Genomic DNA, 72,089 nt, shown 5'->3' with positions numbered 1-72,089 from the left:
GGTTAAAGTGGGACTAATAGGAGGAGGAAATGGGAATGGATTTCATCATATTATATGTATGTATGCATATATTTTTTAAACAATAAAAATAAATTCTGTGATTAAAAAGAGGTCATGTATTTGACAGACATCAAGGGGCTGCTTAGGAGAGGTTGCAGTGAGGAAAAAGAAAAGATAAATTAACTAATTATAATATAACTTAAAATAATAAAAGTAATTATTATTAAAGAAGGAAAAATTAGCCTACTGGGAAATGGCAAAGACACCTACTTTTTTTCAACCTTTTGCTCCCTCAGCAATGGAAATCCTTGGAGAGAGTGGCCTCTTGTTATTTAGCAGCTGAGATTATAAACTAAGAGCAAACCTTCAGAAGAACACAATAGGAACCACATAAGTGAGTATGAAAGGTGAGTGTATGTGTTACCTTAGATCTGAAGAAGCCTTTAGGGATGCTGACCTCTGCCTGTGACTAAACCAGCTTCAAAAAGCTGAGACTGAGGCCTAGGTCTTGGCCTTTATCACTGAAGATGGTAGGATGCTGAGTACTTGTGATGGCCAATATCAGTATTTGTGATTACACAAGTGAGGAGAAAAATTGGGGGCTAAGACTTTCAGAAGGAAGGGTGAGTGTTCTTCCCAAACTGTGATGAAAGCGCCTAGAATAATCACTTTGAACAGTCAGGAAATTGGTTCTCAATACCTTCAGTTATTCAATTATTCACAAAGCTTTTCTTAACTTTCATAGAATACACCAGCCACATCCCCCTTCCTGAAGTTTCAGTCAATTACAATGAATTGGAGAATCTTTGCATAATGACTTTTAAAGGATTCAAAAACAACAACACAATATTTACTAGACCACAAAAGAATGGCATTGACTAGACTCTGCTACTTACAAATAATTAAACTGTATTAAAAAAGAGACAAACTGACTAGTAAGAGTTTCTGGGTTTATAATCTTTTGTGCCTATCAGCTAGAAGGAGAACATTGTATCATGGGGAATTAAACACAGCTGAATTTTAATTTACCAATCAGCATTTCATAATTAAACTCCATAAAACATTTTTAACCTGTGTTCGAAACCACGGTGATCATCATTATAGTAATGAAGGACAGTTCAAAGAGCCCAATAGAGAGCTTTAATGTCAATGTTCTGTCACCTTGTCTTCTAAAACATTACACTTAAATCACAGCCTCACGTAAATACCTTTTATCGAATATCAGATTTGAAACTTTGAGAATATGTAACAGACAGATGCTGTAATATTTTTAATTTGTTCTTATGATTGTTGAGAACCAAATTTCATTTTACACAGATAATTTTCAGTTATATAATGAATCTATGAAGATTGATAAATATAATAAAATATTATTTCAAGTAAGTTAATATAAAATATGCTTAACATCGTATTTTTAAATTTTGTTAGGAAGATATCTGAAATTGTACTCCTCTAAGAATTTCATCTAGTCTTGAAACCTTATTATACAGCATTATTGTGACTGCCTGTATGCTTTTTGTAATTATTTTTATTCATTTATTTAAAATTTATATTTATGGGTACATCTTAGGGGTGGCAAAATTGGTCATCAAGGTAATAACAATTGTTTCCACAGCTGAGGACCTTAGTTTAAGCCACTGGATTCATGTGGTGGAAGAAAGAATCAACTCCTTCCAGGTATCCTCTGATTATGGTGCTTAGAATTTAAGGTAACAGAGTATAGAACTCAAGAGTCTGTCTTTCCTCAGTGCATGTTTCAGCTTTGCATGCCATGATAATTCACCAATAATAACATTTTTTTTTCATTTGGTAGACTATTAGTGACAGCTATACTCATGACTTACATACTCTCTGGTTGATTTATCATGACTAGTTGTTTTATGTGGAGGTGATATTTATTTATACAGTTATTAAATCAAGACAAAATCAAAAACAACAACCAAAAAAAGCATCATTGATAAATGACTGTATGAGTAGGAAGACAGGTACTTTGACTTTGTATCTTGCCATTTAACCAAAACTGATTTTGATAGTCTCAAGAATCAGTCCAGAAGCAATGGATGACCTAACTGTAGATTAGTCTATTCAGTTCATTGTGCTTTGGCAGTAACATATTATTTAATTTAATAATATTACATATCAAATACCATCTCTAGGATTTGACACTATTATTGCATTCTGGAACTCTGGTTGCCTGCAATGGGCTTACACAATACTGGTTCAGACAACAATCAGTTCTGGGTATCAGAGCTGCTGCTGAAGCTCTATCGCTCAGTGCTGAGTTCATGGCTACCAAAAATGCCTGAGACAGGAGCCGATATTTTCTTAAGTTGTGTACTCATTGGTGAGCTCTACAAACTACATTGGGTAGTTAAGAACCATGGCCATACAGATGGTTTTGGTTAAACTTAGTGGATGATACACAAAACAAAAAATCGTGAATTTGAGAAAATGAATTGTATAGATGATAGGTAGTAGTTGAGAGGGACCAAAGCTAAGAGTAACTAGAGCATACTGTTACATGTATGAAAATAGAAATATCAAGTTTAATTAATAAAAATATCTGATAACTTATGGAAATATATTTATCATATATTTGTATATCTATGTGTGTTCATAGATACACACACACACACACACACACACACATATATATATGTGTGTGTGTTTTCATATATATATATGAATACGAAATGTATGAAAAGAAAAGCTCTGCTCATTTCTGGGAGAGTTTGGAATACTTAAGCCATTGCTTTCAGGAGAAGGTTTTGTGTTCAGATTGTCAGTAACTTTTACTCCTTGACATTGACTCTTAACTATTCAGATTTTCAAGTCCCTACATAGTTTTGTGTTTTTAAATTTAACTTAAAATATTTTGATAATTTTATATATGATTCTTTATTTACATCATTTCCATCCACTTCACCTGACTGCGAATTTCTTTCAAATTTATCACACACACACACACACACACACACACACACACACACACACACACACACACACACACACACGTATCACACTGAGACCATTTAGTGTTACTTATATGCATTTAGGGCTAAACACCAGGATTTATTTAACCTCTCAGAGGATTCAACTGTCCATAAAATTGATTCTGTCTCTCTCGTGAGCCATTAATGTCTATAACTCTTTATCTAGGCATAAAAGCCACATAGGATTTTCCCAATGTGGTTGGCATGTCAGCTGGTGTCATCATTGTGTCAGTATTGTTTTGGCAAAAGAAAAATGAGATTTTATGGGTTTAGCATCCCTATCATTAAACAAGACACTATCTCACAGCCAACTTCCTGGTCATTTGGTTCTTATAATATTTCCACCCCTATCAGGTTATGTTCCCTGAGTCTTATCGGTAGATGTCATGTTCAGAAGTGTCAATTGGGGATTTAAACCTCAAAGTTAGTTATCTGTATTTTGACCAGTTGTGGCTTCCTGTAATAGTCTCAGTCTTCCATCTGCTACAAAAAAGCTTCTTCGATGTGAAAAGAGAGGTAACCATTTCTGCAGTTGCAAGAATATATATTTCAAATGCGTTTAGAAACATATTGGTTTAAGAAAGTGGCAGTAGTAGGTTATCCTTTAGGGTCTATGGCTACATGAGACATGAGTAGTGGGTCAAGTTTACACTATCAGGTCTATTACTAAGCAGTTCTTAAATCCAATTAGATAGCTGCTGTATACCACCATGATTTCAGTGTCACTGTTGCAGTCTTGAGGACATCTTGCTATATTTTCAATTGTTGTGAATCATACATCTTTAGCTGCATGGGACTATTGATTATTTTTCTCCCATTACAGATTCAATAGCTCCTTAGAGTATTATGAGATGTACACCTCAGAGAGGAGATGCAAGCGTCAAGTAATGACATTGCTGTGAAGTCACTGAAATGCTCTAATGCTCAGGGCCAGTATTTACATACAATGCGTTTTGAATTAAAAATAATGTCAAATAAGTTTTAAATCAAGTAAGTTTAATTGTATGTTTCTGTAGGTCTAATTATCACAGAGATTCAAATCATACATAGCTGAAAGTCATATGTATACAGAATTCTGTAAATTTAAAACAACAACAGTCACTGTAACAGACATATATTTCTTCCTTCAGTATTTGGACAGAGGATATGGCACCAGGAAACCATTGCACAGTGGCTGAATTCATCCTTACTGGGCTCTCAAAGAAGCCAGAACTCCAGATGCCTCTGTTCCTCCTCTTCCTGGGAATCTATGTAGTCACTGTGGTGGGGAATCTGGGCATGATTACACTGATTGGGATCAGTTCCTACTTGCACACTCCCATGTACTATTTCCTTGCCAGTCTGTCCTTCATTGATCTCTGTCATTCCACCATTATCACCCCCAAAATGCTGGTGAATTTTGTGACAGAGAAGAACTTTATCTCCTATACTGGATGCATGACTCAGCTTTATTTCTTCCTCATTTTTGCCATTGCAGAGTGTCACATGTTGGCTGCAATGGCATATGATCGATATGTTGCTATCTGTAACCCCTTACTTTACAATGTAACCATGTCCTATCAGATTTACAGTTCCCTGATTTCAGTGGTGTATATTATTGGTGTGATTTGTGCATCAGCTCACACTGGCTTCATGATCAGAGTTCAGTTCTGTAACTTAGATGTAATCAACCACTATTTCTGTGATCTTCTTCCCCTCCTGAAGCTTGCTTACTCAAATACTTATATTAATGAGTTGTTGATTCTATGTTTTGGTACATTTAATATAGTTGTCCCAACTATGACTATTCTTACTTCTTACATCTTCATCATTGCCAGCATCCTCCGCATTCGTTCTACTGATGGCAGATCCAAAGCTTTTAGTACCTGTAGCTCCCACATCTGTGCTGTTGCTGTTTTCTTTGGGTCTGCTGCATTCATGTACTTACAGCCATCATCTGTTAGCTCCATGGACCAAGGAAAAGTGTCATCTGTGTTTTATACCATTGTTGTGCCCATGCTGAATCCCTTGATCTACAGCCTAAGGAATAAAGATGTCAGTGTTGCCCTGAAGAAAATACTAGACAGAAAAATCATTCATGTAAACTAAACTATGCAAGATTGATTTATTAGCATAGCATCATCAACTAATACATGGCTTCAATCACTGTTACACATTTGAATCCATTTGTCAATATTTTAATCATTAGTTCAAATATTGTATTATATCATATTTCTATAATTGTCATTGCTATTTCCTAGGTAAAAGTTGTAACATATGCATCATAGAGACTAATGTAAAAGAAATAATGAGGATGGCATCAACCTATTTATGAAACAATATCAGTCTCATTTTGTTTATATATCTTTGTACAGTTGGTTAAGGAATATCTTTTAATGAAAGTATATTATTTTAAATGTTATATTGATCTTCTCCAGATATGTGAAAGGACACAGCACTTAGAATTATGATGCTTGTAATTTCTAGTTTTGGAAATTTCTACCCTGAAAACAACCACTTACAGGCATAATCTTCAATAGATCTTATGTGCCTTGTTTAGTGTATTCTTTCAGACACTGAATTTCCAGTTTAAAATACATTTACAGACACTTCTACATTTTGAACTTCTGCCTGATCCAGTATCCTCATGGATTATGCATTGATTATTTGAATTTGTACTTCCAAGCTTTAGCCATACTCATTATGACCCATACATCCAAGTAGAACTTTCTGGTGTCCAGATCCTAGGATAATCTCAAAATTTAATACAACCTTAATAATTTCCTTATTCTCCCATGAAATATTTCAAGGAAGATTTTGGCATCCATACTATCCATATGCATCATTGGTTTGATACTACTCCAAAGAGTTACAACTGTTTTTAAACTAAATTTAATTCAGTACACTTTGGTTAATCAAATTCTTTAAAGTTCATTTATGTGAATGTTTTAAGGATACATCAAATAGTTGTGACATTCTGACCTATTTTGCATAAAGATTTAAAAGTTTTAGTCTTGAACAGTATTTCTGTGGCAAACCAGTCCAAGTGAAATAATGTGTGATTTCTGAGTTCATAAAGAAGTCTTTAATTAATGCTTAGTTTATCCTGATTTTCAAATGTGTGGAAAGTAAAAAATGATTAATTTGAAAATTTATAGATCAGTAACGAAAATCTGTGGAATAGTGTTTACCAAAACAACCCCTTGTACTACTGACAATTATCGATTCCCATAGTAGAACAAAATTCCACCTATAATGACTTTTAAAATGGTGCCTATTCAGTAATGGTACATATCCAGTAATATGTATATACATATATACATATTCAGTAATATATGTAAGATAAAGCATAGTAAATGTGGCAAAATGAAACCACCATATTTTTTTGTAATTTTTTATTAGTTTAATTTAGGAACAAGCTTGTCACACAGGTCAATCCCTTCTCCATCTCCCTCCCCTAATCTCCACCCCTACCCCCTACCTTCGACCTACTCTCCCCACCCCCCACCCCAACAACCCTCCACTCCCCAGGCCCCTCGACAGGGGCTCCCCAAAGTCCACCACATCATCCTGGGCTGGGCCTAGGCCCTCCCAAATTGTCCAGGCCAAGAGTGCATCCCTTCATGTGGGATGGGCTCTCAAAGTCCCTTCTTACACCAGGGAAAAATACTAATCCACTACCAGGGGCCCCCTAAAGTACGGAGGCCTCCTAATTGACATCCATGTTCAGAGTTTTGGATCAGTCCTGTACTGGCCTCCCAGACAGCAGTCTGGGTTCCATGTGCTCCCCCTTGTAGACACCAGCTGTTTCTGTGTGAAACCACCATATTTTTAGGCACAATAAGCTGACTAGCCAGGAGAGATATCTTGTCTCATTAATATATATATATATATATATATATATATATATATATTTGGCAGGGCTGGCAAAGTCCACCATTATTCTCCAAGTTCAACTATTATTTTTATTCACAGGCTTTTTGATCCTCCACATTGACGTTGGTCTTGATCCTTACATGAAGGGTAGAGAGATAAGCAAAGTGGCCACTGCTCTAGAGATCTACAGATTGTCCCCTGGGTGCTCAAAAATATGTCATGTGTCAAAATTAGCACAGTATATAGTTGAACCTCGTTGTCTCAGCATATTTCTAAGCATTCATGTTCTCTGTGGATCTGACCCTAAGACAACTATTCGGTCAATCATTTTGCATGGATGGAAATTATACACTTAAGCACAATAATATATATGTATATAAATTAATGTGTGTTAATAAAATAAAATATAAGCCAATAGCCCAACACTTCTTAAAAACAGGATATACAGAATGCTTGAAGATAGCCACTATACATCCAAGAAACTATCACTAATTATCAATTATTTCAACAATTATTCATGTAATATTTTGAGAATTGTTTTTGAATTTCACAGAATTTCCAATAACTCACATAAGTTTGTGATTCACTAAATACACACATTAGTACAATTGCTACCTGAATGAAAAGGCTATGCATGCCTGTTTCCTACTACTATTTTCTATGCAAATTAGCACCAATGTTATATTGAGTTTCTTTAGAACATTAATCTTGTGTATAGTATTGAATGGCATAAAATATTAACTTTTTTTAGAGGATCTTCATTAATCTGTGTATATACTATTTTATTGGTTATAGAAGAAAAATAAGGGATAAATTATGAAAACCAAAATAATTTGTCATGATAGAAGATACTTAGGTTAGTCTTACAAGCCACTTTAATAGTTTGAGAATTTGGATTACTCTGGTTTCTAACTATTTAGTCATGAAATAACTCACACCTGCTTCTATAGTACCAATGGTGACCCCAATCCCCTTCATTTAGACCACTTCATTATTCTCCTGGGATTCTTTAACTTAGCGGCAAAGCAAAGCCATTTTTATTCTTGGGGAAAATGTTAATAATATTCATGCAATCTGCCAAAAACTTAATAGATTTATTATTTAATATCATTAAACATTAATCAATAAGATATAACTCATCAGGAAAGGCATTGTTCCTCCAGAGCCCGGTTTCCCCAGTGTGTGCTCTGTCTGTTGTGTTAGCTAGAGGCTCCACATCTACTGGATCAGAATACCATTTTAATACAGCTCTATAGTGATCCACACATTCAAAATCTTTATTATGATGTGCACGTTTAGAAATGACAGGAACCAATTTGAAGAATAGCTAGGCAGATGGGGAATTAGTACTGATAATTGTTAATTGTCTCATGAGCGTGTTTCTAGAATAGTGAAAGTCCTTAGAGAATGTTGATTTGCTGACATACAGTAACTGAAGAAGTTAAACTCAGGACAATTCTTCACAGCTGCTCAGGTGACTGAGGATCTGCAAAGGCACAAATTAGGTGAGTCCTGGAAGATGCTAACAAGAGATGCAGACCCGGCTTAAAGGTATTGTTGCCACTGAGGACTAAGTCTGACCTTCTAAACACTAACTGTAGAATTTAGGGGGCATGCTTCTACCAATTCTAGGATTAGAGCCATTTGCAATTGGCAAATAAAACTTGATATTGATAATTGAATTGAGAATTTGGATGAGTGTATTTGTCCCATGTCAATTAGGACTCTGATGTCTGGAGCAATCACTGTCTTAAGTCAGGCAGAATCTAATTATTCACTTATTCCTAAAAGTACCCTTAAAAGCCTGAAATTTGGCAGACTTGTATTACTGGGGAAATAGGCAAATAAGTCCAACTTGTCATTTGGCTAATAGTGTAACTTATAGCCCAAGAAGCAAGTGTGTACTTCAGAAATTACAACATCCTGAGCATGTTATAAGAAGGATGAATTCAATACATGATTATGGAGAATCACCCCATGTCAACCATAGTTTTAGAGTAGACATAAATGGAAATACATATTTACCAGATAACAAAGAAAAAGTGCTTGGTGACACTCTTGCAAATAGAATGAACATCAATATAAAATATAGATAATAAAATGACTGTCTCATACTCTAGGAACTGTAAGTAGCCATCTGCATCCATCACAGATAGAGAGGGTTATACATGAAGAATTTAGTAAGATCAATGTTACTGAATATTTGTGGTTAAAAAAGGAATTAAGGGAATCTTTCCTCTAGATCTTTGAAAGTGGATTATCAAGAGACTTAGGACTCAGCTGTCCTTGAGAAGGTATAAGTAACTTTCTCCCCTTTTAAAATAACAAACTGACATAATTGTCCCTTGTGATTATTAAAAGTTATGTCTTCTGTGCTCTCAAATCTAATAACCTGTCTAACATTCCATAAACTGCATGCTAATTATATTGACTTTAATTGTTTTCCAAGCATCCTATAGCTTCTGTGTTTCATCATGTCAATATCCTTTCCTTAGCAAGAACATCCACAGTGCAAGCCATAGCTTGACATGTAGCATAATAGTTTTATATCAGTGATTTCAAGGAACACAGAAGAAATGGAAGCATGTTCTAGACCTTGCGGCGAGGATCACAGCTATGGTAAATGGTAAGTACTAAGAGGCCCATTGGTTCAACCATCAGTCACCATTGGGACCTTTGGCTTTATTCCAGCATGTGAGCTCAGAAACCACTGTTAGGTATCACTGTGTAATAAGGATTTAGGCTAACCTAAACTAATATAGTATCATTTGTTACATTCTATGATTGGTATTTTCATGAAAAATCTGCATTTCCCTTTGTTTTTTTTTGGGGGGGGGTATGAATTTTATTGCTTCATTGACTTGAAGGTATGTCTTTAGTTTTCATATGAATTGTCTTTTCAAGATCTGTGAAAAAGTCTATCAGAATGTTGATTATAATGAATTTGTAGATTGCTTTTGGTAGGATGGCAATTTTTACTATGTTAATCCTACCTACCCACATGTGTGGGAGAGCTTTCTCTCAATTTCTATCTTCAAATAATTGAAGATTTTAGGGTACAAATATTTCACATCCTTGGTTAGAGTTACCCTGAGATATTTTGTATTATTTGAGGCTATTGTGAAAGATGCTGTGTCTCTGGATTCTTTCTCAGTCAATTTGTTACTTTTATATAGAAGAGCTACTGACTTATGTAAGTGAATTTTGTATCCAGCCACATAGTTCCAAGTGTTTGTCAGCTGTAGAAGTTTATTGGAGGAAATTTTTGGGTCAGTTACATATGTGATCATATCATTTGCAAGTAATTCATTATGAATTTTTACATTTTGAAATAGTCTATATATATATATATATATATATTAATTTTATAACAGAACAAGAAAAGAAATATGTAACTACTCACTTGCTTCTATGTGGCTCCTCTTTTGACACCCTCTGATTCACAGAAGTTAAAAGGAAAAGGAGAAAAATTGGGACACTAATATTTTCATTCCTGAAATTTTGTCAGTAATTGTTATTTGCTTAACAATTGGTTGAATGTAGTTAACTAAAGGTTTGATTGATAAGTTTGTTCCATTTATGAGTTACATGGAATTATTCTCTAAAAATCATGATTCTAAACCAGCTTCTTTTTGTGCAAATATGTCTTTTAGTAAATGATGTGGTTTAGGAACACTAGGTTAAAAGGTTTGACATATTCAAAATTGAAAACTGACGGTATAAAAATTTTCAGTGCTGTAAACACAAAATGTTTTCTATAAAATATTGTTAGTTTTGAAACTCTAGTAAATATATAATTAGACAACTTCCACATAGTGATGATGGCACAGAGAGAAGTGATCATGTAGAATTTAATGGGACACATCCTTCCAAAAAAAAAGTAACAATGCCTTTCAAAAGACCATATTTTTCCTTTCAGAAACTGGACAGAGGGCATGGAAAAAGGTAATCACTCCACAGTGACCAAATTCTTTCTTGCTGGGTTAACAGACCAACCAGAGCTGCAGCTGCCCCTGTTTCTCATCTTCCTTGGAATCTACCTGCTCACAGTGCTGGGGAACCTGGGAATGATCATCCTGATCCTGCTCAGCTCCCACCTGCACACCCCCATGTACTTCTTTCTCAGCAGTCTGTCCTTCATTGACCTCTGCCAATCTACTGTCATTATCCCCAGAATGCTGGTGAACTTTGTGATGGAGAAGAATGCCATCTCCTACCCTGAGTGCATGATTCAACTTTACTTCTTTCTCCTTTTTGCTATTTCAGAATGTTACATGCTGGCTGCAATGGCCTATGATCGCTATGTTGCCATCTGTAGCCCCTTGCTGTACAGCATCCTCATGTCTCAACAGGCCTGCCTTTCTCTTGTTTCAGGAGTGTATGTAATAGGTGTAGTTTATGCATCAGCTCACATAGGATGTATGTTTAGGATTCATTTCTGCAGATATGATTGGATCAACCATTATTTCTGTGACCTTATTTCTCTCCTTAAGCTCTCCTGCTCTAGTGTTTATGTGAATGAATTGATGATTCTAATATTTAGTGGAATTAATATCATTGCCCCAACCCTGACCATCCTTAGTTCTTATGCTTTCATCATTATCAGCATCCTACACATTAAATCCACTGAAGGAAGAGCCAAAGCCTTCAGCACCTGCAGCTCCCACATCTCAGCTGTTGCTCTCTTTTTTGGTTCTGCTGCATTTATGTATCTGAACCCATCATCTTCCAGCTCCATGGATGAAGGGAAAGTATCTTCTGTGTTTTACACTATCATTGTGCCCATGCTCAACCCCCTGATATATAGTCTGAGGAATAAGGATGTCAATATTGCACTGAAGAAAATGATAGAAAGAAGACCATTTTTGTGAAAAACATAATGTGTAAAATATTCCATTAGATCTTCATCTGTGGCCACTACATAGTATGAATTGAATGAATTTATTTTATTCAGCCTATGTAATTTTTCTTCATCTAATAAGATTCTGTGGCTTTATTTATTTTCAATGGTCTTAATACTATTCTCTCAATATTCCACCTCATATCTTCTCCTTTGGGATCACTTATATATTCTTAATATCTGGAATGTATTTGCTACTACCAGGCCTTGATAATTTTCTTGATATTTTTAAAGTATTTGACAGCCAATATGTAACCAACATAGTTGTTGCTTATTAACCATTCTGTGTTTCATTCAGCATTTTCTGGTTTGGTTAAAATACATCATACATAAATTTCACAAATGCTTCAAACATCTATAAGACAATTTCTGGCCTTATGTTACTAGAAAATGTTTTAAAAATATTAGGTTTGTTTCTGAAATAAATCATAGCAAAAGTGTGACAATATTGTTTTATTTATATATTTTATAATTTTCTTTTTGGTATACATGTGTATGTTTGTGTGTTAATAGGAATGTCTACATGTATGCTGGTATATGTACACATATGAGTTGGAAAGCAAAGGGTATGTTCAGTATTGTTCATATGAGCTGTGTATCTTGTTATAAAGATAGCACCCCCTTGCCACTGGCCATAGCCTAGAGCACATGATATCCAGATAGAGCCTGTTCTTCTATGCCATGATGTGGGACCTGAAGAACACAGAAACCCCTGTGTATACCCCCCCACGGACTTCTCAAGATGTACACTTTGAACCTGCTATCACCACTGGGCTCATTATTGTGCTAAGAAGCTGAACCTTGTCATAACTGAACTAGAACCAATTTTTAAAAAAAACCTTTATTATTTTTTTGCTGGTTTCACATCATGCAACCTGATCCCACTTTTCTCCTTGTCTCCCCACATCTGCCTTCTACCTTTGCACCCCCTCAAAATAAAGGAAAATTTAAACAAAAACAAAAACAAACAAGCAAACAAAGCAAAACAAAAACCAAACCAGAGCAAAACAAAACAAAACAAAAACTAATAGAGGGGGTTGGATGGGGAGAAGCTTGTTATGGAAGCTGTAGGGTAGCCCAGTTGGCCAGGTCATATAGTTCACTCTTTAGCCTTTTCACCTTCACTTGCAAGTGTTCTATGCCATGAGTCATTGTTCTGGTTCAAGGCATCTCACCTCTGATACACCATGGATAATGTGCTCTCAATGGGGCTCCTACTGGACATCTTGTTGTTATTCTGTGTCATGGTGATCCTATAGTTTTGAATCTTTAGGTTCCTCCCCTTCACATGCTTCAAAAGTTTGTAGATAAGGTAGGTAACAGAGTGGGCTAGCTCATAGCCCTGGTTCTTGGAAGAGTGGTAGCTGCTTACTTCATCTAAAAGCCCACAAGCATTTCAAGATTTCAAGTCAACATCCACATCTTTGCTGTTCTCAGAAAAATAGCACACAAGAGCTACCATAGCAGAAAGATAAGAGGCATCAGCTAGGGACCAAGTTTAAGTTTTAATCTTAGAGCAAATATTTCTAGCTGCATGATCAATTCATTACATCTCTGTGCTGTCAAATATACCTATGGATTCTTAAAATATCATAATATCTTCCAAATTCTTAATCCATGCATTATTTTTATTAAAACACTTCCATATGGGGTGGTTGATATCCTCATTACTAATTTATACTATTCCCTGTTAAGTACAATATTGTTTTTCAAGGCTGTACTAGAAGGATGCATAAAATAATTAAATAATTGATCTATTCATTAAACTCCATTTTAAGTTGTGATGTACATGCTAAATAGCTACAGAATTCCCAACATATTTATATGAGTGAAGTGGAAGTATTATAGTGTTAACATATGCAAATAATTGAACAGATAGCACAGATAAAGAAAGCAGCTGTCATGATATCTCAAGATAGATATTGGAGTCCATTGTCCAAGCTGGAAAATAGAAGGAAGATGTAGGTGTTACCCCTTTCAAAACTTCCTTTATTTTGGGTAAGATTGTTAACTTTAATCTAATTGTTCCCTTGGGGCTATAAAGGACTGAATCAAGAAAATATCCAAAGGGATATGAAAGAAGTGATCCAGGGGGAAATAAATATGTTTGAGGCTCATACACGGCTACCTTTTGCAAACATTAAACCTCAGTTAGTGAGGCTGAGTTATTTGAACTCTTCTAAGAACAAAAGAATGTGATTGGGTCATCTTTAGAACACTGTAGAAAATCCCACAGTAGAGTAGGCAATGCATGTCAGCAATTCCAGCATCCTATCAGAAAGATAGTGGATAGGGCATCCAGGAGGGCTCCACACTGAAGTCAAGGCTAGCATGCTGGTGACTGTTGTCAGAACACCACTAAGGGTTCAGATATAGCTTGTGGCAGAGCACTTCTCTAAGACAATGGATGTTTCCTCAATTTTTGGAGTAAAAGGATACCTTAATCCTGGTGGAAATGTAAGTGTTTTTATTTTTTTCTCTTCTCCCTGGCACCTTTTGTCTTTTATTCACTGAACTGTTGATATCTAATAGAAGAAAGTTCCTAAATATTCAGAATTTTTGTAGATGCTTTTTTTGCATGAAAATTTCCAAATGAAAATTGAAAACTTTTTGACATGTGTTTTGATGTCAAGATAAATCGTAAAAGTAAATGCAGCTTAATGGCTAAGCTCTTGACTCATACATATGAGGATCAAAGGTCAATATCAGTTGTTTCCCCTGTAACCAGAATCAATTGTCATTGCTACCATATTAACCCATAGAAGTGGCAGTCTACATTCTGTGACCCATGGTTCCCTCACTCTGGAGTTTATCCCTTCATAATAGGTACACAGTAGTATCTAATTATGGTTTTATTTGCACTTCTTTGGCAAGGATGATGGTTACGTTCTACAGTATTGTTTTATATTCAGGTATCTTACTTGATAATATACATGTTCAAAGTAGTTCCCCAATATGCTTGAAGCTGAGGAATTACTTTTCTTTTAGTAAAACTACTATAAATGTTGGATATGTAACTTGTTTTTTTATTCCCTATGAGCTACCTTTTTTATTTTCTCGGGTTGAAAAATATCACATACTTTAATTTTTAACTTTGAAACAATTTTAGATATAAAGTTCTAAATATGATATAATTTAAAATATACAGTATCACAAATCCCTAAACAATGTACAAAACATATTATACAATTTTAATTCTTTTGTTTAAAATTAAGTAAATAATATTGACACATTTATAATTGTCTAATGATCTCATTTTAACATCACTGAATTGCTGACTACTGTTTTATTTTTGTGCCAGAAGACTCCATTGTTATTCTAGTATGTTTTATTGGGTTCTCTGTTTAGTCACTTGCACTTCTTAATAGTTCTGAATTCTTTTGCTATCTTTCATGACCTTGACAATATACTTTAATTTTAAGTTAATTCAAATTACCATATTAAGAGAAACTCGTGGATAACAAGTATGATTCTGTAACAAACCTTGGTCACAAAGAGATGATTCTGTTAGTATTTGGACTAATTATATGTTAGAATTTTGTGTTCTACATGATTTATGTATATGTACTTGATCCATGTGTATGTACTTTTATATAAGCTTTTGGTATGGATCTATGATAATTGACTTTTGATTGTTTATTTGTATGGATATTTAATTTGTCCAGAGTTAATGCTGAAAATCAATTATCCAATTACATTTTTGCACAGTTTACTCAACGTCAAATAACTATGTATTTGTAGGTATGTTCCTGTATTCTCTATTCTCTCTACTTTCACCAATGGCATGTGATCCCAATTAATGTGGTACCACAGTAGTATTAAAATCTGGTAATATGAGTTTTAAAAAACTTGGTTTTGTAAAATTCTTTTCATTTTATAATATATTATTTCAGGATAAATAACAGAATAAGTTTGATGCTAGCATTAAAAATTATACTAATTATATATTAGCTTAAAAAAAAACTGATTTCTTGTCAATATTGGCTTTTTCAATCCATGAACATAGCCTTTCCTCCATTTACTAATCACTACTTTGGTTGCTATTTTACCAGTATGTTGTTTAAAATATGATGGTCCTGCACACATTTCCCTTTTATTAACCATAGACTCTTTTCAAATACAATAAAATCTGAGTCAGACTCCCCTCAATCTACTCCTACCAGATCCTCCCCACCTCCTCTCCCTTTCTGTCTTTTCTGTCATTAGAAAAGAGCAGGCTTCTAACATTTACCAGAGCTAAAATTATCTTAAACAATTTCTTTAAAACAGAAGATTAATTAGCCATAGAACTGTAGCTTTCACTATATCTAAAAAGGATAATTATAATGCTAATTATAATGAGACATGTGAACTCCTAAAAGCAATGTATAAAATTGAATAATAGCATAGATATTGTGTTGGTAACTCTTATAAGAAAAAGAGACAGAAGGAGACATGTTTTTATCTCACAACCTTGTGCCTAGTCAGCTTTAAGATCCATTTGTATAGTATATTAAATTCTCACATTGCTTGATGAATTGAAACTACATTCTCTTCAAGTGTGGAAACTGAATCCTATAACAGGTAAGTAACCTTTGCAAAATAGCATTGAATCAGAAGAACTCACATTTAAGATACAATCTACCTCATAACAAAGTTAATATTTTTGTTTTATATTTTATTGATTTTGCCAAAACACTAGCTACTAAATGAAAACAATCAGAATTATTAAGAATTAATTATATTTTATCCATGAATTGTTTTGTGCATAGTTTCATGGAATCAAGATACATTCCAGTTCACAAGATAAAAATAGAAAAAATAGATATCACAAAAAATTGTGGCCGGGTGTTGATGGTGCACGCCTTTAATCCCAGCACTGGGGAGGCAGAGGCAGGCAGATCTCTATGAGTTCGAGGTCAGCCTGGTCTCCAGAGCGAGTGCCAGGATAGGCTCCAAAGCTACACAGAGAAACCCTGTCTCAAAAAACCAAAAAAAAAAAAAAAATGTGTGTTTATGTCACATGAGGAGCCAGATCTATTATACTAGATAGTGATATGCATAATATAAGCAAACAAACTTGTCATTCTAACAAATAACTTTTGGTGAATATTTTCTGTGTATCAGATAATGAGAGGCTCTAATTATCATGAATGCCTAAAGAACAAGAGGTATTACTATCCAAAATTTAAGAAAGAAACACAGAAATATCTAGGAAATTAAATACTTGCCCAAATTAAGTTGTGAACAATTACTTGTCATATTACAGGTATTTGTATTAGGTTTCCTTTTTTTAATTTTTAACATTACACTTTAATCATTACATTCCTGCCTTCCAATTCTCCCTTCAAATCCTTCTACATATCCTTCCCTAATCTTTCAAATGCATAGCCTTTTGTCACTAATTTATATTACATCATATATATATATATATGTGTGTGTATATATATATATACATCTTCATAAATTTAACCTATTCATTATATATTATACCACCTGTTTGTATGTCATCAGTGCTGACTATTGAATACTTACAAATCATACTCCCATGAAGTTCTACTAGGACACAATATAAAATGCATTAAGTCTAGGGAAAAATGAAAACAAATCGATGGGTATGATTAGGTAATTTTGTTTAATTTGTTACAATATGTATATATTGTTTGACAAATTAAAATTACAAATCACTGATCTCAATTTTTTATTGTACAAGTTGATGAATTCACTTTAGCATTTTGTTAAATACTAGTTGGGATTATGAATCAGGTTTCTCAAAATGATGAAGCCAGTTTGTCTCTGCCTTCTTTTTTACTACCCAGAAAGCCCAAAAGGAAGTGAACTATAAGTTTACTATAATTCCCTTAGCCACACAAGTCATAAATTTTCAACATAACTTAGGGATCTATACCACCAGACACATTTCTGGATCAAAGCCTAAACTTCCCTATCTAAGCCTTTGCAGGAGCAGTTGCAGGGGATGCCTTTTTTTATATAAAAACTCATCTTTCCCTCTTTCCCTCTGCACTTGCAGTAATGGTATTCAAGGATCAGGCTTGGCAGTAATGGGATTCAAGGTTCCAGGCCTGACTGTTACCAATATTCTCCTTTTGAGAACAACCATTTATCTACTCCCTCTCATACATACAAAACTGGTAGGTACTTACATTTATACAAAAGCTTTCAATTTACTATACATACATGGACTTAATAGAAGAGAAGTTCATTCTCATCTACATAAGTGTGACCACTTTCTTGATCAAAGTCATATCAGGAAGGAAAGTGTGAGAGTTAATTCCACATTGGAACTTTGGAGTTAAAGACCAGGCTATTATTTCTCAGTGAGGCAAAATATCTTTACATTATGCCATAATCCAAGGTGAATTCTTGACAGTCCTCTTTAGAAGGCAGAGTTTCTCTGGTGCACTGGGACCTCTTGACTACAATATAAAGTGATCTTGAAGAACTTTTATCCCTCTCTTGACTTGGAACCTCAAACAGCCTAGAAAAAAGTAGATAGCTCAGATGTAACAATGGTGCCAGCAAGATGTCAGCAACTCTAAGGAACATATTTCGAGGGATTTTTCCCTCTCCTAAGGTGAGGGTATTTTTAATGGTATTATTAAGGATTTCTAGAGGCAAAAGTGTTTAATGGAAATAATATTTAACATGGAGTTGGAAGATTTTCTTATGCTTTCTTCTTAAGTTTTCACTATTAAAATTGTTGGGTTGCAAAACATTTGTCTACCAACTGGAATTCATTGCCAGAACTACTCTGGGATTTTGTTAGAATTAATTATCTGGCCACAAATTGTTTAAAAATAAAGGCATATGAAATTCTCAGTATTTAAGTTAATATTTCCTAACAAATGTTAGGAAAGCAGAGTGCATAAGTACTCAAAGAATTGTTTCTACTGAGTCCAACATGCTCACTAACAATAGAATCTTGGTAGGTTGACATAAATCATTAAACCATAATAAAAGGCATAAATGAACTCACACAGTTTCATAGCATTGTGGTAAAATGTGTAAGGATTAGCATATGTGAAGTATTAGGCTAAAAATATCATATTTTTCTGCCCCTCAACTGAGGAAAGGATAAAGAAAATGTGGTACAATTACACAATGGACTACTATTCAGCAGAAAAAACAATGGAATTTTGAAATTTGCAGGCAAATGGATGGAACTAGAAGAAAAACATCCTGAGTCAGGTAATCTTGGTACAAAAGGACAAACATGGTATGTACTCACTTATATATGGATATTAGACATTGAGCAAAGGACTACAGCCTACAATCCACACCTCCAGAGACTCTAGAAAACAAGGAGGACCTGAAGGGAGACATGCATGGTCCCCCTGAGAAAAGGATAGGGACAAGATCTCCTGAGCAAATTGGGAGCATGGGGGGATGGGAGAGGAAGCTAGAAGAAAGAGAAGGGGAGAAGAGTAGCAGGGAGGAAGACATGAGGGATCAGGAAGATTGAGTGGGGTGTGTGTGGGGGAAATAGAGGAGAACAAGAAAAGAGATACTGTAATAGTGGGAGACATTATAGGTTTAAAGAGAAATCAGGCATTATGGAGATGTCCAGAGATCTACAAGGATGACCACAACTAAGAATCTAAGCAATAGTGGAGAGGCTACCTTAAATGCCCTTCCCTATAATGAGGTTGATAACTACATTATATGCCATCCTAGAACCTTCATCTAGTAGCTGATAGAAGCAGAAGCAGAGCCCCACAGCTGAGCACTGAGCCTAACTCCTGGAATCCTGCTGTGCAGAGGGAGGAGTGATGAGCAAAGTGGTCAAGACCAGGCTGGGGAAACCCACCGAAGCAGCTGACCTGAACAAGGGGGAGCTCATGGAACCCAGACAGACAGCTGGTATACCAGCATAGTGCCAAATTAGGCCCCCTGAAAATGGGTGTCAGGAGGTCTGGGAAGTCTATGGAGCCTCTTGTAGTGGACAGTATTTATCACTAGTCTAAGAATGGACTTTCGCAGCCCATTGCCCATAGAGGGATACTCTCTCAGTCTAGACAAGGGGGAGTTCCTAGGACCTGCCCCAAATCATACAGCAGACTTTGATGATCCCACATGGAAGACCTCACCCTCCCTGGGGAGCAGAATGGGGATGGGATGAGGAGTTGGAGGGGGACATGGGAGGATGGAAGGGAGAGGGAACTGGGATTGATATGCAAAATGAGATAGTTTCTAATTTAACTTAAAAATCATCATTATTTTCAATATAGTTTTAAATTTTGTTTTGTTTTGTTTTTGTTTTGTTATTTTTAACCTAACCTGGCACTTGCTCTGGAGACCAGGCTGTCCTCGAACTCACAGAGATCAGCCTGCCTCTGCCTCCCTAGTGCTGGGATTAAAGGCATGTGCCACCAACGCCCAGCCTTAAATTTTGTTTGTTTTTTAACTCAAGTCTTCATATGAAGCACGCTTATGTGTTTTCCCATGCTCAGGGACTCTGGGTCAGCTGTGTCCTTGCTTTCTCTACTGATTATGCAGCTCTTTCTACAGATTGCATAGTTAAAAAGTTACTAAACTGTTTTGCTGTGACCTCTCCACAAAGAAAAACATCATTTGAATTATAAGTACACATTGCAAGTTTAGACCAAAACATTGTCCTTACTAACATATATTTAAAAACATGGAATATGTAATAAAATCAAGTAATCTCTGAACTAGGATAAAATTTGTGAACAAATGATAATCTCATTCCAAGTAAGAATCTCTCTTTATGTGTGTGAAAGAATCCAGTTGAAAATGCTTAGATGCTTACACCACCGTCAAAGCTCACTCCTTCCCAGGACAGATTATTTCACTGAAGAGTTTTCCTCCTTGCTATGCTGCAATTCATTGGGAACTTTTTTCAATCCCACGTGTTTTATTGTTTAATCTATGGAACCTTTCATAACTGTTCCAGGTATCTGACCTGAGATCTCACGTTAGTCAATAATAACAGCTATCAGCACAGAAGGATGAGGGGCCTTGGCTCTGGAATCAGACCTGGTTTAGATCAGTCTCCAGTCTTATGACTGAGTTATTAAGTATCAGTGCTTTATTTTCTCTCCTACTCAATGAGCTATTTTTAAGTAATTAAGAAAATACTCATTGAATTTAAGAAAATAGTACAGTACACTACAATTGTGCAATCAATATTGATCTTTATATTTAATAATATCTACATGGAAAAGTTATATCCACAATAGTGATTTATAAAATTCCTTTGAATATACTCTTAACTTACTTTTTAAAGTTCCTTACTATCAGGACAAATAGAGTCTGTGACAGAAATTTAATATTTCTGTCTTATTCATTAAATTCTTTTAAAATGTAATGTGCATTTTAGTTACAGGATCCTGGAAATGTTTATATAATGAAAGTGACTGTGTTTGAGTGTTGCCCCAGGTAAAGACATTAACATGAGAGACAGGCAATAGAAGTTGTCAAGACCCTTCCAGTCTGAGATTAGTCTATCATGCAGGCTGGCACACTGGAAAAATAATTTATTTCTATCTCCAAACATTACTTTTTAAATTTAATGAAGATTGTTGTAAACTTACAACTACTTGCTTCTCCAGGGTTACCAATGATTAAATCATGAAAACTCCCATGGACATGTGAAAGAAATGATACAGGGGGCAATGAAGGTGTTCAAGTCTTGCCCATTCCATGAGCGTTGCTCTACAGACACTAAATCTCAGATCCCAAGGTTGAGAGACCCTGAGCTTTCTTAAATACCAAAAAGATTATTTGGGTTACATTTATGTTACCATAGAAAGTCCCATGCAGTGCAAAGTGGCAAGTATCTCCTGTACCAGTGTTCTTGCAGGAACTGGATTGGACATCATCAGCGGGAGTGTCATAGTAAGTCCAAGGTCAGACTGAACTGGTAAGACATTATTTAAGAAAACACAGGGGCTAGGATACATCTCACTGATAGAGCACTGACATAGCAAGCTTAGACAGTGGGTCTAATCCTCAGTACTGGAAAAAAAATTCAGCTTAAATACGGCAGAAATTGTGTTTCTATGTATATATTTCTTCTATTCTTTAATGATATCTTTATTACTTATTCACTGAATAAATGAATGACATCTAAAATTAAGAAGCTTCTAAATACTCAGTTTTATTTTCCTGAAAATGTTTTTAATTGAAAGTATTGCAGATTTTTTTCATAGGCACATGTTGTTATATAAGAATGAAGTATCCTGCCAGGCGTTGGTGGCACACACCTTTAATCCCGGCACTCTGGAGGCAGAGGCAGGCGGATCTCTGCGAGTTCAAGGCCATCCTGGTTTGCAGAGTGAGTGCCAGGATAGGCTCCAAAGCTACACAGAGAAAAACTGTCTCGAAAAACCAAAAAAAAAAAAAAAAAGAATGAACTATCCTTTCTCTCTTATAAGTGAATAAAAGTGCTGAACTATATTCTGTGGCATTTGTTTTTCTCATTTTTTAAATCTAAAAATTGTAAAAGTGTCCTATTATGATTTAATTTGTATTACTTTTGATTGATGATGTTGATTATATTCCTATATTTATCTGCCATTTATTTAATAGATTGGATGAAAAATGTGTTCAAATCTGTTGCTTATTTGTCTTCATCTAGAACAATTTCCTGACATTTTTTTGGTACATTAAAACACAATTATGGATTCTATTTCTCATTGGATATATACAATTAGTAAACGTCTTCCTCAAGATGAACTATTTTTTATCCTATTGTTTAGAATTATCACAAAATTTCAACTTATTAACAATTTTAATAAATTTTAGACTTAGGTTTCCAAAATGCAAATTACAAATACCCAATACCCAGAATATTTTGATGGCAACATGTATCATGTTATATAATTTATGCCCTTTGTATATTATCAGTGATTTGACACAGTTACAGGTATTACTGCCTAGTGATGTAATTTCAATTTTTCTTCTTTGTCATCTAATGAACTACTGTAGTATCAGGAAATTACCAGGAATCTCTCATTTATTTTATTGCTTTTTCACTTCAGTCGCCTACTGACCTTAATTGATTTGTATTCTTTTGTTTTCTTTCATGACCTCCATGTAAATAATTTTAATGTAGTATGCTTTGTTTAAAAAATTTCATGGATTGCAGTTGTGTTATATATAAAATTAAGATCTACTCAGGAGATCTTTTTTATTTCTCCTTCCCCAGAGGATCCATGTATGTCTGTCTTAGGATTTTCCTTGTTACTGAATTTCTCTGGGGTTGTGGAATATAGGCTAGTTATACTTTGCTTTGTGTCGAATATCCTGATTTCTCCACATGGGGGCCTCACCCTCTCTGAGGAATCAATGGGAGATCTGGAGGAAGGAAGATGGGGGAGCAGGAGGAGGAGAAGGACAGGAAGTGGGAGTGGTATGCAAAATTAAAAGATTGTTTTAAATAAAAACAGAAAAAAACATTAATATATATATTAATATATATTATATATTGAGATAATATTTCTGTTAGTATCTAGATGAATTGTGTATTCAAAATTTACATCTAAATAATATATATGTATGTAAGTATATGTAAGTATATTTTTGTTTAGACATTGCTCTAGGAAAATTGACTTTTATTTTTATTTGCTATATAATTTCTCAGTCATTCTAGAATTAGTATTGGAATTATTATTCTTGGGCTACCTTCTTTGTACAATTTGCCAAAAATAGATTAACTATAAATATAGAAGACTATGTTATGAATTCTCTATTTGGTACTGCAGAGATATGTCTCTATCTTAACTGGTGTACATGAACTCAATAATTCAATGTTAGAGTAATTAGCATGTAGTTTGAGCTTTACCACTTCATTTTGTTTATGAAAGGGGAAAATTATTAATTATATTTAACTAGAATAAGAAAAGAAAAAATATCTATATGAACCTTTTAGTCTAAGTTACAGAATTAATTTGTTATTATCATTAAAAATTCTAATATGTTTCTAATTGAGATTGTATTGATTTTATAGTTCAGGTTGGAAAAGTGATTTCTAGGCTGAGTTTTCCAATCTATGAAAGCACAATTTTCCTCCAAATGGGAGTCTTTTTATAACTCTTTTCTGCAAAATATTGTTTAAAATACAATGAGAATGTCCACACTTGGTTAGTTTTCTGTTTGAATTTTTTAATTAATGTTTCCAATTATACTCTTCATGTTTTTTCTCCATGTAGATATGCTACTTAATTGTAAGGGATTTGTTGAAAATGAAACCAATATATGCATGTGAAAACTCCTTGATTTGACTACAGTGTTTATGTCTGGGAGATCTGTGTTCTGCTTTTAAATCAGGAAACCTCAAATCTATGAGGAATTTCTTCATAGTGACTCTGTTTGTTTCATCATCCAGCACACTCATACAGAGGGTCTTGAGACCACACTCTTCTCCTTTTTTTCTCTTTCTACATCCTCATCCTGATGGGGAACCTGCTCCTATTCCTTGTAATTTTCTTTTCTGCTAGCCTTCACACTCCCAGATGGCACTTCACGTGCCATCTCTATATGTAGGACTTATTTTTCCTTCAAGTGATCACTTCCATTATGCCCGTCTACCTCTCATGAAAGAGCTGAGCAATCTCCTAGGCAGGCAATAGTTTCCCTTAAAAATATTTTCAATTTCAGGAGTTCTGATTTATTAATTGTTGATCTCGGTGTCTGTGCTACAGGTGTAATGTTCAGGAAGCAATCTCCTGCACCAGTTCCTTCAAGGGTATTTCCTACTTTCTCTTCTAAGAGGTTCAGTATGGCTGGATTTATGTTGAGGTCTTTGATCCACTTGGACTTAGGTTTTAAGCATGGCGATAGACATGGATCTATCTGCAGTCTTCCACATGCCAGCTTCCAGTTATGCCAGCACCATTTGTTGAAGACACTTTCTTTATTCCATTATATAGCTTTAGGTTCTTTGTCAAAAATCAGGTGTTAGTAAGTATGTGGGTTAGTTTCAGGGTTTTCAATTCAATTGGTCTACCTGTCTATTTTTACTCCAGTATCAAGCTGTTTTCAGGACTATAGCTCTATAATAGAGCTTGAAGTCAGGGATGATGATACATCCGAAGTTCCTTTATTGTGCAGGGTTGTTTTGGATATACTGGGTCTTTTGTTTCTCCATATAAACTTGAGTAATGTCCTTTCAAGGTCTGTGAAGAATTTTGCCAGTATTTTGATGGGGATTGCATTGAAACTGTGGATTGCTTTTAGCAAGATTGCCATTTCCCTTTTTTTATTAGAAGGAAAATTATTTTACATGTCAATCCCAGGTCCCTCTCCCTCCCTTGCTACCCCAACTAACACCCTACCCATCTCATACCCATTCTGCTCCCCAGAAAGGGTGAGGCCTTCCAAAGGGGGGGTCTTCAAAGTCTGTCGTATTCTTCGGGATAAAGCTTAGGTCAACCCCTTTGTGTCTAGGGTCAGGGAGTATCCCTCCATGTGGGATGGCCTTACAAAGTTCATTCCTATGCTAGGGATAAGTACTGATCCTCTACAAGTGTCCCATAGATTTCTGAGGTATCCTCACTGACAACCACATTCATGGAGTCTGGATCAGTCCCATTCTGTTTTCCCTTAGTCTGGGGACCAAGATCTCTCCCTTATTCAGTTTCACTGTTTCTGTGGGTTTCACCAGCCTGGTCTTAATCCCTTTGCTCATCACTCCTCCTTCTCTGCAACTGGATTTCAGTTCAGTTCAAGGTTTAGCTGTGGGTGTCTGCTTCTACTTCCACCAGCTGCTGGATGAAGGCTATAGGATGGCATATGAATTAGTCATCAATCTCATTATCAGGAGAGAACACTTAAGGTAGCCTCTCCTCTGTTGCTTAGATTGTTAGTTGGTGTCATCCTGTAGCTCTCCAGACATTTTCCTAGTGTGTCATTTCTCTTTAAACCTATAATGTATCCCTCTCTTATAGTTTATCTTACCTTGCTCTCCTCTGTTCTTCCCCCAACTCAACCTGCCTGCCCCATCATGTCTTCCTCATCCCTCATCTTCTCCCCTTCCTCATTCTCCTAGATCCCACTCCCCTTCCCCAGTGCTCCCAATTTTCTCAGGAGATCTCGTCCCTTTCCCCTTCTCCAGGGGATCATGTATGTCTCTTAGGGTCCTCGTTTACCAGCCTCTCAGGCAGCCTGGGCTGCAGGCTGGTATCCTTTACTCTATATCTAAAATCCACCTATGAGTGAGTACATACAATGCCTGTCTTTTTGTGACTGGGTTACCTTGCTCAGAAGGGTTTATTTTAGTTCCATCCATTTGCCTGCAAATTTCAAGGTTTCATTGCCTTTTTTCCCCATTGAGTAGTACTCCATTGTGTAAATGTACCATATTTTTTCTACCCATTCTTCAGTTGAGGGGCATCTAGGTTGTTTCCAGGTTCTGGCTATTACAAATAATGTTTCTACGAACATAGCTGAACAGATGTCCTTGTTGTAGGAATGTGCTTCTTTTGGGTATATACCTAAGAGTGGAATTGCTGGATCTTGTGGGAGAATGATTCTGATTTTCCTGAGGAATCGCCATATATATTTCCCAAGTGGCTGTACTAGCTGGCACTCCCACCGTCAGTGGAGGAGTGTTCCCCTTTCTTCACAACCTCTCCAGCATAAACTGTCATTGGTGTTTTTGATTTTAGCCATTCTGACAGGAGTAAGATGGAAAACCCTGATATTAACTCACACACCTATGAACAACTGATTTTTGACAAAAAAGCCAAAGATATACAATGGAATAAAGAAAACATCTTCAACAAATAGTGCTGGCATAACTGGATGCTGGCATGTAGAAGACTGCACATAGATCCATGTCTATCGCCGTGCAGAAAACTTAAGTCCAAATGGATCAAAGACCTCAACATAAATCCAGCCATACAGAACCTCTTAGAAGAGAAAGTGGGAAATGCTCTTGAACAAATTGGGACAGGAGATAGCTTCCTGAACATAACACCAGTAGCACAGACACTGAGATCCACAATTAATAAATGGGACCTCCTGAAACTGAGAAGCTTCGGTAAGGCAAAGGACACAGTCAGCAAGACAAAACAGCAGGCCACAGACTGGAAAAAGATATTTACCAACCCCACATCTGACAGAGAGCTGATCTCCAAAATATACAAAGAACTCAAGAAGCTAGTCTCCAAAACACCAAACAATGCAATTAAAAAGTGGGATACAGAACTAAATAGACAAGTCTCAATAGAGGAATCTAAAGTGGCTGAAAGACACATAAGAAAGTGTTAAACAACCTTAGCCATCAGAGAAATGCAAATCAAAACAACTCTAAGATTGCCATTTTTACTATATTGATCCTACTTATCCAAGAGCATGGGAGACCTTTCCATTTTCTGGTATCATCTTTAATATCTTTCTTTAAAGACTCTAAGTTCTTGCTCTACAGGTCTCTCTCTTGTTTGGTTATTGTTACCCCAAGATATTTTATGTTTGGGGCTATTGTAAAAGGTGATGTGGCCCCCAGACTGATCACTGGAAAACCAGCATGGAACTGATCCAGACCCCATAAATGTGGGTGTCAGTGAGGAGGCTTCAGAAATATATGGGACCTCTTGAAGTAGATCAGTACTTATCCATAGCATCGGAATGGACTTTATGATCCCATTTCACATAGAGTGATACTTCCTCAGCCTAGATACACAGGGGAGGGCGTAGGCCCTATCCCAAAGGATATGACATACTCTGAAGAACCCCCCACGGAAGGCCTCATTCTCACTGGGGAGCAGAAATGTTATTGGATAGGTAGGGTGTTACTGGGGCCAGGGGAAGGGAGGGAGAGGGAACGGGGATTGACATGTAAAACAACCTTGTTTGTAATTTAAAGAAAAATTAAATATATAAATATAAATAAAAAAGAAAGTTAAATTAATATTTTCAAAATTGTGTGTTTTTTCCTTAAACATTTAAATGAAGGCTTTGTGATACATCAAGCTTTTAATCTAAATCTCAAATATGCTGCTTTTCTCCAGCATTGAAATTCCCCCAAAGTTTTGATTGAATAAGAATTCTTATGGAAAATTTTCTGGTCTAAATATTAACTTATCTTTTGTAACATAACAGATGCATCATTGTTATTGGTAGTGTATTTATTCATAATGCAGGAGAATAAATCTTAATTGACCTTAGTGATAACAAGTTATATTCATAGCCATTAGTTCAGCAGAGATGAGTCTGGTCCTGTAAAACAACCCTCTCTGGATGCATTATTAGTCAGTACCATATATAAGAACAGAATTGATAGAGTGAAATAAATGAACAGTAAGCACGTGAAAATACATTTTGTATTTTGCATCAGCAAGTTCAAAAACATAAAATATGTTAGAAACTGTTAAAATTAAAATATGATCCCTGTTTTGACTTTAAAATAGAACAATTGCAACTCTTGTTCATAACTGTTAGAGGTTTAAATTTTACTTTATTCAGAAGCAGATTTGCAGTTAGATGGATGGCTAATAGTTAAGCATAACATACAATTAACATACTTCATGAAAATTTCAGCTAGTTATGTTTTTGCATTAAATAAAATATATGATCATAACAGTATAGTACTGATAATAGCTATTTGTAATAGACTGAAAGACCTTGAGTGATCAAGAATAAGTAAGTGATGAGATGGTGTTAAGTCCATACAATAGCATTCTGAACAATAAAAATGGAATTATGGATAAATATTTAAATTTTTGTGTAAAGAAAAACATATATATTTATATGAAATTATAGAAATGCCAATCACAAGTCCACTGAGACAATGTGGAAATGAGTTGTTGTCTATGAACATAGGTCAAAAGTAGAGTCATGAAATATAATCAACTATTTTTTTATTTTGATTGCAGAAATAGTTCCAAAATTCATAAATATGCTAAAAGAAATCTTTGTCCTTCTTACATATGTGCAGTTTCATGTACTTCGCCTTCCCTTAATAAATTTTGCATGATGAAATTTCATGAACATAAAGATTAATGGCTATATCCATAATAATTAATTTGAAGATTTTGTTTGTGTATTGTCAAATTTGTTAATTTATTGTGAAAACTAGTATGTTTAAATATTGTTTCATTCTATTCAAAACTTAAGTTCTCACTTGATCAAATCTACTTTTGTACATTTTAGGAGTAATTGAGAGTTTTCCTGCAGAAAGATCTTGACTCCTTTTGTTCAGTGCATGCACACATAATCTGTCACCTCATTGTTTTAGAGCAGGGTTTATATCATGTAGGAGACATATTTCATACTGAATTCTGAAAGTTAATTTACCTCTCATTCACTTTCTGAAGCCTTAGGTTACTTTCATTACCATTTTTAAAGAGATTTGCAGTTAGATATTATATTGTTCAAAATTAAAGGTAACTTTTCCTTCTTTTCTAATTGTTATACTCCTCGGGTATTTCTTTTTTCTTTCTTTCTTTCTTTCTTTCTTTCTTTCTTTCTTTCTTTCTTTCTTTTTTGTTTTTTGGTTTTTCTCTGTGTCTTTGGAGGCTGTCCTGGAACTAGCTCTTGTAGACCAGGCTGGTCTCGAACTCACAGAGATCTGCCTGACTCTGCTTCCCGAGTGCTGTGATTAAAGGCACATACCACCACCGCCTGGCTCTCCTGGGGTATTTCTTATAAAACACCTAATTGAATAACAATTTACATTCAATAATACATCATGATATTTTAGGGACATTCTTCCTTTATATTGTTTGGATTAAGGAGATATTGATTCATGGTAGTCAGGAGGCAAACGTAAATCAAGTAATCTCACATATTCTGTAGAAAAGTGTAAAAACACATTGAACCGAACATGCAAACTGAACCTGCCAATCTTTTCTGCTTTTTTTCCCTGTTTCTCTTGATTTTATCATACATTTGCCTTGTCCTAGCAAGGATTAATGGATGGACTTAGGATCTAGTTCCATGTTTCTAAACATTCCATATCAATTAGAAGCCCAGTATCTCTCAGTCTGCTTGTTTTCTTTCTTTTTTATTTAAATTAGAAATATCTTTGTTTTACATGTCAATCCCAGTTCCCCTTCCCTCCCTCCTCCTGCCCCCCACTAACCCCCTACCCCATCCTTTTTCTAACTCCCCAGGGAGCGTGAGGCCTTCCATGGGGATCTTCAAAGTCAATCATTTGGAGCAGGGCCTAGGCCCGCCCATGTGTGTCTAGGCTGCAAGAATATCCCTCTATGTAGAATAATTTGATCTTGGCCAGTTCTGTACCTGTGCACCATGCACTTTACATTTGGATTGTTTTTAACTCTAGCCTGTCTCTTCTCTCCCCTCTCATGTCTACTCCCCTTTCCCACACTAATCCTCCTTTTATATTTCTGTGTATTAATTTCTATCCCTTCTTTATGACCAGGAACAACTGTGTCCTTAGAATTAGAACTACGTTTTGGAGTCTGATAGGCACAGTGGTGATACAACTGAAGATAGTGACTCACCAACTCACAGATCCCATCAGGAGTCTATAAATCAGTTCTATAAGGAAAATTATGGCTAATGATTATTTATATAGACATAGTTCCAAACTGCATTCTAAGTTTTTCTGTTTCACCCTTAGGTAAAAGCCTCTCTCAACACTAATGAGAGAATGTTCCATTTACACTGAACAGTGATAAATAGAGACTCATGGCTGTCCAGAATGCTGAGAATAAGTGATAGCTAAGATCTGAAGACTAGCTGGGCATTGGTGGCACATGCCTTTAATCCCAGCACTCGGGAGGCAGAGGCAGGTGGATCTCTGTGAGTTCAAGACCAGCCTGGACTACAAGAGCTAATCCCAGGACAGCCTCCAAAGCCACAGAGAAACCCTGTCTTGAAAAATGAAAAAAAAAAATAAGAAAAGAAAGAAAAAAGAAAAAGATTTGAAGACTAAACAAAACACTTATATTTAACTATACCATCTAAGGCTTGAGAAACATTTTAGATGAATGACAGAAGGAATGTAAGATGTAAAAGAAAGGGAAAACGGCAGGAAAATATAGCATCTAAAACACAATCATTGTACTTATGAACTAAAAGAACCAGGGACTGTTCCTACTGAGCCTAGACTAGAGAGACCAATTCACAGTTATTTATGGATGGTGGAAGGGTTCATAAGCCCTCATCCCTTACTGCTAAACTAAGGACATAAAAAGGTTTCAGTAAGCAACTACTGAACATTCAAAGTAGAGTCAGATGTTAGAAACAAACAAATTATCATTTCACTTATATGATGGAAAAAGGTGAATTTTCTTATAAAATCACTAATATCTGCTTTACGAAATCATTTTCTATGTTAATGGAAAAGATGAATCAACAATATATGTTAAAGCATTTTCAAAAATATAGATATGGCAAGTAGGCTTCTGGCATAACCCTTGCCAGATATACAGGCTGCTCTGAGTGCAGTCCCAGAACCATAAACATAGACATGTTGTACATTAGAAAAGAGAAATAAAATGAATTGACAGAACATGTTTTCATTAGAACAAGCTCTTCTACCATCTATTGTTGGCAAAAATAAGATTATCTCCCCAACAAGAATCTACTCAATGCTTTCTTCACATCTTTGTTCCTCAAACTATATATTAATGGGTTCAGCAAGGGGATCACTGTGGTGTAAAACACAGAAGACACCTTTTCTTGTTCCAGAGTATTACTTGAAGAAGGCTTGAAATACATAAAGGTGATAGACCCAAAGAAGATCCCCACAGCCATGAGATGAGAGCTACAGGTGCCAAAGGCTTTAACACGCCCCTCTGATGACCTGATGCGAAGGATGTTTCTAAAGATAAAGATGTAGGAAATAGCAACAGCTAGGGTAGGCACCAAGGTGTTGATCCCTCCAATGATAAATAGAAGCAGCTCATTGAGACTTGTGTTAGAGCAGGAGAGGTTGAGAAGGGGGAGCACATCACAGAAGTAATGGCTTATGATGTGGGATTTACAAAAGCTCAGTTTCATCATAGCACTTGTGTGTGCAATGGCAGACAAAAGGCCTAGGATGAAGGAAACCAGAACCAACAGTGAACAGAGCCTAGATGACATGATCACATTGTACATCAATGGTCTGCAGATGGCCACATAGCGATCATATGCCATGGCAGTCAGGAGGTAACCCTCAGCCACCACAAAGATCACAAAGAAAAAGAGCTGGGCTAGGCATTCAGAATAGAAGATCAAATTTTTCTTCCCAAGAAAGTTCACCAGCATTTTGGGTGTAATGACGGTGGAATAGCAGAGATCAACAAAGGATAAGCTTCGGAGGAAATAATACATGGGAGTGTGCAGCAGAGGGCTGACTGTGATGAGCAGGATCATGCCCAGGTTCCCCACTACTGTCACCACATAGATTCCCAGGAACAGGAGGAAAAGGGGCAGGAGGAGCTCTGGCTGCTGTGTTAATCCCACCAACACAAACACTGCAGTAGACTGATTCCCAATGCCCATCCTTCGAAAATTTCTGTGGAAGTAGAAAAAAAGCCTTTAGTTTAGTATCATACCACCATAAATATGCTAAATTTCATATGCAACTAAAAATTACATATGGAAGACTTTACTCCTATTCCAAATGAAACCAAATCTTCAAAGAGTGATTTAAAAAATGCCAACATATCATTTTCATCTATGGTCCATGGGCCTTTAATATATATACTATAAGTTTATCTAAGCCATTTGTGATTTTTAGATCACAAAATTAGTGCATCCTTACATAGAAACATTTGTCTCCTGGATTTAGCAGCAAAATTAAAATTATCTTCAATGGAGAGAGGGAAACATTTGCTGACAGGTGAATAGAAGAAAAAGCTGTGTGTATTTTGCTCATGCTTTTAACATCATAGTTCAAGAATCTGGAAGCCTCAGATAAATTGTGACAATGAGCACACTATCTCCTAGGGTTACTATGGGTAGTTTTTCTGAGGTCAGTGGCACAGCCACATCTGATGGCAACTGCAAAAGTCTTAAAGCCAGCGCAGCTGTTTGACAAAGATCCAGCAAACATGAGGCATCTTATGGCGGTTGTGCCACTTTTGGTTTTGAACTCTATTTGTACAATTTGGGGATATTGGATTGATGGGCAATATCTTATGAATCTTATGCCTTCTCCCAGGAGTGCTACTTCTAAGATTCCCCAGAAAAGTCCCGAACATACTATTCCTCCTGCTTTTAGTTAGAAGTCCTTATGTACTTAAAAATCTTCCTTACACCTTGAAGGTTGTGACACACATAAAGAAGCCACAGGTCTTTTTATGAGGATTTGAGATATTATTGAAACATCTGTCCCTTTCATGCTCTTAGGACATATCAACTACTGAGGAAGGTCAGGAAGAAACAAAGAAGGACTATTTGTCATGGATGGATTCATGATCTCTCTCCTCATTGTCTGAGATGATTCCTTCACAAAGAAACAGCAATTTGTGTTTACTGAGGGATGATATATTTATGTCTTACAGATATGTGTATGTGAGTGTGCAAGATATAGAGCAAACAATAAATATATCCTATGGAAGTTCTTTAGGGTATTCAATGATTCAGAATTATGGAAACCCCTATGACATTCTCTGTACCATAGGTGGTTAAATTTGGATTGGCAATCATTCCCTCAGATTGTGTGACCCAATCTTAAAAAATAACAAGAAAGGAAGACAGTAAAACAGAGAGGAATACATTATCTCCAGGAAAGAATACTGAAACAATTACTCCGTGTAAGTGAGCATGATTCTTATGCCAACTGTGCCTTTATGAGCTATCAAGCTGTTGCCATAAATGAAGCTGGCACTCACCTAGGTCCTGCACGAAGAGGAAGGTTCTTAGAAGTTAATTGGTTTCTTTTTCATGTAACAGATAATTTTTATGACATTCAAACAAATGTCCCATGCTTTTCTGCACACATTAGTGTCAATGGCTGACAAACTACCATTGTCCTGAAGCATATCCTCTCTATCTTCTCAGGACCAATAATCATGAGCATAGTGTGATATGGAGCTTTTATGTGGTGCTCCTGAGACTTGGGATTTATTAGGAATACAAAACAATCACGAGTATACCAATCCCCTGGAGTCCTTAGCATTTAAGAACAACCTGCAAGAATGCTTCTTGGCCTCCTGTTACCACCTGCCCCTCGAGTAATGATTGTTGGAAAGAAACTGCTTGTTATGTATTCGCAAGATTTTTATGGAGTGCAAATATATCAGATATCACTTGACAGTCCTTTACTAAGATATTATTGATTTTTGAATGCAGAAAATAATTTCTTTGTTTAGCTTTGAGTAACTAAATACCAAAAAGCAAACAAACAAGCGCACAAAAAACTTTTTATGTTTTATTTGAGTGGTGTCAGGAGAGGCACTATATTTATTAGGAGGAATTAAACAAGTCCTTAGGCAGTCAATGAATCATTTCCATGTTGCTGGGTCAGACATATACATGCTTTCCTCTAGTCTAAACCCAAACCATTGTGCTTTCCATGATTTTCCTTCAGCAATATATTTAGAGATTCGTCACCACACCATGAAACACAGAATTCTTCCCCTTACCTCTTTATGTCATGTCTTTTGTTGTTGCTTGCTTTGGAGGTAGAATCTTGCTATGAAGTCTAAGGATGCAAATTTCAATTCTCATACTTCAGCATCCAGGTGTTTGGGTCACATATCAGCCTGAGTGCTTAGGTTCTTTTTGTTTGTTTTTTTTTACATATAATGACAAAATATTTTCCCATATAATATTTCCTGATTAGGGTTTCCCTTCCCTCTATTCCTCACAACTGCTTCCCATCTGGATTCACCCTCTTTCTGTCTCTCAGTAGAAAGCAAGGCAGGCTTCTAAAGGATAATAATAAAATAAAATAAGATAGAAGGTGAAATAAACAAACAGAAGAAAAGAGCCCAGAAATGTGCAAGAAACAGATGTACATGTAGATACCTACTCGTTTGCGTATGCATGAATCCCCTAAAAACACCAAACTGAAAGCCATAATATATCTGCAAAGAGCCTGTAGGATCAAAAGAGAGAAAAAATTCTCATTATATATGTGGGTGTGCATATATATATATATATATATATATATACTAAAATAAATAATTATGTACATTTTATAGTATAACCTACATTATATATGTATGCACAAAATAATTATTAAAAAAGCCCTAATAATACCTTATGAGAAAAGGATCCACGAAGATGCCAGTGAGTTCATTTTTTTTGTTGGCTACCCACTGTAAGGCAGAGTACTTCGCTTGCCCAGTGAAATTCCCTTGCCAATAACAAATTTTCATTTGCAGGTGGTTATCAATTGGAGATAACTTCTGGATTAGGGATGGGGCATGTTTCCACTTCTCCCTTCAGCTCTAGGGTACCATGTATTGCAGACTCCAGTAGGCCCTGTGTGTGCTGCTCCAATCTCAATGAGTTGATATGTGATCTGTTCCTGTTGATGTAGAGGGCCTCATTTCCTTGGAGTTCTCTATCCACTCTGGCTCATATACTCTTTCTGCTTCTTCTACCACTCCCAGAATGTTTCCCAATATGGTTTTTTCATTCAGTGTAAAGAGGCATTTTACAGACAACGTTTTTCCTTAGATACCTTAGAGAAATCTTCAGTCTTAAGTTTCTTTTATTTGTAAGAAAAGTGATTAAATTTAATCACACTATACATATATTTTTTCATTTTGAAGACAATCTGATGAGGATGGCAAACTGCAGCATACTCAAGTTAAATATTATAAAGGCTGAAAAACAAAAGACAGCAAACAATCAGCAAAAAATATAAAGATAAAAATAAAAATACTCATTGTAAATAAAGAATGAATTTCACTGGTAAATTTCAGTTTTTTCTCAATGTAAGATTTATAGGTGTACAGTGAGTTTTCATTTTGAGGACACCATAACCTCATCCCACATTTTATGGTTCCATGCCCTTATCTTGTGCATTCGGTGATCTTTCCTCAAACACTTAGAACTTTTAGCCCACACATAACTTATATTAGGACATTACCTTGAACTCTTTTTTGATTTTTACGGTTGTTGTAAAGATTTTATTCAATGTAGAAGCTTGAATTCAGAGGAACTTGTTAAGCTACAATTATACAGGCAACTTTTAAATTAGTTTTATTGGGCCCAAACTGATGCTGAAACTGCACTTTCCTCCTCCTGGATGTTCCAAGAGAAGAGATATACAAACAATCCTGAGCTTCTTGCAGTTGCTGGAATACTTACTAGTGTGCTGCATCACTCCAGTCTCTATGAGTTCGTGGGCCAAACACTCAGGAAGACATTTCTTCAAACATAACTATGCTATCTTTACTTTCCAGAAAGTGAGAGCAGTATTAAAATTAAAATCAAAATATTTCAGTGTGTTTAAACCCTTCCTCTTCCATCAATTTCAATTTCTCTTAAACATCTACTAAGATTACTCTATTCATCAGTAAATTGTATTGTTTGATACTGCACAAAAATATCTCAGACACTGTCGAACATAAAATAACCATTTCTCAAGTACTGTTGACTATTTTCTCCGAAGGAAAGGAAAAAAATACGAAGCAAAGATGAGAACTTTGCCTGTTTCATTTTTCTTTCTCTCAATTTTAGGGTGGCTGTCTTCCCTCAACCACACTTTTCAGTATATTCTTTACATCCTTGTTCCTCAGGCTGTATATTAGGTGATCCAGCATTGGGATCACTGAGGTGTAGAAAACAGAGGACAGTTTCTCCTATTCCATATTGTTTCTGGAAGGTTTCTTGAATACATGAATGTTAGAGACCCAATGAAGATTCCACAGCCATAATATAGGAGCTACCGTGTCAAAGACTTTGGAATATCCTTCACTGGAGCAGATGCAAAGAATACTACTTAGGATGAAAGCATAAGAGATAATGACCACCAGTGTAGGAGCTAGCATTAATTCTACCAACAGCAAATAGCAGGATCTCATTGTTATGGGTGCTGGAACAAGACAGTGAAGAAAGACAAAATGTCACAAAAATAATGGTTGACAATATGAAACCCACAGAAGTGCAACATTGTCATGCATGTGGTATGGATAGTAGCCTCAAAGAACCCCAGTGAGTATACCACAGACCCTTTGTGACATGACAATGTTGTAAAGCTGTGTGAGCTACAGATGGTAACATAGCCTTCATAGGTTACGACTTTCACGAGGAAGCCTTCTGGAATGACAAATGTGAGGATGGAGAAGTAAAGCTGAGTTGTGCACTTCATAATGGAAATGATGGTCTTTACAGATGTAAAGTTGACTAACATCTTAAGAATAATGACAGGGGTGTAGGAAAGATCAATGAAGGAAAAAAATCATTGAACAATAAAGTTGTGAACTAATGGTGATCAAAAGGATCATGCATAATTTTCCCACCACTGGGAGCAACATATGTCACAAGAAACTAGAGGAATAATAGCAGCTGAAGCTCTGCATTTGGTTAGCCTTTCAAGGGTGACGCCAGTCACTGAAAGATTTTGGATTAGCCGTTTCTCATAAATGCTATCCATATAGAACAAGGAGATAAAGAGTTGATAGTTACTCTCTCTCATCTTTTTGATTCTCTTTTTTGGATTCCAACTCTGACAGCCTCATTTCTCCCATTCTTGTGTGTACTCCAAAGATTTTTTAAAGGTTTTATTCCTTTATTTATGAAATTACAACATAATGATATCATTTCCCTTTCCCTTTTCTCCATGAATACTCTCCCTTCTTATTCTCCTTTCTCTATTTCAAACTCATAACCCCATTGTCATTAACTATTGTCACAAGCATATATGAATATGTATATACATATATAATCTTTATTCACACCTGCTCAGTCTGAATTATGTTGCTCATATGCATATTTTCAGGGATGATTTTTGGTATTGGATATGAAATAATTTTGTTCTTCCCTAGATAAGATAGTTTCTCCTGCTTTCAACATTACTTCATTGCCTGTGATTATTTGAATGGGTTGAGGCCTAATTGGCTTTAAAACTTATACACAATGCCTGAATTCAACACTGCATAACTGAGTTGCATTCCACCTTAATGACTTTTTTAAGCCAGTATTTTGTTATTTTGTTCATAGACTTAACACAGTAAAGTAAGTACTTCAAGTAAAGAATAAACACAAACTAAGAGTTAATTATTGTGTATGATTAACATAAAGCATGAAATCATATGACTCAGGCTTCAGATTTACAACCTAATTATACAGCATCATTGTGAATGCTTGTATGCTTTATGCAATTATACTATACTATATTATATTATTTATTTATTTTTATTTTCATGCTTTTTTGGGTGTTTTGCCTGCATAATGTATGTTTACTTTACACAGAGACTAGAGTAGGGCATCAGATGCCATGCAACAGGGGAATTGGAGAATTGGTGATCAGGTTAAAGACACTTGTCAACAAAGCTGAGGACCATAGTTCAAGATATAGGATTCCTGAGGTAGAAGGAAAGAACTCACTATCTCAAGTTGTCCTCTGCCATCAATAGGAACACTATTGTATGAATACAGACACACACACACATGCACACATACACAATCAAAATGCAATAATGAGGATTTGAAAACATGCATAACCAACAAAATGAGCCTGTTGAACAAGTAGATTCAGAGGTACTCAAGATGTCATAAATAAAGGTGCCATGCACATTTTGCACACATCTCTTTACCAAATATTGCTGATATTTCTCTTGGATAAAATTTATGGTTCAGACTGCTCAGTTACAGTGTGAATATCTGTATAAATTTAGAGTAAATCATGGGGTTATTTTCTAAAGTAGGGGAGCAATTTCCCACTGCACATGTAATCTCTGTGATACCTGGCTACCCTAAGACAACAATTGGCACTGTCACAACAATTTTAACCCACTGTAATATTTTTTTATATTGTATTGATTTTGTCAAAATACCAGATACTAAATAAAAATAATCTTACTAGTATTTCACACATGACTTCTTGTGTACATAGTGCACATGGAATCAGGATGCATTTTAGTTCATAAGATAAATAAGAAAATATTGATATCACATGAAATTGAAGAGCCAGGTCTATCTTACTAGATACAGGTATGTACATCATTCACATACAAAATTATAACTCTAACAAAAAACATGTGGTGAATATTTTCAACATATCAGACAATGGTATGTTCTAATTATCCTAAGTACCTAAGGGGAAAGAGGTATCACTATCCAAAATGTAACACGGTAATACACAAATATTTAGGAAATTAAAATTTCCCAATTTAAGTCATGTAAAATCACTTGTCACATTACAGGTATTTGTATTATTTTTATTGTATTTCATTTTTATTATTATATTTTAATTATTAAATTTCTGCCTTCATTTTCTCCCATCAAATTCTTGTACATACACCTTCTGCTCTTTAAAATTCATGACCCCCTTTTGTTTTACTAACTGTATTTCAGGCGCACACGCACGCACACACACACACACACACACACACACACACACACACACACATATATATGTTCAGAAATTTAAACTGTTTATTCTATATTATGTAATCTGTATGTTGTTTTCAAGGCTGACCATTTGGCATACACAGAGGCATAGTCCATACAGTTACATGAAGTTTCTGTGGTAAAGTTCATTAATACAAAATATAAAATGCACAAATCTAGGGAAAAATGAAAACTAACAAAAGGTATTGGCATAATTTGATGATGTGTAATTGGTTACAATATTCTTGTATTGATTTTATCAAATGGAATTTATAATGCTCTGATCTCAATTGTTATTTTACATCTTTTTTCAAGATACCAGTATTTTAATAGCCAAATTTGTTCATTCTTTTGGTATTTTCCATTTTTTTGACAAATACAAGAAAAAAATGATTAAAAAGGAGGAAGTATTTATCTTGGTTCTTGGGTTCAGAACATGTAGTCAATAGTCATCTGGCTTTATTTTTCTGAGCGGTGGTATGACATAGTACACTAAGGAATATTTGATTGAACATAAGTGCCCAATTAATGATGTCTGGAAACAAAGACAGACAAGAGCTAGGAACTAGAAGCACGATACATGACTTTACTAAAATAATTCCGCCATTGAGACAATAGTAAAATTTGATTGTTAAACACATTTGTTACAGCTAGATGGAATTCACATACATTTTCAAAAACAGTTGGATCTTTTAAATAAAATATCAAATAATTATCAGTGATATTTCTTCTAATTAGTAAAGACTATGTTCAGAGACTTCTGTCACCTACCAGAGTAGCACCACCATCTAGAGATGAGGAATTCAAACTCTGAGATCATGTAGACATGTAATACTTAAAGTATAATATCAGATAGGTCTTACATCTCATGGAACATTTACTTGTAGGTGCCTTCAACCTTTTCTCTGGTTAGACAGAGTTTACTCAAGTGATTTCTCATGTAAAAATGCAGTGAAAATCAAAACAGTATTTGGTATATATGTATCATTTGGTTATGCAGACATCTGACTGGTACATTTCTGGAGTTGCCATAGGCACTCTCAAGGCAGTGATTATTTTAGTTTTGAAATCAAACACTCACAGGCCCTAATTCACAGGCCCTCAGGAAATCCAACCCATGGATATGTTGCAATTCAAGTAATCTTCACAGGAAAAGTACAATTTCAGTCTTGAATGAAAGGTAGCTACTGTAGGTGTCTTGAATATTTTAATCATAAATTTAATTACTAAAAATGGAACAGTTAATGTTGATTGTTAACAACAAGTTTTAACTTCCAGGTGGGATTCATAAACATTCTTTGGAAAATAGTAGTATCAGTAAATCTCAGTATTTGATCATATTTTTCAATATATTGGGCTCAGTATTTGGTCATATTTTTCAAAATAACTTGAATTATTTGTTTGGGTCTGTGGTGGTTTGAAGGAAAATGACCCCCAAAGGGAGTGGCACTATTAAGAGGTGTGGTCTAGTTGGAAGAAGTGTGCCACTATGGGAGTGGGCTTTGAGGTCTCCTTTTCTCAAACTTCCCTCAGTGTGACAGTCAATTGACTTCCTGTTGCCTGCAATTGTAGCACTCTCAGCTCCAGCACTGTCATGCTCTTCTTCATGATCACAATGGACTGCACCTCTGAAAGCCTAAGTGAGCCACTCTCAATTAAATGTGTTCTTTTTAAGAGTTGTTGTGGTCATGGTTTATCTTCACAGCAATAATAAACCCTAACAAGACACTTTTTTTTTTTTTTAGCTAGAATCTACATACAAAGCATTGTTATGCATTTGGCCATCCTAAGGGACTCTGGCTTAACTGTGACCTGGCTTCTGTTCGGGATATGCATCTCTGTCTTCAGAATTCATATGAGTTAACATGAACTGTTTTCACTGTAAACTCTCCATGAAGAAAAATCATTATTATTTAATGATGATAGACATCAAATGCGTAGACCAAAGCATTGATCTTACTAACCTATACTTAACAACATGGGAATATGTAATAAAATCAAGTAATCTCTGGACTAGGATAAAGTCTGTGAACAAAGGATAATCTCATTCCAAATAAGAATTTTCCTCTTTATGTGTGTGAAAGAATGCCAGTTGAAAATGCTTACATGCTTACACCACTGTCAAGCTCACTCCTTCCTAGGACAGATTATTTCATTGAAGAGTTTTCTTCCTTGCTATGCTTCAATTCATTGGAAATATTTTGCAATCTCCAATGCTTTATTGTTTATGGAATCTTTCATAGACCTCAAGTCTCACATTAGTCAATAATAACAGCTATCAGCACAGAAGGATGAGGGGCCTTGGTTCTGGAGTCAGACCTGTTTTAGATCAGTCTCCAGTTACATGACTTTGATATTAAGTAGCAATCCTTTATTTTCCTCTCCTATACAATAAGCTATTTTTAAATAATTAAGAAAATAATCATTGAATGTAAGAAACAGTAAGTAACTACAGATGTTTAATCAACATTGATCTTTAAATCAAAATGTATCTACTTGGAAGAGTTTATTTCCACAATGCTGATTTATATTTTTCCATTAAATATCATTTGAATATACTGTTTTAACATTCTTTTTAAAGTGCCTTACTGTAAGGACACATAGCTCAGGAACATTTCTGTCCTAGTCATTAAATTGCTTTAAATTTCAAGGTGCATTTTAGATAGTTACTGAATCCTGGAAATGTTTATATAATTAAAGTGAGTGTGTTGGAGTATTGCTCCAGGGAAAGACATTAACATATGAGACAGGCCATAGAAGTTGTCAAGACCTTTCTAGTCTGAGGTTAGTCTATCAGGCAGGCTGGCATACTAGAGAAATCGTTTATTTCTGTTTCCAAATTTCTATTGTTTAAATTCAAGGAAGAATGTAGTAAACTTACATCTAATTGGTTCCTCAGGGATATCAATGACTAAATTATGAAAAATCCCCATGGGCATCTGAAAGACATGTTTTAGGGGGGAATGAAGGTGTCTAAGACTTGAAAGCTGCACAGGTGATGACTATTGCTGAGCAAACAACAAATCTCAGATCCCAAGGCATAGAGACCCTGAACTTTTCTAAATACCAAAGAACATGGTTTACATTTACAATAGCATAGAAAATCCCAGGATGTGTAAAGTGGCAAATTTTCCCCACTCCAAAGTTCTTGCAGGACTGGATTGAACGTCATCAGTGAGAGCATCATAGTAAGTTCAAGATCACTCTGAACTGGTCAGGCATTTTCTTGAAAACCCAGAACCTGGGATACAGCTCAGTGATAGAGCACTGACCAAGCTTACATACTGTGTCTAATCCTCAACACTGGAAGAAATCCAGCTTGATTCTGTGGGAAATTTTTCTATTTTTTTTCCTTTTTTCAAAAGCAGAAATCTTCTAAATATTGTTATTAAAAATGTTTAATTTTTCTGAAAAAAGGTTTTAATTATTAAGAATACAACAGAGTATTAACTTAGATTAACTTGTTTTTATATAAGAACAAATTTTCCTTCCTCATATTACATATCATATTATATAACTTCTTCCCTTTATTTTCAGTACATTAATACTGTTACAATTAATACTACTTACTGACCTCATTTTAATTTTACTTGTTTGTCATCTAATTAACAACTATGTTGTCAGTAAACTACCTGGGATCTCCCATTGTGATTCATTGGTTTCTCTTGTCAGTCCCCTACTCATCTTAATTGATCTGTATTCTTTTGTTCTCTTTCATGATCTCACTATAGGAAATTTTAATTTTCAGGTGGTTTAGTTTGTTTTATTTGAAATAAACCATGGATTGCAATTATGATGTCTGAAACTAATATCATAATAAATGCTTCTGTTTATTCAAGAGAAATTGTATATTTAAAAAATGCACTTAAACCATGATGCATCTAAGTAGTGTGTGTGTGTGTATGTGTGTGTGTGTGTGTGTGTGTGTGTGTGTGTGTGTGTGTGTGTGTGTGTGTGTGTGTGTGTGTGTAAGTGGTTAGACATGATCTAGGACAATTAAGTATTCATTTTTAATTTTCTATGAAATTGCTCTGTTATTCCAGAATTAACATTAAAAGACTATTTTGGGGCTACTTTTTTCTTTTTTACAGTTTTCTAAAAATAAACTAAACATGCATATGAGAGTCTGTTATCTGAATTCTCTATTTGGTTCTGTGGAGATATGCCCCTACCTTCTCCAGTGCACATGGACTCAAAAATACAATGCTAAAGTAAGTACTTAAATCTGATAATTCCAATTGTGTAGTGTGGTATCATTGTGGAATTCCTAACAGTGAGATCAGGGGTGTCTCTGATTATTCTTCCTGCTCTTGGGACATTTTCCTTCTTATCCTGTTGATTCATCCAGCCTATATATAAGGGTTTTTGTAATTCGTCTTTTTGTAACTTGTTCTATGTTTTGTTGTCATACCTGGAAGGTCTAAAATAAAGGAGTGGATCTGGTAGATACGGGAGGTAGTGGTGGTGGGGAATTGGGAGAACCAGAGGAATGGGAAATTGCAGCAGTCAGGATGTAATGTATGAGAGAAGACTAAATAAATAAATAATAAAAAAATCTGGTAGTTTCAGCTTTACCACTTTGTTTTGTATACAAAGGGAGAAATACTTGATTGCATTTTAATTAGAATAAAAATGAAGAAAAACTGTTTCTCTATTAAGGAATTCTGTTTTGTATAAGGTATAAATTTAACTTATTATCATTAAAAATTCTAATACAGTTCAAATTGACATTTCCAATCCATGAAAGCACAATTTTACTCTAATAATAGGTGTGTTTTCTGACTGCTTTGTGCAAAGTTTTGCTTAAAATATACTCGAGCATGTGTACATTTGGTTAACTTTTTTTTCAAAGCAATTTCAATGAAGGGTTTACTTACATTTTTTGTCTCTGCATTTGCTGTGCCTGTTTATGTGTATGTTTCTATGTATGTTGTAGTAAGTATGCTGTGTGCATGTAGACATTAGAGGTTGAGGGAGTAGATTTTTCTAAATCTGGCATGTGGGTACATGGATAGAATTCATGTTCTCAGTCTAAGGAGCAAGTGCCTTTATCCCATGAACCATATGGCTGGGCAATCTCTATGTCTTAAAGCAATAGTTCTCAACCATCCTAATGCTTGACGCTTTAAAACAGGTCCTTATGTTGTGGTGACCCCCAACCCTAAAATTATTTCATTGCTATTTCAGAACTTTAATTTTTCTACTGTTATATATCATAGGGTACATATCTCAGATATAAAATATCTGATACACAATTCCCTAACATCTAAATTTTAATCTGTGTGAAATCAAGTTTGTAGTGACTATTGTCCAAGTCAACAAAGACTGATGTTCCCAGGTATAGACTTCATGGACTTTTTCCTACATGTAAATCTGCTGCTATAATATGAGTTTTGCTAAAAAATAAAACCAACATATTCATGATATAGCTTCCTGGTTTGACTTCAATATTTGTGTATTGGAGATCTGTGTTCTCTTTTGAAGTCAGACATCTTCAAAGACATGACAAATCTCTCTATTGTGACTCAGTTTGTCCTGAGGGGCATGCCTCACACAGAAGGTCTGGAGACCATGCTCTTTGTAGTGTTTTTATCTTTCTACATCTTCACCTTGTTGGGAAATCTGCTAATATTCCTCGCGATTATCTCTTCCACTCGGCTTCACACTCCCATGTACTTCTTCCTGTGCAAGTTGTCCATGTGTGACATATTTTTCCCATCTGTGAGTTCTCCCAAGATGCTGTTCTACCTCTCAGGAAACAGCCGAGCCATCTCCTATGGAGGTTGTGTGTGCCAGCTCTTCTTCTACCATTTCCTGGGTTGTACAGAGTGTTTTCTGTACACAGTAATGGCCTATGACCGCTTTGTGGCCATATGTCACCCTCTACGATACTCAACAATCATGAACCACAGAGTGTGTGCTATATTGGCAATAGGGACATCATTTTTTGGCTGTATTCAAGCTACCTTTCTGACCATTCTTACTTTCCAGTTGCCATACTGTGGTCCCAATGAGGTGGACTATTACTTCTGTGATATCCCTGCTATGCTAAAGCTAGCTTGTGCAGACACATCAGTCCTGGAGATGGTGGGGCTCATCAGTGTGGGCCTGATGCCACTAAGCTGCTTCTTCCTCATCCTCACCTCCTACAGCTGCATCCTCTGCTCCATTCTACGGATCCCGTCTGCTGAGGGGCGGCATAGAGCCTTCTCTACCTGCAGTGCCCACCTCACTGCCATCCTCCTCGCCTTTATGCCAGTGGTCCTCATATACCTCCAGCCTACTCCAAATCCCTGGCTTAATGCAGCTGTTCAGGTCTTGAATAACCTGGTCACACCCATGCTGAATCCTTTAATCTATAGCCTGAGAAATAAGGAAGTAAAATGTTCTCTAAAGAAAGTGCTACATCAAGTGCCCATTCTGTCTAAGAAGTGATAGAGAAAGGCTTAGATCCTAATACTTTAGTAATTAAAAAAAAGCTTTAAAAACTATTACTGTCTGTGCAAGGGATAACACAGAATTCATCATTGCTTTAAAGACTTGAGGATAGAGGGGGCAAATTACTCAAGGTGAACTAATAATTTTTTTCATTAGCAAGAACCATCTCTTTCCCGTTGTCAAAATGTCTTGATTTTTTCTTCCTTTGCTTGATTTATGCTCTTATTGATGCAACTTATTTTCTTTTACTTCTTCCTTATTCTATGGCTTCCTCATTAACAATTGATTTTCTATATATCTCCCTAATTGTCTGCAATAAAGAGCTATCATTTCAAAGTTTTTACTTCTTGCTAAGGGTGGAAGAATTTTAAGCTCATGGCTTTGCCATCCATTTTTGGTTACTGAAACATGACTAAATCATGTATCAAAAACCCAATCCTGTATGGGACCTTGCCATGCTCCTCAGGAGGAAAGATCATTCATATGGTCAGCTGCCTATGAAGCATTTGTACTTGCTTTATACCAGGAGTGGTGAAAGAGAATGTAGACAGAGTAGATAGGGAGAGTCTGTTAGGCTTTGGCAGAATTTCTTGGTTTTCATTTCTAGTATATTTGAATTTTGGTTTGGAATCCTCAGCATACCTAAATTGCCCATGAATGTCCAAGCTGTAGTTGGACATTTCAAATACTTTGTTTGCAAACATGTGGTCTTTGTGTCCTCCTGTAACTTTCCTTCTGTTTGCATCAATGTTGGACATGTGGAATCCTTTTATTTGTTTGTTTGGTGTGTGTGTGTGCGCATGAGTGTGTGTGCGTGCGTGTGTGTGTGTGTGTGTGTGTGTGTGTGTGTGTGTGTGTTTGTGAATATCTGTGTTGCTATGAGTATGTGAGTATTTGCAGGTGCTTTTGGAGTCCAGAAGATACTCTTTTGTTCCAGAGTTGGAGGAATTTGACAGATACCTGAAGTAGACTCTGGGTTCTGAGTCATCTCTCTAGCCCATTATTTTCTAAATTATATTGATAATTTTCATCTGCTTGGAGCCATGTGACTTCTTTCAGCGATTAGCCTGAACAAGTCCTCCTGTGGCAAAGCTATGCAGAAATTAACTCATTTTGGCACAGCCCATGGATAGTTTGTTGCATAATTCTGGGCATGACCCCAGGAGCCTTTGTGCTATCTCATTTTCTTGCTCCCCTTTATACAAATGATTTCTGGATGCTTCTAGTTTCACTTCCTTAGAGCTATGGATGAAATGGCTTTTACATAGGGAAAACTTTCCTCTGACAGCTATCCTCAGGATGAGTCAGAGGGGATGCTGTTAAAAATATACAGTCTACTCCCTCAGCTCAGCCTGCTACTTGACTATGGATCTCTGCATCTGCTTCTATCAGACAATGGATGAAGGTTCTATGGACAGTTAGGGTAGTCTCCAATCTGAATACAGGGGAAGGCCAGTTTAGGTACCCTCTCCACTATTGCTAACAGCCTTATCTTGGGTCATTCTTGTGGATTCCTGGCAATTTCCCTAGCATGAATTTTTTTTCTTAACCCCATAATGCCTCCTTCTATCAAGATCTACCTTTCCTTGCTCTCCCTCTCTGCCCCTCCCCCAACTTGATCACCCATTCCCTCATGTCCCATGCCCAATTCCTTCTCCTCTACATTCTCCAGTTCCCAGTTTACTCAGGGGATCTCCAAGAAAGGGAGAAGGGATTATGTCAGCAAGGCAGGCAAGATCATGATGGGGAAACCCACAGAGACAGCTGACCTGAGGTCTTGGGAGCTCACTGACTCTACACCAACAGCTGGCAAGCCTGCAGGGGACCTCTGCATGTGGGCCACAGTAATGCAGCTTGTCTTTTTGAGGAGCCCCTGGCAGTGGATCTATCCTTGGTGCATGAACTGCTTTTTGGAATACATTCTTTATGATGGGATGCCTTGCTCAGCCTTGATGTCAAGGGAGGGGCTTTGTCTTTCCTTACCTGAATGTGCTCAGCTTTGTTGACTTCCTGTGGGGGGCCTTAAGCTTTCTAAGGAGTGGATGGGAGGTGGGTTGAGGGAGGAGGTGAAGGAGAGGAGGAGGGGAGGGAAGGGGAACTGTGGTTGGTATGTAAAATGAATAAAAAATGTAAACAATTCATACAGTGAACCTGATTTAGCTACTAAAGCTTTTGATGTTTCAAGCCTGAAAATGAATTCAGGATTGTCAAGAAAAGGATGTTGCTTTTCTAACACACTTTGTTACTAGCCTGAAAAGAGTGACAGTAGTTCATGACATTGTAAATCTTCATAATTGCTTTGGAAAGAATGATATTAACCACAAGAGTCTAGGAGAAATGTTAATAAATAAATGATATCAGGAGTTCATGGAAACAGTCTAGGAATAGGAAATGAAGCAAAATCATAGAAACCCACAGCGTTCTCATTTCTATATCTGTGCCAACACTGTAGGAAGCTGAGAGAAAGGGGGCATTAGAACAAGGGATAAGCAGTGCCAACTACTAAGAGTCAGCTTTTAAGTTATGTAGTTTATAGCATGATAGGAGAAAATATGGTATATCCCACATAGAAAATAAAATAGTACAGGATGAAAAACAAATTGATTCAGCTTTGGCTCTAGAGTTGATTGGGAAGATGTAGATTTCCTAGAGGTAAAACATTAATCACTAGAGCCAAAATTATTTCACTTGGCATGGCACTGTAACTACAAATGCTGCCAACTGGGCACACTCTTCTACCTGTAGATGTGCCTAATTAGAAAACTTCCTTTGTTAGTTGCTATACTACTTATGCTTTTAATATTAAAAATATGAATCATGTAGGTAATGATTCCAGGTGGGGAAATTGGGAGATGAACGAAAAATGAGATAAAGGAACAAACCGGCAATTATTGTAACCATTATTAAAAACTTAAAGAAACAAATTACACTGTAAAACTGTTTATGCAAACTATTGAAACTGGATAAATAAAAACAGTTCAGGTTATCCAGGGCCACTAGTTTGAAACAGGTAGTCAGAGTTTCGTCATTGGGATGACTTCACACATCAATCCCAGGTCATTGGACCCATTGGGAATTAAGAGCTAGCCTCCCAACATTCATTTATAATAGAATATTTATTAACTGTGTATATAAGGAAAATTATTTATAATGTAGTTAGATACTTTGTTGATGTGGTAAAGTGGCAATTGTAAGTTATTCTCCAAGATTCATGACTTCGCTAGCTCTATGTAAGAACAATTAATGAAAAGTAGATTGTGTGAAATAGAAAGAGAGCAAGGAGTGGTACTTCGGATGGTTTGGAGGGAGGGAAGTGACCGGGGAAATGATATAAATATAATATACTAGCAAAAAATTAAAACATTTCCAAAAGGCATTTATGTAAAGAAGAAATATGATAGAAACAAGGTTTTCTATTAATTGAATACATAAACATTTAGGCAGTCCTTAGTTACTAGATAGGATAGTGACAGAGGGAAGCAAAGTGCTAATTAGTGAAGTGTTAGGGACCCCATACTATCACTCTGTGGAGTCTATAGATAACAAGACCTGATCTTCTAAGGCCATCTTGTCCTACATGCTTCATGTACACTCCAAATAAATTGGCTTGATTTTGTGCCATGTACAAAGACCATAATATACACCCTGTCACAATTTTTGAATAACAATTTATATTTAATAATAAATCATAATGGGTTGGGGACACAGTTTCTTTACCTTGTCTTGGTATAAGGAGATACTGACTCATGAAAGTCAAGAGGCAAATGGAAATCAAGTGATCTGGCATACTCTCGATAGAAAGGAGTGTTAAAACACATTGATCAGAACATGTAGACTGAACTGCCAATATTTTCTGCTACTGTTTTTCCTATGTTCTCTTGATTTTCTTATTCATTTCTCTTGTCCTGTCAAGGATCAATGAATGGATATAGGATCCAGTTGCAAGTTTCTAAACATTCTATATTTGTGAGCAGCTGAATACTTCTCATGTTGCACATTTTCCTTTTGAAAAACTAAAATTTTATTTTGACAGTTCCATACAGTGTATCATGAAGTTTGTATTTCAATTGATCTTAACTCTAGCCTCTCCTCCTCTCCCTCCCTGTCATGTCTACTCTTCTATCCCCTACTAATCTCCTCTTCATTGATTTCTTATTCTAGTTATGTTCAGAAGTGTCTGTGCCCCTGTTATTGGAACTATGTATTTGTTTCTGATTGGTGCAATGCTGACAAAACAAAAGATACTGACACCCCAACTCCAAGATTCCATCTATAATCTATATATCAGTTTGTGAGTGGAAATTACTACTAATAATTATCTAAAGAGAGATGGTTACAAATTTCTTCCTAAATATTTATGTTTATACCCATAAGCAAAATCTATCCTCAGTATCAATGAGAGAAGCTTTTATTTACACCAAACAATCAATAGAGACTCGTAGCCCCCTGGGATGATGACAATAAGTGATAGATAAGATCTGAAGCTTAAAAAAGGCATTTGGACTACTATACCATCTAAAGTTCAAGAATCATTGCAGATGAGGACAGAACGAATATAAGAGGTAGAAGATAAGGAGAAACAGCGAATGTATATCTATAACACAATCATTGTATACATGTAATAAAAGAAGCTGTGACTAATTCTACTGAGCCTGTACTTCTACTGAGTGGCCCATTCATAGTTATTAATGGATAGTGGAACAGTACATGGGACCACATATTTTACTGCTGACTTACAGGCAAAGAAAGGTTAGGTAAGGTTTAACAACTCTTGAACATTTGGATGAGAAGACTGATGTTAGAGAAAAATTTAAATCATCAATTCATTTATAGGAAAAAACAGATCAGTTTTCCTATCATAGCAGTAATACATGTTTTACCTAAAATTTTTCCATCTTTTGGAAAATTTGAAAAAACAACACACAAAAAAGCATTTTGAAATGTATAGAGAATGTATAGATACTGGATGTATCCCTGTAATGTAGTGTTTGCCTAATAGATAAGGTTATATGTATTACAAGAGAGAATTTAGGATCAAAGGAAAGAATATGTTTTCAGTAGAACAATTCTATTCTCCATCTATTGTTTATCAACAATAAAACTTATCTACCCACCAAGAATCTGCCTAATGCTTTCTTCACATCTTTGTTCCTCAAACTATATATTAATGGGTTCAGCATGGGGATCACTGTGGTATAAAACACAGAAGAAACCTTCTCTTCCTCTAGAGTATTACTTGAAGGAGGTTTGAAATACATAAAGGTGATCGATCCAAAAAAGATCCCCACAGCCATGAGATGAGAGCTGCAGGTGCCAAAGGCTTTGGAACGGCCCTCTGATGAACTGATGCGAAGGATGCAGCCGAAGATAAAGACATAGGAGATGGTAACAGATATGGTGGGAACCAAGGTGTTTAGTCCTGCAATGGTATATAGGAGAAGCTCATTGAGACGTGTGTTAGAGCAGGAGAGGTTGAGAAGGGGGAGCACATCACAGAAGTAATGGCTTATGATGAGGGATTTACAAAAGCTCAGTTTCATCATAGCACTTGTGTGTGCAATGGCAGACAAAAGGCCTAGGATGAAGGAAACCAGAACCAACAGTGAACAGAGCCTAGATGACATGATCACATTGTACATCAATGGTCTGCAGATGGCCACATAGCGGTCATATGCCATGGCAGTCAGGAGGTAACCCTCAGCCACCACAAAGATCACAAAGAAAAAGAGCTGAGCCATGCACTCAGAATAGAAGATCAAATTTATCTTCCCAAGAAAGTTCACCAGCATTTTGGGTGTAATGACGGTGGAATAGCAGAGATCAACGAAGGATAAGCTGCTGAGGAAATAATACATGGGAGTGTGCAGCAGAGGGCTGACTGTGATGAGCAGGATCATGCCCAGGTTCCCCACTACTGTCACCACATAGATTCCCAGGAACAGGAGGAAAAGGGGCAGGAGGAGCTCTGGCTGCTGTGTTAATCCCACCAACACAAACACAGCTGAAGTAGAATGATTCCCATTTCCCATTCTTTGAAGATTTCTGTGAAAATAAAATGTAAGACTTTACTATTATGCCACCATGAACACACCTGAACTCATATACAACTAAAATCACATTATAGAAGAAATGTATGACTTGTCCAAGTGAAACCAAAGCTTCAAAATAGAAAATTGCCAAGGTATTTTTTTTCATCTACGTACTATGTACCTGTAATATATCTTTATAACTTTCCCTCAAATAAGTTGTGAATTTAGATTACAAAATGATGGGCTTCCTTGCTGGCTTTGCCTTTTGTATTTAGAAGCAAAATAAAAAAAATTGTTTTATGGAAATAAGGAAGTATTTTCTGACAGGTGAAGAGTAGAAATGCTGAGTGTGTTTGCTCATGAATTTAACATCATAGCTCAAGGGAGTGAGACAGTGGATTGCTGTTACTTTGAGCCCATGTTTCGATGCTTGGCGTATAGCATCAACTTTGGTTTTAGTGTTACAAAAACCCTTTCTGAAAAGATAAAATTCTAAGTGATCTAATGAAACAAAAGGACAATAAAATATATCAAGCAAGAATAAAATAGAAAAGATTGTAGAATGTTCTAGCATTGATTCTCTGGTTTCTTTATACACAGATATCTTCAAAATATCCACAAAAAAGAAATTATGAATCTTCAGTCCCACTGCACTGGAAATAGATTTTATATCCAGCTTGAAGGAAGGTAGACAAGCACAGGTATAAAAATAATGGATCACTCCAAGATGGAAAATGACTCTCACCAAGCACACTTAAGCAACTCCTCCTGGATCCTTTCCATGATGGTAAAAGTTTGAAGACACATTTGTTTCCCACTGCACTCTGGTGGAACACAGACACCTGGGATATAGAGTTTCCTCCTGCTTAACCATTTTCAAGAGTGTCAGCTGCTTAGTACCCTACTCATGAGCTAAAAAGCCATCTCTGATGACCCTTAAATCTGATAATCATCATAAGACAGGGGCATTTGATGTTGAACATACTAAGAATAATTCTATTACTATAACCTTGACCATTCTTTTGACTCTAGAACTGAACAAATAAAATCACATACTACATTTCTTCCCTCAAGAAACATCACTTTCAAGGGGTGCCACAACTTTTCCAAGTATGAAATGGTTTTTGGATGGAGCCAATTTGAATGACACACTGTGTTGTTGGGGTACAGATAGAGAAGGCAGCTGGAGATAATCATTAACCTCCTCCCATCCTCTCTTCTTCTACACCTCCTTCTTTCCTACCTCCTTCTGCATTACACATTGCATGCTGTTTTCATGTGCTTTACATTCATTATGGCAATGAATTCATTAAAACCCTAGGAGGTTTGTGTATTTCTAATGTGGAAATCCGGGTTCAGGTAGTTGAAAAGTAGTTTTATGATTTGAGTTCAGTGTTATGTTTCTACAGCAATCCTTTCACTAATTTATACTAGAAATGGTTGGAATTTTCCTGAAATTAGTCATCCAAATCATCACAAGCCAGAGATGTGAGAGATTGCCATTATGAATTATTTCAGATGCCAAGGTTCAGATTTCTCAATCTTCCCTTAAAGATGAATTGTGATTATGTGAAAGAGGAGAGGCTTGAGGTCCCCTTACAGTGAACAACCTGAGACTGGAGCTCATCCTAGACAGTTTAACCCATCAATAGAACAATTGTAACAAAGAGTACTTTATCCTAGAATTTTATTTGGAAAATCTTAGAATTGGGAAAAATAGATTTTTGTTTCTTTACCAGAGCTTATCAGAAGAGATATCGAATATTTGGATAAAAATGTAAGAATATTCTCCCAAAGTATCCTTCAAAGGAAAGAACCTCTTATGTGAACAGCTTTGAGTTTCATGTTATACACTAAAATCTCAAGATTATCTGTAAAGACAAAAAAAAAAAAGAACATGAAGAAACAGGTAGTTTTGACTTCAAATGAGCGTTTCCATTTTACTTTGACAGTCGTGTGTATTGAAATCACTGATAGTCTGCTGGGATATATATCTGGCCAGCTTCATAAACTCAGTATTTTCCAAAACTTTTGGATAACAAAATGAAATTAAATATAAAAGCTGAAATTATAGATTTAATTTTAAACATCAATATAGTTTTAATTTTAAAGGTTGACTTTTTGCTAATCAGTTTGACAGGTTGGGCAAGACATTTAGCGATTTTTAATGTGAATGGAGAATGACCATACAACTTTGTTTGTTTGTTTGTTTGTTTGTTTTATCGAGACAGGGTTTCTCTGTGTAGCTTTGGAGCCTATCCTCGCACTTGCTCTGGAGACCAGGCTGGCCTCGAACTCACAGAGATCTGCCTGCCTCCGCCTCCCGAGTGCTGGGATTAAAGGCGTGCGCCACTAACGCCCAGTGACCATACAATTTTCTAAGAATCCATATGTCCAACTAAAGTCATGCATGTAAATATTCAATACATAAAACTGTAATCAATATTTCATATACATTTTAAAACATGAGCATGGCAATACCATATGGAGAGGGGAAAATGCACCAGCTTGGAAATAGGGACATAGATTTGTGCATTTCTCCTTCATTCTATATTCTTCACCTAGATGAGACTAATGACAATGTATTATCATTTGAAACTATGACACTGAACATTCTTTATTTTGTACAGTGTAATCTACCTAAATCTGCTGAAGCCAGGAGGACACAAAGATGGGATATTTGGGCTGGATGAATTAATGATCTCTCTCCTAATGGTCTGAGATGAATACTTCAACATTAGCAAGGTATCAGGAATTTATGTTTACCTAAGGATGATGTACTTAAGGGCAATTTGCCCTTGCTTGCTTTCTCTGGGAGATATGTGAAGGTTAATGAACAAGGTACAGAGACACTAGTACATTCATCCTATAGAAGTACTTAAGGAAAATGAAAAGCTTAGAGTCATGAAAACCCCAGTGAGGTAATCTGTACCACAGCTGGTTAAATTTGGACTGGGGTTCACTCCTTCAGATTGTGTCACCCCATAATGAAACTTAACAAGAAAAGATGACAGGAAAAAAAAAGACAAGGAGATATTATCTACTGGAAAGAATACAGAAACAAATTCTTCCAGGTAAAGCTGACATATTGCATTGAGTGAACATGTTGGTATGCCAACTGTCTCTTTAGCAGACTTGCTATAAATGAAACTGGGCACTTACCTAGGTCCTGCACAGAAAGCCAGGTTATTAGAAATTCCTTGGTTTCTTTTTCATATAACAGAGAGTAAGTATGACATTCAAAGTAGTGCCTCTTGCTATCTTACATGCATTAGGGTCACAGGCTAGCATTACATTTTTTGCTCAAGTGGATTGCCAGTGTACATCTAATAGAACAAACTATCAGTGTCCTGAAGAAGATGACATATGACATATAGCTTCCCAGGACCCATTATCATGAGTGTGGTGTGACAAGGAGCTTTTATGTGATCTTCTGGGACATTGTACTTACTAGGACTAGAAAACACTGATAGCTACACCAATTCCCTGGAGATTCCAGCATTTAAGAACAGCCTGTAAGAATGACTTCTGGGACTCATATTATCATCGGTCCCAAGAGTAATGATGGCTGGGAATAAAGACTTATGTATTCACAAGTTGCCTGTGAAGATACAAAATTAAGTCAGATGTCAGTTGCTTGTATCTGACTTAGATTATTTTGATTTTTTTTATGCATAAAGGATTTTATATTTTTTGGCCTGAGCAACTTAAAAACAAAACAGAAACAACAAAAACATCAACAAAACTGCTATTTACAAGAGACCTTGAGGGAGGCACTCTAGGAATCATTACCATATGGCTTGGTCACACACAGGCATGCTCTCTCCCAAGGTCAAATCAGATACTATGTGCTTTTGAAGGCTTTCTTTCACAAATATATTTATAGAATAGTCACCATACCATTAGACACAAATTCCCTCCACTTTCTTCATTCTCTAATACTTTTTAAAGCTTTGTTGTTGTGGTGGTGGTGTTAGAGTATTGCTGTGTAGCCCAATGGCTCAAATATAAAATTCTCTTCCCTCACCATCCCAGGGCTTGAATCATGGGCCCATTTATTTTTAAATTTCATTTGCTGAAAATATATATTTTCCCATATAAGTTACCTTGATTGTGGTTTCTTTTTCCTCTACTCCTCACAGCTCCTTCCCATTTTTCCATGATGGGAAACACATACCAAATATTGAAGTCATACAGAGGAGTTTTCTCATTCATATCTTGGTTTTATTTTGAACATTAACTGTTGTATTATAGGAGCACATCTTCATAGGGAATGGGGTGTCTTTGGGAGTTTACCTCCTTACCCAGGTATGCTTTATTTTACTTAACAATGTATTTAAGAATGTGAATTGTTTTCTACCTAACAAATTAATTATAGATCTTTGGCCAACCAAGTTTATAAGGACCACAGTCCAATTCAGTATAAACTCAAGTTCCAAGTTATATGATTCATGTTTATTTTTTTCTCCATGTAGATCTGCTGCTATAATATAAGTGTCTTTGAGGAAAATGAAAACAACATATGCATGAGAGAACTCCAGGATTTGGCTTCAATATTTGTCATATGTGTATTGGAAATCTGTGTTCTGTTTTGAACCTAGACAATCTCAAATCTATGAAGAATCTCTCCATAGTGACTCAGGTTATCCTGATGGGCATCCCACATACAGAGGTTCTGGAAAAGTTGCTTTGTCCTGTTTTTGTCTTTACAACTTCACCCTGGTGGGAAACCTGCTCATACTCTTTGAAGATATCTCCCCCACTCAGCTTCTTATACCCACGTACCTCTTGCTGTTCCAATTGTCCATGTGTGACATATTTTTCCCATTGGAGACTTCTCCCCAGATGCTGTTCTACCTTTCAGAAAACAGCCAAGCCATCTCCTATGCAGGCTGTGTGTGCCAGTTCTTCTACCATTTCCTGGGTTGCACTGAAATTTTCCTGTACAGAGTCATGGCCTATGACTAATTTATGACCATATTTCACTCTCCAAAGTACTCAGTAATTATGAACCATAGAGTGGGTACCATCCTGGCAACACAGACATCATTTTAGCTGCATTTAGGCCACCTTTCTGACCACTCTCATTTTCTAGTAGCCCTACTGTTCCCAATGACATGAACTATTTCTTCTGTGATGTCGCTGCTATGAAAAACTGATTTGTGCAGACACATCAGCCCTGGAGATGGTGGGGTTCATCTGTGTGGGCCCTGATGCCCCTCAGCTGCTTCTTCATCATCCTCACCTCCTACAGCTGCATCCTCTGCTCCATTTTATGGATCCCACCTGCTGAGGGACAGCGTAGAGCCTTCTTCAACTGCAGTGCTCACCTCACTGCCATCTTCCTCACCTTATGACAATGGTCCTCATATATCTCCAGCCTACTCCAAATCCCTGACTTAATACAGCTCTTGGGGTCTTGAATAACCTAGTCACACCCATGCTGAATCTTTTGATCTATGGCCTGAGAAATAAGGATGTAAAGTGCTACAGCAAGTACCCATTCTGTCTAAGAAATGATAGAGAAAGGCTTAGATCCTAATACTTTAGTAATACTATATCTTCTTTGAAAGCTATTACTTTCTGTGCAAGAGATAACACAGTCAGTCACAACTTTTTTGTAGACCTGGGGAAGGATGGCAAATTATTCACTCTGAACTAAGAATTTATTTCATCCACAATGGCCATCTCTTTCCAGTTTTCAAAATGACTTGAATTTCTTTTCCTTTGCCTGACTTCTGTTCCTATCCAAACAACTTGTTTTCTCCCTTACTGTACAGCTTCTTCATCAACACATGTTTTCTCAAAGTCTCCCTAAGAGTCTGCAACAAGCTCTCATTTCAAAGTCTTGGCATTCTTAATATAAAAGGAAGAAGTTACTCAATTGCTTTGACATCCATTTGTGATTACTGAAATATAATTTAAGCCAAGTATAAAAAAATAAAAACACTCCTGGATGGGACCTAGTCATGCCCTTATAAATGAATCAGAGTACTGATATACTAAGCCATCTATGAAACATTTGTATTTGTGTTATACCAAGAGTGGTGGAAGAGAATTTAGGCAGTGTTCACAGAGAGTCTCTGATGAGGTAAGACAAAAACTTTTGTTTTTCACTCCTAGGAAATTTGAATCTTGTTTTAGAATCCTCAGCACTCCCCAAAGCCCTTGCAATGTGTAAGCTGCAGATGGTTTGTCTGCAAACATTGTGTTTACACACAATCTATGGCCTGTGTGTTCTCCTGTAACTTTTCTTTCCTCCGATGGGTACCATTGACAGACAGGTAGAAACCTTGTGTTTATTTATTTGAGTGTGTGTTTGTGTGTGTGTGTGTGTGTGCGTGTGTGTGTGTGTGTGTGTGTGTGTGTGTGTGTGTGTGTGTCTGTGTCTGTGTGAATGTCTATATCTGTGAGTATATGCACCCTGTGCATGTGTGTGTGTGTGTGTGTGTGTGTGTGCTTTTGGAGTAGAGAACATATTAGATGCTTTGGAGCTGGAGTTATAGGAATTTGTGAGATGCTTGGATAGATTCTGGGTTCTGAGCAAAGTATTTAGAATGTAGTTAAATATTTTGATGGTGTAGTAAAGTGACAGTTGCATGTTCTCCATTAAGATCCAAGAATTCACTGGCTGTATGTAAGAACAAAAATAGAGACTGTGGCTTACTAAGAGAGAGTGGTGATGTACTTAGGAGGGTTTTCAGGGATGAAAGCAACAGGGGAAATGATTTAAATATATATATATATATATATAATTAAAATAAATAATTCCAAACGACATTTATTAAAATAAGTAACATGACAGAGCAACAGGTTTTATTTATTGAACACATAAACATTTATGCAGTACTTGGTAACTGGGTAGGATATTAAAAGAGGGAATTAAAGTGCTAATTAGAAAAGTGTTAGGGAACCGGTCCTGGCACTCTGGGGATCCTAGAGATGAAAAGGAACCTCTTGTCTAAGACCAACTTGTCCTAGTTGCTTCATATAGATCTCAAATAAAATGACTTAATTTTGTAAAAGGTACAAAAACATATTGTGTTCAGTTGGCAGAAGTGATTCACCTTACTTTTCCTGTCACAAATTCTGAGTATTATTTTTCCTTCAGTAACTTGATCATAGAAATAATTTCTCTTAAATATTTTTAAATATTTGTTAAAGTGTTTTCTTATAAATTTAGGTGAAGGTTTTGCAATACACTAAGCTGTTAAAGGTCCCACATTTGCTGCTTTCCTCAAGCACCTATATTCCTTAAAGTTCCTGTGAAAATAGGAAATTACTATGGAAACTTTTATCTAAATAATAACGTATCATTTATAATACAATAGAGTCATCATTGTTATTGATACTATATTTACTCATAATTTATGGGAATAAATCTTTATTGAAATTAATCATAACAAATCATACTCATAGTCAATAATTCTGCAGAGATGGGTGGGATCCTATGAGTGAACCTCTCTCTGATTGTATTATTATCCGGTGTTACTTATAGGAACAAAAATGGTAGAATGAAATAAGTGAGCTGTAAACACAGACAACACATTTTGTATCTTTGTCACTGAGGAAAGCAAATTCAAAACATAAACTAGGCATACATTAGAACTGTTACAATTAAAATACAAATATGAAATCACATTTTGGCTTTAAAATAGACCAATTATAGCTTTTATCCATAACTGTTCAAAGTTTTAAAATTACCTGATTCAGACATAGATTTGCAATTTGAGGGAGGGTTAAGAACTCACTTAACATAATATGCAAGTATTTCAACTAGATATTTGTACAAATTAAATAGTATGTATGATCATAAAAGTATCAGACTGATAACTTTATTTATTATAGACTAAAACTCCCCAACTCACCAATATTAAGTGAGTAAACTTTGATAAATCTACACAATAGTATTCTCAACAATAAAATGGATTTATAGATAAATATTTAAGTGATTAACTTGAATAAAGCTAAACTAAGAACAAATTAATAAAATATCTATTTATATGAAATGGTAGAAATGCCAATCACCAGTCCTCTGTGGCAATGTGAAAATCAGCTGTTGTCTATAGGCAGACAAAGGTAAAAAGTAGAGTCATGGATGGGAGGGAGAAGGGAACTGGGATTGTCATGTAAGTCAATCTTGTTTCTAATTCAAATAAAGAAAATGATAAAAAAAGTAGTCATAAAACATAATCAACTGTTTGTTCTTTTGACTGCAGCATTATTTTCAAAAGTCATAAATGAGTCAAAAGTAATCTTTGTCTTCTTACAGATGTAAAGTATCATATCCTTCAATTTCCTTTGGATAATTCTGATCTTGAGATGTTTCACTAAAGTAAATAATTAACAATGACAATCATAAAAATTATTATGGGGATATTGTAATTGTTTAGTCAAATTTTGAATTGCTTGTGAATATTAGTATTTTTAAATGTTATGTCATTCACATCATGTATTTAGTTTTCAGGTGTTCAAATCTACACCTGGATCCACTAGAAATTTTATAATTTCCCTCAGGACCACTCATCACTCGTTTTGCTAGTACATGCATATATATTAGTATCACCTCATTACTTTGTAGTGGGGTTTATGTCTTATAGCTAGATATGATTTGTACTTATTTCTGAATGTTACTTTACCACTCAGTGCCTTATTGAAGTGTCAGGTTGGCTTTATCACAGATACTATAAAGATTTTGGATTAAGCTATTTTGTCACCTAAAATCAAAGAAATGATTCTCCTTCTTTTTCTCATTGTTACACTACCAGGGGATATCTCATATCTATCACAGCTAACTGAATAACAGTTTATATTTAATAACAAATAATGATGTAATAGAGACATGCTTCCATTACCTTGCTTGATATAAGGACCTATTAATTTATAGAGTCAGGAGGCAAATGGAAATCAATTGGTCTTAAATACTCTGAATAGAAAAGAAGTGTTATGAGATCTCCTGAGTAAATTGGGAGCATGGGTGGGGGTAGGAGAGGGTGGGAGGAGAACATGAGGGATCAGTAAGGTCTAAGTGGGAAAAGGACAGAGAAGGAAAGCAAGGAAAGAGATACCTTGATAGAGGGAGCCTTTATGGGCTTAACCAGAAACCTGGCACTATGGAAATTCCCAAGAATCCACAAAGATGACCCCAACCTTCATCCAGTATCTGACGGAAACAGAAGCAGAGATTCACAGGTAAGCACTGAGCTGAACTCCCAGAATCCAGTTGTAGAGAGGGAGAAGTGATGAGCAAAGGGTCAGGACCATGCTGGGGAAACCCACAGAAAATGCTGACCAGAGCATGTGGGAGTTCATGAACTCCAAACTGACAGCTAGGGAACCTGCATAACACCGAACTAGGCCCCCTGAAAGTGGGTGTCATTCAGGGATTTTGGCAGTCTATGGGGCCACTGGCAGTGGAACCAGTATTTATCCCTAGTGCATGAACTGGCTTTTTGGAGCCCATTCCTTATGAAGGGTTACTCTCTCAGCCTAGATACAGAAGGGAGGGCCTTGGTCCTGCCTCAAATGATGTGACAGACTTTGATGAATCCCCATGGGAGATGTCACCCTCCCTGAGGAGTAGATGGGACCTGATATAGGGAAAAGATAGTGGGAGTGGGAGGATGGGAGGGAGAAGCAACTGGGATTGGTATGTAAAATAAGGTTGCTTTTAATTTAAATTAAAAAATAATATTAAAAAGAAAAAAGTGTTAAAACACAATGATCAGAACCTGCAATATGAGATTACCATTCGTTTTGTCAAATATTTTGTCCTATGCTTCTCTTGATTTTCTTATGCACTTATTTTGTTCTCTCAAGGATTAATGGATAGACCTAGGAAGCTGTTCCATGTTTCTAAACATTCCACATTAGTGAGCAGCCTGGTACCTCACATACTGCAGGTTTTCTTTTTAAAAATATTATCTGTACTTTGCCAGTTCTCTACAGCTGTATCATTTTTTTTTTGCATTTTGATTATTCTTTACTTTAGCCTCTCTCATCCCCCTTCCTCTCGTGTCTACTCCCTTTTCCAATGCTAACCTCTTTTTGACATTTGTGTATACTTATTTTGTCCATTGCTTATGGCCAGGAATATATTTGATCTTGGGTTTATAACTGGAGTCTACTAGACTCCAGTAGTAGTAGTAACACAACTGGATAGCTGCTCCCCAACTCACAGATGCCATCAGTAGCCAATAGATAAAATCTGTGAGGGAAATTATGGCCATTTTTTAATCTGAATAGACATAAATCTAAACTACTTTCTAAATACTTATTTTTATACCCTTAGGCAAAAGCTCCTATTAACACTAAAAGAAAAGTTTCCATTTATGCTAAACAGTGGTAAATAGACTCTTGACTTCCTGGGATGCTGGGGATAAGTGATTAATATGATTTGAAGACTAAGCAAGTCATTTGTTTTACTATAACCTTTAAGGCTCAAGAAACATTTCTGATGAGGGAACATGAGGAATTTTAGAGGTAAAAGATAGGAAGAAAGACAGGAAAGTATATCCTCTATAACACAAGAATTGTATTCATGAATTAAAAGAAGCTGCAACTACCTTACTGAACTTACACATGAGAGACCCACTCACAGTTATTCATGGATAACTTTAAGGTGTCATGGAACCACACCCCTTACTTCAGAACTACAAACACAGAAAGGATTCAATAAGGAGTATTTGAAGATAGGAGGAGAAGAATGATGTTAGAGAATTATCACTTCATTTGTATGACAAAAGATCAGTTTTCCTGTCAATGCACTAACAAATGCTTTATTAAGTAATTTTCTATTTTATTGGAAAAATTTAATCAACAATACATGGTAAAATAGCTTAAAATTTATAGGTGCTGGTTGTAGCCAGGTGATATAGTGCTTGCCTACTTACCTACAGGTGAAGAGACCAGCCCCCCATTTCGGCAGCCATGACAGTAACACATGCTCGCTATGATCTTGCCTTGGTCTCTAGAGGTTAGGTGCCTGCCTCATGGCAAGGAGCCAATCAGAAGTTAGCTGGTGGTGCTATGCTTTATGGCTCTGGGTGTGCTTTACTGACAAGTGCACAGGAATGATGCACAAAGCATAGCAACCACCCTGGGAGGGCCTATGGGCCATAACAACCAGTCAACACAGGACAATCCCTCCAAGCCTGGAGGCACACCAATCCTGAGCCTGTGCGTACCCCTAGACACTCCCCTTACGCTGCCCTACAAGATCGCTCGGCAGCCGGTTGGAGTTGCCTTTGCTAGCCATCTGCCATGGCGGGTGGGTGAAAGACCCGAGCTAACATGGGGTTAGCTCGTTAAAAAACAATAAAGCCTCATGCAGTTTGCATCAATCTCTCGAATCTGCCTGGTGATTGGGGTGACCACAGTCATGGGCTGTGACCCCGGATACCTGAGTTTTTCCAGGGGTCTAACACAGGTTGCTCTGATATCAACCACAGAACCACACATTGATAAGGCTATATTACAAGGGAGAAGTAAAAAATGAATAGAAAGAACATATTTTCAGTAAAACAATTCTTTTCTCACATCTCTCACTAGCCAACAGTAAGACCTATCTGTTCACCAAGAATTTTCCCAAGGCTTTCTTCACATCTTTGTTCCTCAAACTATATATTAATGGGTTCAGCATGGGGATCACTGTGGTATAAAACACAAGAGAAAGCTTCTCTTCCTCTAGAGTATTACTTGAAGGAGGTTTGAAATGCATAAAGGTGAGAGACCCAAAGAAGATCCCCACAGCCATGAGATGAGAGCTGCAGGTGCCAAAGGTTTTGGACAAGCCCTCTGTTGACCTGATACTAAGGATGGTGCAGAAGGCATAGGAGATGGAAACAGATAGGGTGGAAACCAAGCTGTGGAATCCTGAAATAATATATAGGAGAAGCTCACTGAGATGTGTGTAGGAGCAGGAGATGTTGAAGAGTGGGAAAAATCACAGAAGTAATGGCTTATGATGTGGGATTTACAAAAGCTCAATTTCATCATAGCACTCTTGTGTGCAATGTCAGACCAAAGGCCTAGGATGAAGGAAACCAGAACCAACAGTGAACAGAGCCTAGATGACATGATCACATTATACATCAATGGTCTTCAGATGGCCCCATAGCGATCATATGCCATGTCAGGAGGTAACCCTCAGCTACCACAAAGATCACAAAGAAAAAGAGCTGAGCCATGCACTCAGAATAGAAGATCAAATTTATCTTCCCAAGAAAGTTCACCAGCATTTTGGGTGTAATGACGGTGGAATAGAGATTAACAAAGGATAAGCTGCTGAGGAAATAATACATGGGAGTGTGTAGCAGAGGGCTGACTCTGATGAGCAGGGTCATGCCCAGGTTCCCCACTACTGCCACCATATAGATATATATCAGGAAAAGGAACAAAAGGGGCAGTAGGAGGCTGCCTGCTCTGTTAATCCCACCAACACAAACAAAGATGTAGTAGAATGACTCCCATTTCCCATTCTTTGAAGGTTTCTGTGGAACTAGAAAATAAGTCTTCACTATTATACCATCATGAACATTCCTGATCTCATATGTAACCAATAATTAGATGATGGAAGACCTTCATGCCTCTTCCAAATGAAACCAAATCTTCAAATAGAGAATAGTAAATTGACAAGTTATTGTTTTCATCTATGTTCAATGAACCTCTCTCATATATCCTTTGCCTTTCTCAAAAAGTCAGTTGTGGCTTTAGATCACAAAATGAAATATTTTCTTATTTACTTAGAAACTTTTGCCTGCAGGATTTAGAAGAAAAAGAAAATATTTTCTTCTATGGAGAAAAAGGAGAATTTTCTGCCAGGTGAAGAGTAGAAATGTTGTGTGTATTTGTTTGTGTGAGAGATAGGATTACTGTTGCTTTGAGACCAGTTTTGGTTGCTTGGAGTATAGCATCAATGTATGTTTGAGTTAAACTCTTTCTGAAAACAAAAAAACAAAAAAGAAAACAAAACAAGCTAACTGATTCAACCAAACAAAAGTCTAATTGAAAGACCCTCAGATCAAGGAGTCTCCACAAATCAGATGGTCCCCCCCAAAAAACTCAATGTCCAGTCCAGCTGATGTAAAAACAAGAGGTTAGTTACTGCGGGACATTTGCGCAAACGGGCCTCCCAGTCTAACAGACAAAGGAAGCCCTGTTCCTCAAAAGCAGGCCTCTTTTATAGGAGAAAATCCTAAGCTTTTAAGGGTTTGGGTATGTGATCAGAGTCACAGGTCCTTTGGAGGTCTCTTATGTTTGGGGCTGGATGGTCTCCTGACTCAGTGGGATAGTCTGTTCTTATCTTCATGACCCCAGGGCAGGGTGGCCCTCTGGAAATTCTTGGTATTTAGTTAGGTTATCTTGTGGCCTTGTAAGGGAGTTATTGCTCCAGGCTAGGAAATTCCAAGGACTCGGGTCATTCTGACCTTGGTTAGATTTCTAAGTCAGGCCGCCCTGCTTTTAGTGTGGGAGGTTTTTCTAAGTCTCCTTATTTTATTTCTTTGTTAATTTTAAAGTCCTTCACAATAAAATAAATCAAGTAAGAATAAAAGGTAGAGAAGTTTGTGGAAGACTCTGACATTTTTTTCTCTGGTTTCGTTATACATGGATTTCTTCAAAATATCCAAAAAAATGAAATGAGAAGTCCCCAATTCCACTGCACTGGAAATAGATTTATATCCCCCTGGACAGAAGGCAGACATGCATTTGTGTAAAAATAATGAGTCTCTCCAAGGAAGAAAATGACTGTCACCAAGAATGCATAAGAGGAGACTGGCACGCTGTGGGGTCCTCCAAGATGGCGGCACAGAGATGGAGCCTGCTCCAGAGTGAGCAGCAGCTAAGCTGGATGGATGGCCTGCTTCTCTGTCATCTCTCTGGAGTTGGTTCAGCTTCCATCCATAGCTATTCTACTAATGGTAAGGGCACTGAGAGCCACCCTCATGAGGACAACTGGCTCAAGTTCAGAAGTAAAAACAACTGCTTTCTGTATGGGGTCTTCAATAGCTATGACGGCAACCAGGTGACCAACTTTGTGGCCCAGAGACTCTCTGCAGAGCTCCTGCTGGGCCAGCTCAACACTGAACATGCCAGGCTAATGTGCAGCAGGTCCTGCTGCAGGCCTTCGATGTGGTGGAGAGGAGCTTCCTGGAGTCCATTGATGATGCCTTGGCTAAGAAAGAAAGCCTCCAGTCCCAGCTACCAGAGGGTGTGCCCCAACACCAGCTGCTGCCTCAGTCAGTATCAGAAGATCCTTATGTTAGGCCCCAGGAAAACTCAGGTATCCAGGGTCCCAGGCCACGACCACAGTCACCCCAATCACCAGGCAGATTCGAGAGCTTGCTGCAAACTGCATGAGGCTTTATTGTAATTTAGCGAGCTAACCCCATGTTAGCTCGGGTCTTTCACCCACCTGCCATGGTGGATGGCTCGCAAAAGACAGCTCCTAGGGCCTCCCAAGAGATCTTATAGTTCAGCGTAAGGGTAGTGTCTAGGGGTACGCACAGGCTCAGGATTGGTGTGCCTCCAGGCTTGGAGGGATTGTCCTGTGTTGATTGGCCAACTGGTTGTTATGGCCCATAGGCCCTCCCAGGGTGGTTGCTATGCTTTGTGCGTCATTCCTGTGCGCTTGTCCGTAAAGCACACCCAGGGTCGTAAAGCATAGCGCCACCAGCTAACTTCTGATTGGTTCCTTGTCACGAGGCAGGCATTTGACTTTCTAGTGTCTAGGACAAGGTCATAGAAGCATGTGTTTGAAGGGACCAGCTTCCCTTTTGGCAGCCATAACGGCCGAACACGTGCTTCTATGACCTTGTCCTAGACACTAGAAAATCAGATGCCTGCCTCGTGACAAGGAACCAATCAGAAGTTAGCTGGTGGCGCTATGCTTTACGACCCTGGGTGTGCTTTACAGACAAGCACACAGCAATGATGTAGAGAGCATAGCAACCACCCTGGGAGGGCCTATGGGCCATAACAACCAGTTGACCAATCAACACAGGGCAAGCCCTCTAAGCCTAGAGGCACACCAATCCTGAGCCTGTGTGTACCCCTAGACACTACCCCTACGCTGTCCTATAAGATCTCTCGGGAGCCCCTAGGAGCCGTCTTTTCTAGCCATCTGCCATAGCGGGTGGGTGAAAGACCCGAACTAACATGGGGTTAGCAGCAAGCTCTCGAATCCGCCTGGTAATTGGGGTGACGGCGAACGTGGCCTGGGACCCCGGATACTTGAGTTTTCTGGGGGTCTAACATGTTCGGCCACTATGACTGCCGAAAGGGGAGCTGGTCCCTTCACTTGAGAGACTTAAGGCACTGGAGAGGGAGATTTCGGGAGGGGCCATGGCCATTGTGGCAGCCCTTCTCAACAAGCTCTATGTCGCCAATGTTGGCTTGGATGCAGGAAAGTTCAAGCAGGTGGGCATCATCTGTGGACAGGAGAACACCAGGCACATCGGTGATTACAGAGTCAAATATGGCTACACTGACATCGACCTGCTCAGTGTTGCCAAGGCCAAATCCATCATCGCAGAGCCAGAAATCCATGGCGCCCAGCCGCTGGATGGCATTACGGCTTCCTGGTGCTGATGTCTGAGGGACTCTACAAGGCCCTGGAGGCAGCCCATGGGCCAGGACAGGCCAACGAGGAGATTGCAGCAATGATTGACATCGAATTTGCTAAGCAGACCTCCCTGGATGTAGTGGCCGAGGCTGTGATGGACCGTATAAAGTATATCCACTGTGATATCTTTGCCAGTGGTGGGGAGTGTGCCAAGTTATGCCCGCAGCTTGAAGACATGACCCTGATGGTGAGGAACTTTGGCTACCCATTGGGTGAAATGAGCCAGCCTACACCAACCCCAGTCCCAGGGGGGCGTGTGTACCCTGTTTCTGTGCCCTACTCAAGTGCCCAGAACACCAGCAAGACCAGTGTGAAGTTCTCCCTCGTCATGCCTTCTCGGGGCCAGATGATCAATGGTTCCCACAGTTCCTCCACCCTGGACAAAGCCATTTCTATCCTCACTAACCAGAGCCCCACTCTGCCCCTCCAGTCCACCAACACACACACACAGGCAGAGCATCAGCTCCAGCTCTGATGGGAGTCTCCTCCGCTCCAGACCTGCTCACTCACTTCCACCCTGTGACGATGTGCAAGTTGAGCCCTATGTGGATTTCGCTGAATTTTACCATCTTTGGAGTGTAGAACACGGTGAGCAGAGTGTGATGACAGCACCTCAGTGTGGCCTCAGAGTACAGCCTTGGCAGGACATTGTAGGCACAGAAGGCTAATGCTAAGGTAGGACAAACTTCTTGACCTTTACAGGTGCCCTGGAACCAGTGGGCAACTAGTCATTCATTGGTGCTGTAGGTTCCTTCCCACAGCTCTGGGTGGTAACCTGAATGCAGACTGCATTGCTGATCTACACAGGAGGCTAGAGGCCAAACCACAGGCATCCTTAGACAGAGCCAAGTGTGAGAAGCTGCATGTACCTGACAAACCAAGAGTGCCTCCTGACATGTTCAAAGAATAGCAAGAAGCTGGCCTATGGACCACAACTACCGAAGATCTGGCAGACACTGCTCCCTCAAGACTGCCCTCCCTACCTCAACCTCCTGAGGAATAGCCTGTGACCTCTGCTAGTGCCCTTTGCCTCTGGATAGCTGTCCCCTTTTCCATCCTTCAGCTAAACTCCTAGATCCAGAGTAGAGAACTCTTGGAGTTTGTGCCTATCCCTAGTTCTCATTGGAAAAGCCAGAGAAACAGTGGGGCCTATAGCAACCACAGGAGAACAGGACAGTGAAGGACCAGGGAGAGCTGGCCAAGGAATGTCAGTCCCAGGCTGCAGGACAGCTAGCTGGCAGCTGAGCTAACCCAGGGAGCAGGCTTCCCTTTGGGGTATAAATGGTGAGTCTGGGAAGCAAATGCCCACTAGTCTTCCTCTAGCTGGTACTGAGGAGACTCTAATGGGGAGAACTGAGTGCAACAGCCTTCATGATGAAGAAGCTGGTTGGCTTTGGGTAGCAATTGGGGAAAGCAGACTCTGGGCTCTGCTGAAAGGAAAGGACGTGACAATGTTTGTGGACATGAAGAGCAAAGATGGTCCTGGTGAGGCCCTGAGTTGGACCAGTCCACACAAGTTTCCTGCCTTCAGTCGGGAGGGCTACCACATGGCTGCCTGCAGCATCGTGGCCCTGTGTTCAGAGGAGGAAGCAGGCCATGGTGATCCCTTACCTGAGCCCTGCCATCGGGATTGGAGTCCAAGCTCAAATCTGCGGCCTTGTAACTGTGATGTTCTGCAACCCCTTCCCCAGTGTGTGCAGCCACTGGGCAGTGTCAAGTGTCTCCTGTTGGCAAAGGCCAGTTCAGAGCAGTGCTTGCTCAGACTCCATTTCCCTAAAGTAAGGCTGCACGCTGGATGCCAAGGAGAAACTGGGATTCCTTGGAGGAGGGGACGGTAAAGCAGAGGAGAAGAAGCCTTCTTTCCCACTCTCCACTAGGAAGTCACCTGCCCTGCAGGTAAACACAGAGACTTGGGACAAAGGAGAGTCTCTCCCAGGAAAGTGGTGCTGTTTGTTCTCCAGAAATAGAACCATGTTCCTAATGTAGTAAACAAACAAACAAACAAAAGAATGCATAAGCAACTCCTCCTGGATCCCTATGATGCTGTTAGAAACTGAAGACACAGCTGTTTCCCCACTGCACTCTGGTGGAACAGACACCTGGGATATAGTTTCTCCTGCTTAGCCATTCTCAAGGGTGTCAATCTGATAGTCATTATGAGACAGGAGCATTTGCTGTTGAACATACTAGGATGACTTCTATTACTATAACTTTGGTCATTCTAGTAATTGAGTCCCACAGTGCTTTTGACCCTGAATCTGAAGAAAAAAAAACCCATGTTTTATTTCTTCCCTCAAGAAACATCAGGAATCATTGGTTTTACAGTTTTTTAAAGTATGAATGTTTTTTGGATGGAGCCAGTTTGAATGACAGAGTGTGTTGTTGGGGTACAGTTATAAGGAGCAACTGGAAATAACCAGTAACCTCCACACATCCCCTCTGCTTCTACACCTCCCTCTTTCCTACTTCCTTCTTCTTCAAACATTACATGTTTCCATGTGCTTTACCTACATTATGACATTGAATTCTCAAATATAAAACTTAAAGAGTTATTCATTTCTGATATAGAAATCCAGGATCAAATGATTTGAGTGTTTGGGATTTGAGTCCTGAGTATACAGCTTGAGAACAATCCTTTCACCAATTTATGTAAGTCATGGTTGGTATTTTACTGACATTTGTCATATGAATTATCACAAACCTGACACAAAGAGTGATTGCTAATATGAATCTTTTCAGAGTGAAAGGATGGTTCTGTTACGATAAATCTATCCACCAAAAGCTGCTTGAGCCCCACTGCCATATGTGACCTTACGCCAACTGCCTGCCCGAGTTAGGCCCAAATGAATACACAGAGAGACTTGTATTAGTTACAAAGCTGCTTGGCCAATGACTAGGATTCTCATCTGTTAGCTCAGTCTCAATTATCATACATCTATATATTTTATGAGACTTATCTTATCGGACGCCTTATTGGCGTCCCTCCTTGCTGGTGAATCACATCCCGCCACTGGAACAGGAACAGGAAAAGAGAGCGACACTTCCTTTTTCCTCTTCTTAAATATGAGTCTCCTAGCTATGTCACTTCCTGCCTGGAACACCACTTCTCTACTACATTTCCCAGAATCCTCTTTGACTCCTAGTCCAGCCTAACTTGCTGTCTCAAGCAAGTACTTTATTTAACAATCAATAAGATAAACGTACACAGAAGTATTTCCCCCATCATGGTTCAGATTTCTAAAACTTCCCATAAAGGGAATTCTAGATGATGTGCAAGAGTAGGGGCAAGGAGTCCCCTAGCAGTGATCTACCCAAGAATGGAGCTCCCATAAACAGCTTAACACAGCAAGAGAATGATCGCAGCAAAGAGTACTTTGTCCTAGAATTTTATCTAATTTGGAGAAAATTTGGTTTGGGAAAAATAGATAAGGGAATAAGATATTTCTGGCTTTAACAGAGCTTATCAACAGGGATACTAAATAACCTCCCAAAGTGTCTCTCTTGTGGACAGCTTGAGGTACAGATTCCACACAGTTGTCTAAAGATGATCTGAGAAGACAAAAGACAACACAAACAGACAGGTACTCAAGATGCTTTATGAGCATTTCCATATTTTGCTTTGACAGTCAGAGTGAACACGTGTGTATTGAAATCACTAAGTTGTCCACTGGAAATAAAGCTGTCTAATTTCATATTCTCTGTATCTCCCATATCTTTTAGAAAACAAAAAGGCGAATTATTAGGTTAAAAAACTGAAATTATAGATAGATTCAGCATCAGCAGATGTTTAACTTCATTGCTGATCTGTCAAAAGTATAAATCTTTTGACAAGTGATTGAATAAGTTTTAATAGGAAATGTGTATGACACTAACTTTCTAAGAGTCCCTAAGACCAACCAAAACCAACAATGTAAATATTCAACATATAAACAATAATCATTATTTCCTACACAATAAAAAACTTGAATGTGGTCATACAATGTGGATAGGTGAAAATATACCAGCTGAAAATGGGGACTATTGATTTGTGTATTTTTTTCTTCATTTTATACTCTTCACCTAAATGAGAATGATGAAAATATATTAACATTTTAGTCTGTTTGGATTTTAAACATTTCCTAATTTTGGAATTTCAGAGTAAGGACAGAAGTAGCAAGCAGTGTTCTGGAGGCCTGAGAGAAGTTGTCATACTGAATAATCTTTACTTCACAAAGGGTACTGCCTGGAGCTTCTGAAACCAGGGGGAAACAAAGAAAGACTGTTTGGGGTAGATGGATTAAAGATCCCTCTCCTCATGGTCTGAGATGACTATTTAACATTAGCAAGGGAGCCAAAAGTTATGTTTACCCAGGAATGTCATATTTAAGAGTGATTTACCCTTGCTTCCTTTCTCTGGGGGATATGTGTAGGTTAATGAACAAGATACAGAGGCAATAGTCCATATATCTCACAGAAGTGTTGAAGGCAATAAAAAGCTTAGAGTAGTTAAAACCCCAGTGAGGTTCTCTGTACCACAGCTGGTTAAATTTGGCCTGGGGTTCATTCCTTCTGATTCTGTGACATAGTTATAAAAAGTTAACGAGAAAGGATGACAGGAGAAGAGACAGGAAGACATTGTCTGCTGGAGACAATACTGAAACAAATACTTCCAGGTAAAGTTGAGCTACTGCATGTGAGTGAAAATGGTTGGTATGCCAACTGTGCCTTTAGCAGACTTGCTATAAATGAACCCGGCACTTACCTAGGTCCTGCATAGAAAGGGAAATTCTTAGAAATTTCTTGGTTTCTTTTTTATATAACAGTTAATTACTATGATGTTC

The 72,089-nt window shown here is 37.2% G+C and overlaps 6 protein-coding genes and 3 pseudogenes across 7 annotated transcripts; 5 read left to right on the top strand and 4 right to left on the bottom strand.

Moving 5' to 3' along the window:
- Positions 1 to 4,139: 4,139 nt before the first annotated feature.
- LOC100773543 (olfactory receptor 8G1) lies at positions 4,140 to 5,146 on the top strand. The gene has a single exon (XM_027412270.2). It carries the CDS (start codon positions 4,140 to 4,142, stop codon positions 5,079 to 5,081), a length of 942 nt encoding a protein of 313 aa, XP_027268071.1. The 3' UTR covers positions 5,082 to 5,146.
- Positions 5,147 to 10,754: 5,608 nt separating this feature from the next.
- Positions 10,755 to 12,093, top strand: LOC100752853 (olfactory receptor 146). Its single transcript, XM_027412269.2, has one exon. It carries the CDS (start codon positions 10,784 to 10,786, stop codon positions 11,717 to 11,719), a length of 936 nt encoding a protein of 311 aa, XP_027268070.1. The 5' UTR covers positions 10,755 to 10,783; the 3' UTR covers positions 11,720 to 12,093.
- A 19,152-nt stretch (positions 12,094 to 31,245) lies between these two features.
- On the bottom strand, positions 31,246 to 32,169 carry LOC100773833 (olfactory receptor 8D1). The gene has a single exon (XM_027412268.1). It carries the CDS (start codon positions 32,167 to 32,169, stop codon positions 31,246 to 31,248), a length of 924 nt encoding a protein of 307 aa, XP_027268069.1.
- Positions 32,170 to 36,302: 4,133 nt separating this feature from the next.
- On the bottom strand, positions 36,303 to 37,264 carry LOC100753153 (annotated as a pseudogene).
- A 6,789-nt stretch (positions 37,265 to 44,053) lies between these two features.
- Positions 44,054 to 51,650, bottom strand: LOC100774129 (olfactory receptor 8D1). 2 transcript variants are annotated; one of them, XM_027412267.1, is made up of 2 exons: positions 50,733 to 51,650; positions 44,054 to 44,068 (listed from the first exon to the last, which is right to left on the bottom strand). In XM_027412267.1, exons 1-2 carry the CDS (start codon positions 51,645 to 51,647, stop codon positions 44,054 to 44,056), a joined length of 930 nt encoding a protein of 309 aa, XP_027268068.1. In that variant the 5' UTR covers positions 51,648 to 51,650. The 2 variants fall into 2 exon arrangements, with proteins under 2 accessions (XP_027268068.1, XP_027268067.1); XM_027412266.1 differs by lacking the exon at positions 44,054 to 44,068 and having other exon boundaries at positions 50,721 to 51,647.
- On the top strand, positions 44,683 to 45,615 carry LOC100774418 (olfactory receptor 149). Its single transcript, XM_027412265.1, has one exon. It carries the CDS (start codon positions 44,683 to 44,685, stop codon positions 45,613 to 45,615), a length of 933 nt encoding a protein of 310 aa, XP_027268066.1.
- Positions 51,651 to 56,262: 4,612 nt separating the features above from the next.
- Positions 56,263 to 57,189, top strand: LOC100753451 (annotated as a pseudogene).
- A 6,021-nt stretch (positions 57,190 to 63,210) lies between these two features.
- LOC100753752 lies at positions 63,211 to 64,125 on the bottom strand (annotated as a pseudogene).
- A 1,320-nt stretch (positions 64,126 to 65,445) lies between these two features.
- On the top strand, positions 65,446 to 67,759 carry LOC100754048 (TGF-beta-activated kinase 1 and MAP3K7-binding protein 1-like). Its single transcript, XM_035443144.1, is given in 5 exon segments — positions 65,446 to 65,737; positions 65,740 to 65,888; positions 66,378 to 66,392; positions 66,951 to 67,215; positions 67,218 to 67,759. Coding segments are annotated over 5 exon segments (1,248 nt in total). The 3' UTR covers positions 67,745 to 67,759.
- Positions 67,760 to 72,089: the final 4,330 nt, after the last annotated feature.

Source organism: Cricetulus griseus, chromosome 4, assembly GCF_003668045.3.
Source record: "Cricetulus griseus strain 17A/GY chromosome 4, alternate assembly CriGri-PICRH-1.0, whole genome shotgun sequence".
Taxonomy (NCBI): domain Eukaryota; kingdom Metazoa; phylum Chordata; class Mammalia; order Rodentia; family Cricetidae; genus Cricetulus; species Cricetulus griseus.
The sequence above is the reverse complement of the archived record's forward strand: the minus strand, read 5'-3'. Positions and strand labels throughout refer to the sequence as shown.

What these genes read in the sequence shown, in the direction of transcription:
- LOC100773543 (XM_027412270.2), top strand. Translation starts at nt 4,140, where the DNA reads ATGGCACCAGGAAACCATTGCACAGTGGCTGAATTCATCCTTACTGGG.
- LOC100752853 (XM_027412269.2), top strand. Translation starts at nt 10,784, where the DNA reads ATGGAAAAAGGTAATCACTCCACAGTGACCAAATTCTTTCTTGCTGGG.
- LOC100773833 (XM_027412268.1), bottom strand. Translation starts at nt 32,169, where the DNA reads ATGGGCATTGGGAATCAGTCTACTGCAGTGTTTGTGTTGGTGGGATTA.
- LOC100774418 (XM_027412265.1), top strand. Translation starts at nt 44,683, where the DNA reads ATGACAAATCTCTCTATTGTGACTCAGTTTGTCCTGAGGGGCATGCCT.
- LOC100774129 (XM_027412267.1), bottom strand. Translation starts at nt 51,647, where the DNA reads ATGGGAAATGGGAATCATTCTACTTCAGCTGTGTTTGTGTTGGTGGGA.